Source organism: Passer domesticus, chromosome 2, assembly GCF_036417665.1.
Source record: "Passer domesticus isolate bPasDom1 chromosome 2, bPasDom1.hap1, whole genome shotgun sequence".
NCBI lineage: Eukaryota > Metazoa > Chordata > Aves > Passeriformes > Passeridae > Passer > Passer domesticus.
Genome location: NC_087475.1, coordinates 104,174,897 through 104,246,985, shown reverse-complemented (window position 1 = coordinate 104,246,985; position 72,089 = coordinate 104,174,897). Strand labels below are relative to the sequence as shown.

General features: G+C 43.3%; 1 long non-coding RNA gene across 6 annotated transcripts; it reads left to right on the top strand.

Moving 5' to 3' along the window:
* The first annotated feature begins 32,926 nt into the window (after positions 1–32,926).
* LOC135294647 (uncharacterized) lies at positions 32,927–53,881 on the top strand. 6 transcript variants are annotated; one of them, XR_010356744.1, is made up of 7 exons: positions 32,927–33,064; positions 35,146–35,340; positions 35,465–35,587; positions 36,498–36,700; positions 41,783–41,918; positions 47,862–49,079; positions 53,798–53,881. It is a non-coding gene; the product is annotated as an uncharacterized LOC135294647 (long non-coding RNA). The 6 variants fall into 6 exon arrangements; XR_010356748.1 differs by having other exon boundaries at positions 41,712–41,918; XR_010356749.1 differs by lacking the exon at positions 35,146–35,340.
* The last annotated feature ends 18,208 nt before the right edge of the window (positions 53,882–72,089 follow it).

The window sequence follows — 72,089 nt, the reverse complement described above, 5'->3', positions numbered from 1 at the left end:
TTCTGGGTGTTTCAGCACCCTTGGGGAATAGACAAAACCAGAAAGGATTGGTCTCCTTTGGTGAAATATAAGCCTGATTAGCATTCTGAGGAGCCAGGTCGGGGTTTTGTTTGGTTTGTTTTTTCTTTTTTTTTTCTTTTGTATTATCCCCAGTCTCTGTTACATGTACCAGATACCTCTGGGGATGTTGCTGGACAAGGTTCTATTCTTTCCCTGGGCTATTGACTACATGCCAAATAAGATTTCTCTCCAATCGAACACTTCTGAAGATTTAGGCACTGTCTCTATCACAATTGGTGGTGTCTAGTAAAACAACTCAGTTCATTTGCTGCACCTTGCCTGGGTCACTGGGGGAGTTAACTCTGCGGGACTATTAACACCCCATAAAGATACTTTCTTGGCTTTAAAGCACACAGCTCTGAAAAGTCAGCAGCACCTTGGTGATGGGCTGTCTAAAGGCTGCTGTTGTGAGCATAGTGTGTTGCTGACCCCGTGCAAAACTAAACAAAGAGACTGTGCCTGGAATGCTGCAGGGCAGGGCTGCAAATCTCTTCTGCAGGCATGAGTAGCACAGTTCCTATGGCCTAGGCAGACCACAGGCACACTAGCTACACCTGCACCTACCAAGAACAGCATGCTAAGCTCATCACCTCCTAAATTTGATGTCCTGAACTATAAATTTTTATGCCAGCAAATATGATTATTTGCATAATAATGCGACCTATAGTAATGAAGTAATTCTCTGACTCCTGTGGGATGATAATCTTCCATCTTATTTTTCAATAAATACCTGGCTTTGGTTCTCCAGCACAGAGTGGAGGTTTGTGGGTTTGTTCTGTGAGTAGCATAACTTGATTGAGTGCAGTGGAGCTTGGCTGAATTAAGCAATGTGGACATCAGTCCCAAGACCATGAGAACTGAAAGTTAGAAGGTCACCGCATCTCCAAAGAAATCTGACACACTCATGCTTAACTCTGCACATTACCAAACTGTCCTTATACCAAAAGCCCTGGTACAGCATAAGCCTCAGACTGGATTGGCTATTAGGAAAAATTTCTTCACATAAAGGATTGTCCACTGTTGGAAGAGGCTGTCTGGGGAAGTGGAAGAATCACCATCCTTAGAGGTATTTAAAAGTCATGTAGATGTGACACTTAGGGACACGGTTTTTGTGGCGGACTAGGCAGTGCTAGTGGGTTAGTGGTTGGACTTTATGGTATCAGAGATCTTTTGTAAACTGAATGATTCTGTGATCATACTGATCACTAAACCAATTAAGTTTTGGTCAAGCATGTAAAGTTCCTAGAGGTGAGAACTGTCACTGCTGCTTAGCCTAACAGAGACAGTCAGTCATGAAGACGGTGGCCATGTTCCCTTGATCCTTTCCAAACTCATACATTGAAATGGTACATTTCTGAGAGTGACAAGAAGCCTCCATTCATGCAGTTTGGAAGTCATTCACTCTGTACAGGACACTTTTGCTGGTGTCTAGAAGATGCTCCTTCTGTGGACACAGATGTTGGTTGGAGAGGATTTCTTTTTCATTCTTATCCTGACTAGAAGACTTCTCGCCAAGAGCCTTCACCTAAGTTGTGTTAGCAGTGGCAGAATAATCGACCCCAAATATGTAGGAAGCAGAAGAAAGCACAGGAGTTTTAGGTACTCACTGTTTTTTTCCTTAGTCTAGTATAAATATACATTAGTGTATGTTCCCGTCTCAAACACTTGCTGTCAGTTGCTCTTACATGACAAATTATGACTGAGTCCTGTCTGTGTTACAGTTCACAATATTTTCCTTTAATTCCTTTTCCTTCCTGCCAATGAACACCAGGGAAAATAGGCTCCAAATGGTAACAGATATTGTAAAACGAAAGGCAACCATCTTCTTGTTTTTTTTTTGTCCTGTTTATAACGACAAAAATTATTAGACTAATTACAAGAGAGATTTACTGGTTCAGATTCTCCATTGGTAAGAGCAGAGACTCCCTGGAGCTGATCATGTAGGAGGGAGCAGTCTCCTCCACCTTAACAGCATGGTCTAACAAATACGATGAGAATGGTTATGATCAGAAGGAAAGGAAAGGATGATGAAAGAAGGGACTATGGTCTTGTGATGTTCCCTTCAACCTTGTTATACACAGCACTACATAGTGCTTCACTGTGTTTCTCTCTTTATTCCTATTCTTTTGTTTTCCTTTCCTTCTACTGCTTCCTTGCTGTGCAGCCTGTGTCTGGCCAGCTCTGAAAATGGAGTTATTTCCTGGGCCGAAGCCATGTCAGCTCAAACTGTCCTTGTAATAGGAGAGAGCCAGTGGGAAGGAGCAAGACTGGGGAAGCCAGATGTTGTCTCAAGCCAGTGACATGAGCCAATATCCACTGGCTGAGAGTGTGAGCCGTCCATGTGTCCTGCCTGAAGCATCAGGCAGAAGCTTCTGTTGTCTTCCGCCCCCGTGGGCGTGCTTGCCACAGTTGTCACAAATCCAGCGCAAATCTTAACGCACACCATGGCAGAGTGGCTGTTCCAGACTAAGCTGCCTCTTCTGTGTCTCCCCCAGGGGCCGATTTGGGGGTGTAGACTTTCAGCTCCACTCCACACCAGCTGTGGGTTTGTCCCTCAAGGACAGATAGCAATAAATGTGGAAGTCTGGTTCTTTTCTTGCCGGGGGAGATGAAAATGGACTCAGTGCATGGAAACCATCTGGGATGAAGGCAGAATTGGCCCAAACATCTCTGGCTTAAAAGAGCCAGCAGCATGGAGAGAAAGTGGTGGGAGGGACCAGAAGAGGGGAGAAGAAGTGGAGATGGGAGATAGTTGTGTAAAAAGAAGAGTGAGGAATAAGCATCAGCTCAATCTCCTTTTTCTGACTGATTTTGACAACAAGGTGCCATGGCCTTCACTGACCGCAGCTCTTATCAGCCTGATGTTGATGTGACCTTATTGCTTCCCTGGTTTAAAACATTTTTTCTTCTATCAATGGTCCGTTCCTTCTCCCCACCCCCATCTCATTTTTCCTTTTACAGCCTGTTAATGAGCAAAGTGCTTATGCAAATGAGAGGCAGAAACAATTGCTTTGAATAAAGAAGGGAATTGTCAGGGTAGAGAGAGAATTCAGCTTCACTCTAATGAATGCCTCTCTACCTTGGCTCTCATGTCAACCCTCTTGCTTTTCTCTACACCTGAAACTACAATGTTGTTTTTTAACTTTTGTTCCATAATATAAACATTGATATCTGTCTTTCTGGTAACACCATTTCACATGCCCATAGAATTGTGGCGGCATTAGAACCAATTTTCATTTTCTTGCTGTACAAAGATAAGCCAAAGGGACGAGGGTTTCATCTCTCCCTAGCTTGCTATCTCTATGCAAATTTTGTGTCCATTCTTAATTGTTCATTTAGGAAAGTGATTTTATGTTGTTTTATCAGCCACCCTTAGTGTGGATGCGGTCACACTAACGTAAAAGTGCTGGAAAGCTGTGTTCCTTAGTCAAACTGGACTATTACTTGTATGCAAATAGAAATGAGGGTGCCTGAAGGGACTGTTTTGGTTTTTTTCCAGCATTAAAGCAATGTATATTCTAGTGTGAACAAATATTTAGAAATGTCAGAGCTGCTCTGGAAAGTATTGAGCTATTTCAGTAGAGAAAAACCTCAAGGATATTTCCTGTAAGCATTGCAGGGTATGGATGTGAATCCTTTAAGGAAGCTTTTCCTTTTACCAAGATGTTAACTAGCTCCTGAACTTAAATGTGACTTTTATCAATACTTGGGTAGAAAAAAGGCCAGGTAGAAATAGCAAGATGTTTGTATGAAGCTGAGAAGAACTAGCAGAACACAGGGTGCTGTTTAGATAAATCAAGACCCATTTGTTTTATTTGACTCCAGGAGTTAGCCAGATAACTCACAGCATGGGTACAGGGACTTCTTTCCTTTTCCTTCTCCCTTTCCCTTTCCCTTTCCCTTTCCCTTTCCCTTTCCCTTTCCCTTTCCCTTTCCCTTTCCCTTTCCCTTTCCCTTTCCTTTCTTTGAATTTTGTTTTATTTTCTCATCTAAAAATTAAATAATCTACTTCCAGGATGGATGAGACCCAAAAGGTGAAACGAAACTTCTACCTGGATGGCTTTTTCCACAAAACAGTTCAGAGCTTAATAAGATGTTTCAGACTTGTGCTCCTCTGTCAAACAGAGTTGAAACTGGCCTACTGACTCAATGGCTGCTAGGATAGACTTACAGACAGACAGTGTGATCACAAAACCCAAAGAAATCGGGATAAATTAAACAGAAGTAGGTGCTGTTTACAGGTGAGCAGGATCATTTTTCATCAGTCACCTCTTCTGGTGTGGAATCCCTTGGGGTCTTTGGGATGGCAGAGAGAACAGAGGTTCTGCTGGTAGGACACACAAGAGTCTAGAGTGGACACTGCTGCACCTTGAAGTCCTCATTGCTCAGGAGAGCACAGCCTCAATGGTGAGTGTTCACCACTGGGTGATGCAGACCTGGGAGGTAGGATTTGTTTAATTAATTCATGTAGTTAATTAGTTAGGGAGCAGTAGTTTTAGGGCTAAGCTGTTTCATCCTGTTGCTCCCTACCAGGCTATGTACATTTGATGTTTGGAGCCTGTTCACCCCTGTGTTGTCCAGCTGATTTTACATGTCTTTACTGGTGGCTAGGATTTTAAACATTTTCCTTTGGCCAACTTATTGAGGCTGCTAAAAAGGGTTGGTTAAGCTTTTGATAAGCCTCTTGATTTTTATTTTTGTTTTCCAAGCCTTATGTGAATCAGCCCTTTTGAATTCAGCCACTAGCACCTGGAAAGAGGCCACCAGTACTTGGCGGCTGACAACATTATTAATGCAAGTCATTATTTGTGTGAAAACGCTCCTGGCTCGTATGAAGTGTGCGGGTTCCCACTGATTCAAAGGAGATGGAAATACCTGCTATGTGCAGATAACCCAGCCCCCTCTGCCTGTTCTGAACCATCAACTCCAACCTGGCCCTCCCCAGCAGCCCTCTTGATCAGCAATGTGTATTTGCTCAAGGGTCCCTTTGTGAAACTCCTGAGGTTTTTAGCAGGGTCAGGATAACAATGTGTAGTATAATTTAGAGATCAATGGGAAGTTACTCATCTGAGTTGAATGACAATAAGAATTTCTCAGATTTGAGAGCATGGGGAGGAGAGGTGAAACAATAGCCAAAAAAAGGGAAAATATAAAAAAAAAACCCAACCAAAACCACCCTGATCCATCTTTAAATTGTTTTTTTTTAAAAATTTGTTTTCAGTTATTTGGTGTTTTTTTAGATTGTTCTCCCTCTTAATAATGTGCAGACATCTTTATCTGTGTAGACCCATTCTAAAAACAACAAAATGAAGTTTTGAAAATAAAAATAATTACAGACAGGGAGGTAAGCAGGCTGAATACAGTCCAGGTTTGTCAAAATGGAACCAATACATACTAACCAGATACTTTCCTTGAGGAGGAAAACCAGCTTTCTAGAGATAAAAACCTGTGTCAAATCTAATTTGTTTTGGACTTTAGGAAGGTGATACCTAACTGGAAAGGTGATACCCTACTTGGGAAATTACTGCCTAAATCTGCAGAAGATGGGGATTAGGAATAAATTTGCAAGAAAGGAGTGTGTCGATGTAATTAGCTGATGAAACAAAGCTGTCAGTCTCAGGACAAAAGTGGGATAGTGAAGGAAGCATTGGGTGAGTTTGAAAGTTATAGAAACAGAATAAAATCATATAGTGCAGAGTAAAAAGTTGCATTCTTGGGATTAACGTGAGAATTTATTCTATATGCCAAAATAAAAAAATTCATACATTCCATAAATTGCAAATAACAGTAGGGAGAAAGAACCAAGATGTTATTCATCCTGTGATCAGCTAGTACAACTGATCTAGCCACCTCTGGGATGCAGGTGAGAAACAAGCAAATGCAATCTTAGGATGAGTATTTCAGAGACAGACAGGGAATTTTTAATATCAGTGTTTGAGGTTTTGCTGAGGCATTATCTGGAAGACCATCTTGAGCACCAGTCAGTCACATGTCTGGCTGAGCTGCAGCAGGAGCAGAACAAGAAAGCTGCTGAAGAAGGCTGAGGCCATCCAGGAGAATGGAGAACCTGTCATATGTGAGGAGACAACAAAGTGTTCTACTTGTCTAATGAAACAAAGGCTGAGAAGTGAGATGATTATTCTCTATAAACACCTTAAGGGATAAACGTCAAGGAGGAAGAAGAGCTGTTTAAGCTAAAAGACAATGTTGGCACAGGAGCAAATGGCTATTTGCTCCTGTGCCAATTACAGAGGTAGAGGGAGGCATGAAGAGTGTCAATGCCTCCCATTAGTGATGGGTGAGCACTCCCATAGCTTAAAGACTTGTTCTTTAAGTGCTTGAGACTTGTTCTGTCTCAAGAGAGAGTATGAGGCTTCCTCCTCTTTCTCTCTGCCCCTACCCCATTATGACTGGCTCCTCTTGCTGCCGTGCAGGCAAATGCTATATCTGTGTTTAGGGTGTCATTTGACCTGGAGAAAAAGGTGTTTATCTATCATGGTGCGTGCAGTGAGAAACAATTAGCTTCTGTTCCTCCGTACCACAATGTTCCAAAGTATTTTACTTCTTCAGAATGGGAACAAACATTTCTCTCTTAATTCTACATTGCCACTTTATTACAACAAAGGTGACGTTGCATGATAAAAGTAGCTATGTTTTGGAGGGATTTATTTACTTCTTTGATTCCTCCTTTACTCCCCGTTTAACCTCTGAGCTAGATTTAATTTTTCTTTCTTTTTTTTTTTTTTTTTGACAATGGAAAGAACAACTCTGCCATTTAATAGATTTCTTTAGAGAGTTGTAGCTTCTTCACAGGCAAAGAAGGATTAGGGGACAGGGATGGTAAGTGAATTGTTCCTTCTCATTTCCTGTTGACTCACTGGTCTCTGCATTATGCTTACAACATGGCTGAATCACCAGGGGAATCTAGGCAAGGCTCCTCTAATCCCATTTAGGATACTTTGTATTAGTAAGAGAAGGAAAAAGATGAAACGAAGACAAAGAGGAATTTAACTGTCATAGCAGATTCCAGGTGCAATTCTTGTGGTAGATACTCCCAAGTAAGGTGAGTCAAGTGGATTGGAGAGGCAGAGAACATACATCTTCATTTCAGTTTGAGAGACAGAGATCAAGATATTGCATGCTCATAAGCAGAGTATTGCTGAACTCCTGAGAATTACTTTGACTAGTTCAAGGTCTATCTATCACATCTGACATTCACTAACACAGGATTTTTTCAACTTTCATGTCTCTCAGTCACCAGTCCCAACATTGCCTTCACTACTGGCTGTGAAGTAAGACCCTGTTTGTGAACATCTGTTTGCTTTGTGGTAGCAAAGGAACAGTAGAAGAAGAGAAGGAGCAGGAAAACTGCTTGAGCTTCAAGCTCTGAGTATGAGGATTGTACTGATCAGGAGCACAGAGTGGTGAAATCAGCCCCTAATGTTTAGACTCAGCCTAAGTTGTAATTGCTTATATGATTGTGGATGTATTCCAGTGCCCACAGAAGATTTAGAAAGCAGACTAATATCATTATTTTTAGTGCAAATACAGAATAGAGAGCAGATAAAAAGTCCCAGTGTGCTGCTATTCTGTCTTATACTGTGACTGTAGTACATTTAGAATACAGCTCCAGGTATCAGTTTCCCTTACTAATATGTATGAGCCCATCCAGGCCTTAGAAAGTTTTTTGATGAGTTATTATATTTCCTCTGAAGACTTGAAGTAATCACTTGCCAGCCCAGGCTGCGTCTTTCCTTGGACAGTGTGGGTACAGTCATTAATAATGTAGAAAAATCTTTGAAAAATGCTGACAAACCTGATAATGGTTGTGCTGCTGGCTTGCAGAGGGACTGGGGAAATAGCTTTCTGAAGCATATGTGAGTTGGCTGAAGCCTATCTAATGTAGGGTAGGCTAATCTAATTTTAATCGAGATATGGCTGTAGCTCCTACAGCTGTACCTGAATTAGACATGCATTTGCCAGCTCACATACTGCTGTCCTGTGGCTGCTGCAACACAGAAGTTGGGCCAGGCTGCAAAACCTCCCATGTGCTCAGCTCTGCTCTGCCATACTCTGCTGCAGGAAGTGGACAGAATTCAATCCACTGGGCAGGTTGTATCTGTCATGGATTGATGCTGGCCACATGCCAGGCACCCACAAAAGCTGCCCACTTACTCCCCTCTGCATCTGGACAGAGGAGAGAAAATTTAATAAAGGGTCCATGGGTTGAGATAAAGGACCAGGAGAGATCCCACATTAAATACCATCACAGGCAAAACAGGCTCAGCTTGGAGATATGAAGTGAATTTATTACTAAGAAATCAGAGCAGGATGATAAGTAAAATAGAACCTTCAAAACACCTTCTGTCCACCCCTCCCTCCCTGCTCTACCTTCTCTCCCAGTGGCACAAGGAGACAGGGAATGGTGGCTATGGTCAGTTCATCACTGTGGCTTCTCCTGCTGCTCAGAGAGAGGATTCCTTTCCCTGCTGCACTGTGGGGTCCCTCCCGTGGAAGACAGTGCTCTCATGTGGCTTCAACCCACAAGCAGCAGCTCTCTGTGAACTGCTGCAACATCCATCCCACAGGCAAAAATCCTCTCAAAATTATTGTGGCATGGGCCACTCTTCTGTGGGGTGCAGTCCACCAAGGACAGGCTGCTCCAGACTGGGAGCAGGGCTCCTCTCCCCATGGGATCACAGCCTTCTCCAGGCATCCACCCACTCTGGTCTGGGTTTTCTCCATGGGCTGCAGGTGGATCTCTGCATCCCTGTGGACTTCCATGGGCTGCAGGGGCACAGCTGCCTCAACACGGTCTGCACCTGGGGCTGCAGGGCAATCCCAGCCTGGGTGCCTGGAACACCTCCTCCCCCTTCCTTCTCCACTGATCTTGGTGTCTACAGAGCTTTTCTTCTTATATGTTCTCACTCTAATCTTCTCTGACTGCAATTACAACTTTTTGGTTTTCTTTCCCCTTAAATCTTTTACCACAAGGCATTTTCACCATTTCTGATTGGTCCACCCTTGGCCAATGGCATGCCCATCTTTGGAGCCACCAGGGATTGGCTTTGTTGGACATGGACGAAGCTTTCAGCAGCTGCTCACAGAAGCTTCTACTGCAGCCCCTCCAACTAACAAAACCAGGCCATGCAAAACCAATGCAGTATCAAATACCCAAGGGATTTGTGAATAACAAGAGTTTGTGGCACTGCTCTCATCTAACCATGCCAGCGAGGTTTGGGGATTTTTTTTTTTTTAACTAGCTGCTTATGTCTTGCCCACACTTTCCTGTCCACAGCATCACTGAATGAGGGCCAGAATGGACAGTTGTGGTCCACCTCAATTAGCCATAAGCCATGTTCAGTACTAGGCAGCCTCAAGTCCTGTCACCTCTCCCCTCAAACATTTAAAAATTTTTGAGAGGCAGCTCTTGGAAAATAACCAGTCTCAAGACATGATAGCTGCAGATGAAGAGTCTGCTATACCTTCTAAATAATATATTAGTATAGTACATGCAAGTGTTTGGCTTTGGGCTTTTCTAGATTTGCTTAGGATGTCTTTTTTTTAATCATGCACTCCTTCAAGGCTTTCCTACAGTTCTGCAGTAACCTGCGAAGAGAATATATTATGCAGAAGCAGGGTAATCAGGAATGAGAGTAGAGGAAGAGCTTAATAAAACTAGGAGGCCTGGAACAATTAAATTCAACCAATTGACAGAGCAAGGGAGATGAGTTGACAGTAGAAAGATAACCTGTTTGTAAATGCAGTCCTATTTTATCTTCCTACCAATTAAATTAAGTTCTCTTTGGCCTTCAGATAAAAAAAAAAAAAAACAACAAACCAAACTAAATAAACACTGTTATGCTGCATACATCTTAATATTTCTAATCTTCTGACTAGCAGAGCAAAAAATTAATATCTTCCTGCCTTGGTAAGAGGGAAAACAGATGCCATAGGGAGGAGGAAATGGGAGAGGATGAGCAGCTCTAAGTTTAAGTTTGTGCGCATACACACGCATGCACACACACACAGAGTCAAAAATAGCTTTGCAAAAAGAGTTTTAAAACACCGTTGTAATAATGCCCTTGAGTATGCCAAACAGGAAAGCAATGAAAATACAGCACTTTCACTGTGCCTCAGTGACCCCAGGCAAAAGCATCAGTCTGGCTCCAATACCTTTGGTCCATGGCAAAATGAGAGGCCTCTGCCTTTGCTGTGCAGAGGGTAAAGTGGCAGTCCTGAGGAAAAGCTCTATCTGCCTTTCCCCCTAAAGATGTGGAACCAGTGAATTGAGAGCTATGCCCTTTCTTACCACTGCTGCCTACAGCCTCAGGCAGCTGAAGAAGAACTCTGAACAATTCCAGCAGTGCTGGCAGAGATCACCAGTGCAGCTTTGCACACCCATGGTCTTCACCCAGCTGGAGTGACACATCAGGAAAGAAGCACTTGCCATGACCCTGGCACAAGGCCAGGGAGGAAAAATGCTCCAGGAGTCTCAAAGCAGAAGATAATGCATTGTCCTTTAAATGAAGGATGCTCTCCAAGTTTGGGCTTTTCCCAGTCACCCCAGTTTTTGTCTCACTTCCATGTGAGACAGCCTGCAGTGGTGGTTGTGCTGCTGCCAGCATAGCCCAATATCCCCACAGAGAGAAGGGGAAAGGAAGCTGACTGAATATTGCATGATCAGAGGGAGGGAGAGACACAGGCAGTGGCCTCACAGCATACTTATCTCCATCAGCAAATGTCTCTTTAGCCCTTTTACCCCCCTCTTTTATCCCACCACCTAACAGCACATCCCAATGCTCTGCACTGCTGACCATGGCTCACTGGACACCAAGGTGCTTGGGTTTTCTTTTTGGGAATTCAGGAAATACTCCCTGCTTTTCCCCACTCTCATTCCAGTGAGCGAGATGAGATGTGTGTGCAGCTCGTCCCCTTTGCCTTGAGGTGCCCTATTCCAGTGCAGGGCTTGGACCACAAGGACATGTTGTCAAACAAGAGCCTGGGCTGTGGCTTGACTTGGTTGTGCTGCAGACACAGAGCCACTGCTGATACAGAGCAGCCTCTCAGGGTGGTAGGGCTGGGTCTCTGCTGCCTCAGACTCCTGTGGACACAGCATCAGGGGCTTTTCCATGTCCTGCATCTGTGTTGATGACAAGTGCAACTCTGTCACACCGCAACCCCCAGTGCTCAGGCAGCTTAATGAGAGCTTACAGGGAGAAGAAACCATCTCCTCAGGAATCCTTTCTGTACAAGCAGAGCCATGGGGGATTGGAGCAGGAATGCACTGCAAGCAAACCGTGTTCCTTCTTCTCAGGCACAAGCATGTAAACTGCTTTATCCTGTCCCTTACCTGTCCTCCACCATGCCAGGCACACAAACACAGCAATTAAGAATCTCAGTACTCCAGTACCAGTCCGTCCACTCAAGTCTGACAGGACCAAATGTCCTGCTCATTACTGGAAGCAAAAAAACCTGTGGATCTGGGATCTCATTTAGACTGTTGGACACATCACTTCCCTTTTCCCTACCAGCTTGCTCAGCCATACAATAAGGAATTTACCATCATTCGTAATATTCCTTTATTTTGTGCCGCTGAGCATTGTATCTCCTCTGCAAGCAGTCGGCACATTTTAAAGCAACTCTGAGGCTCCTGCACACTACAATGGCTTGTTTTGTGTTTCAGAATTGTAACTACAGATAATAAATGTTGTGTCACTCCTTTAGATGCAACTGTCAAACTGGACAGAACTGTATTTGTTTCATTCCCTCATGTGAAAAAAAACTAGCTTAGAAATTTATGTGAGGGCAAGTCTGCCTTGATTCAGGCTAAATGTCTTCTGATTTCATTTTATCCCGTTGTCTTCAACTAGCCTGTTTTGAATCAGACTATTGTTACTTTAGCTTTTTATATGGAGATGATTTCTGTAGTTCTGAAAAAAATTCTTCATTTCTTTTTGGTTTATGTAAAATTCTCCTATTTTTTTCTTCTATATGGACCTCAACCACCAATGTTATTTTTATGTCCCAGATTCCTAAGCACCTCAGTGTGTTTGGTACATGCATGCACACAGGTACAAACCATCAGAAGAGGAAAATTATGTGTGGGAAGGTGAAGCACTCTAGATCAGCTTTATTTTCTTTTCATTGCCATTGATGATAAAATGCCACTTCTTGACTTCAGGGGGAAACAGAACTGAGTTAATGTTAAGGTGTTTTGAAAATACCACTCACACTGCAAAAAAATTTGTAGTAGATCCCCAAGGAATCCCCAAGGTGAAGGTTTTATTCACACAAGACAAGCAGTTCAGACAAAATGAACTATTGAAATAAACAAAAGGTATCTCAGATAACTAAATCTAGAAATTTGTAGGGTTTTTAAACCAAATTCCCACTGTTCCCTATCTGTCATTTGTTTATTTGCAGCGTTTCCCTTTTTCAAACACTATAACTAAACTAGTGATTTTTTGACTTTTCCATGCCCTTTCAATCTAAAATGTCTCTGTTTTACATTGAAATAGAGAAAAATACCTAAAAAGATCTTGGTTGAAAACATTAAAACATGTCCTTTGTGACATCGACATGGCTCTATCTCATGCAATGACTGTGGCTCTGTGGGCAGAGAGATGTCTTGGAACAAAGCATACCATGAAAAAAACAACTTCCTAAGCTGGCTGTCTAAGCAAGCGTCCTCTTGTATTTTTAATTCTTGCATCTAGTTGATCTGGCTATGAAGTTGATTAACAGAAATGAATCACACTGTGCTAAGGTGCACCATGCATTTAAATGCTAAAAGCTCTGTGGCAGCTCGTTTTTGTGCTTGTGCTTAACTTGTTGTAGGTCCTGAAACTGAGGTGAGAGTGTGCATTTGTGTGGCCACCATAGATTAGCTACTGCAAAATTAACCCACTCCAGGTAGACAGACCAGCTGTCCCTTGGGTAGGGAAGGGTAGAGAAGCAAAGCACAATTTTTAGGCATAGAGGCAGTATTTACAGGCTTTCTTTGTCTTCCTCAAGCTTTTGTGTTATCTCAGGCTTTTTCTATTTCAGTTGGATCTTATTTTTTGTATGGAACTTTTCTTCTGTTTAAAGTATTTAAAGTTTTAATCTTCCACTCCACTGCTGTTTTGGTAAGCTTGAGTCTCAAAGTGAAAGCATCCAAAGTCCCAGAGCAGGAACTTCCTCCCTTTCTGTGCACACCTTTGACCCTGGAGCTGCAGAGGCTCAGAGGGACTACAGACATTTGCCTGTATGGCTGTGATAGTGGAATTTCTTCCCAAATTCTTATGATGAATGTGTCTTGTGAATTATTTCCTTACACATTTTGCTTCGTGTGTGTGTCTATGTATTCACACTTACTGCAGTAAGTTCTTTTTGAAATGTGATCACAACTTGTTCTGTTTACAAAGAAACCTAAAAATGCTGCACATATATGCATGTAAGATTACAGGAAGCATTTGCATTGTTTGACAAGTAGTATGTTTTATTGTTCAGCATTGTGTGAGCAGGCAATAAAAAAGTTTGCCTTTTGTGTGATTCAGGCCTTTCACTTCCCTCTGTACACATTCATCTATTTATTTTTTTAGAAGAGGGCATAACATTTAACATTATTCTTACCCAGTAATGGTAGTGGAGAGTATATTTCAGATACTGCCTCCTGTATTTACATTCTGAAATACATTTATTTTTATTTAGGAAAGAGTGATGGATTTAGGGAACTAATTTTGGAACAAATAATAATGGATAAATGTGGAGCAGGTGCTGACAATTTACTCAGGGAGGAGTGTCTGCAAGGTGAGAACAGACTTTTTTTCCTGCCTACCCCATGGAGGCAGCATTAGCCTTGCCTGAAGACTGGTGTCCTTAGTTCTGTCCAGCTGCAGTTCAAATAAGAGAATAAAAACATTCTTCTGCAAGCAAGTGGGATTTTTTTAATGAACTGTTAGACAGTAAGATCAGGATATAGCTGGTAAAGTGGAAAGGGACTCCTTAGGGAAGTATGTTTTGGATGCTCTGGTGCTTCTTTTCTTTGCTCCTTGAGGCTCTTAATGGCTTTAGAGATGTGATTATGCTGGGACACCATGGTGTCCTTTGCTGCTGCTAGAAAAGCATGCCTCTCACCCTTCCCACAAACAGTATTGCAGTGATTTCCCTTATGAGCGCTGTGGGTAAGTGAATTACATGGAATGAGATTTTCCCTTGTCTCTAGATAACGCTGGGTGACCGAGTGTAAAATTGAGAGAATTTTGCTTTCCCACTCTATCACTGCCCTCCCTAAGTCCTCTCTGTTGCTTACCTGTGGGGCCTGACTTGCTGGAGTTTACAATGGTGTGAAGTCAGTGTAACAGAGAGGCTGCTGGCTCCTGAGTGTGAATGGTCTGTCCCAGTGAGACGGCTGTAGCTTGCTAAAGCTGTGGCCCAAGGGACTGCAGGTTTTCCTTCCCCTTGTTGTTCTTTCTGTTTCACTGGTGCAACAAGTCTCATAACGCTTACTGTAAGGGGAAGGCTGAGGCTGTGATGCACATGGGGAAAGCTGTGAAGTGTCTGGCTCCTTCTGCAAGGTCCATGAGCTCTTTGTACCCACAGCACAGCTGTGTTCAGGCTTCGTGTCAGTAAACAGCCCCTCTCTGGTTAAAGCAGCTAATCTTCTGATTGCTGTAAGCTTCTGTAAGACCTGATCCTACCTGCTCCTAAGGCCTGATCCTTCTCCTAAGAGAAGGACAATTGTTGGGCTGCACATCACATTAGCAGCTAAGAATAAAAGCTGGTTATCTCTCACCCAGTTACTCTAGAGGTCATTGAACCAGCATTAGAAATGGATGAGCTAAAGCTTGTAAGGAAAGTGCTTGTGATTGCTGTGTGGCTGGAGGGAGGAGTAAATACAAGGAGCTTTGGGCTCTGGTGCAGCGTGCTAGCTCCCTAAACTAAGCCTCTGCTTCCTTTGTAGGTAAGTGAAGGTTTGTAACAAGTTTCTGTGTTATAGAGGCTTCAGCAGTAAAACCAACCTAACCATGGGGGTCAGAAAAATGACCTCTTTCCGATCCAAGACTGATCTTTAGTTTGTTTGTGAAAACTCTCCTGAAAACTCTCACCCTCACCCCAGAGCTCAGTTTTCAAGCACGTTGTGAGAGCTGTTAAAACTGTCATGACAGAGGGCAGCAGCTTGTGACCTTTCCAGGTGAAAAGAAGAAGATTTGGGACAAACACAAGCTTCCAAAACTATCCTTCCTGTGTATCTGCACAGCATTTGTATGTGCAGGCTTTGGGATTCTCCTGCAGCTGTCTCTTCTGAGCTCACATGACAGAAATTCTACAACTGAAACCTGAAGTCGATGGCAAAGAACCTTCTCTCTGCCTAGAGTCAGCTGATTGCAAAAACCTCAGTGAAAAACAGTAATTTCTTTCTAAAAAGATCGTTAGTATTGGTTTTGTATATGTTCCGCTTGGAAAAGGCTAGGAGGATGGATAACTTGGCTGTTGTCCTATAGTCATCACCTGGGAGCCTGAGACACTTTCACTGCAACTTCCCTGCCCCGAGGTTCTAGAGAAGCCCCATCCTTTGCCTAATGCTGCTGGTGGTCTGATCTCAGCAGCCACAGGACTGCAGTAGCTGCTGCTCCCCTTCCTATGTGTTAATTGACATAGGAGGTAGATGTTTCCTTGAGCTAAAAGACCTCCTGCCACTGCCTGGTGTGACATGACACATGACTTGTTAGGTATTAAACTGTGAGATCGAAAGGAGAGGTGGCACTTTCTGGAACTGAAGCAAAGCTTCAAGCCTCTATCAAAGTGTTTTTCATCTTTCCTGCTTTTTAAGCTAGAGAAAATGATAACCTCTTCCTCTCTCGTTAACGATCTCGTATGCTATGAATCCATTGTGGATGGCTGGGGATGGCTGGATGGCAATGCTCACTGGAATGGTGTGTGTTGCCCTGCCATCCTCTGAGCCTCGGGATGGAGAGGGTAGGTGATCACGGTGAGGTGGCACAGGAGCTGCTTGGGCTGGTTTTGTAGGTGCCCATTGCATCTTCCCCAATCATTTGGATCAAAAGGAGACACAAATCAAACCTGACCCCTTATGGTGTGGAGAAAACAGGTGGTAGGGGTCTCTTTGATGGATCTGGCTCCTAATCTTTTGGCTGGCTGTGTTGCTTGGTCACAGTTTAGCTCCAGGCTCATTTACATTGAAAATGAAAGCCTATAAAACATGGAATGATGGCTTTGGCTGCGTCTCTTTTTTCTCCCCTTGGAAATATGATGAATGTTATTATATAATGTTTCCTGGACATTGGGACTCCTGAGAATCCAAAAAATAAAATAAAATTAAAGGTGGTCTCAGCTGCTGTTAAGTACCTCACTGTTTCTCTGAAGATAAGAACTCAATAGCCCAGAATGAGGGCACAGAAACCAGCTGTGATCACTGGGAGTCAAAAGAGCTATGTGTACCCCTGTCCTGGAGGAATGGAATTGATGGCAGCAATAAAAAGTGTTTGGCAGCTCCCTGATCAGCACAAATACTTGTAGTGAGTAATTCTAGCTTTTCCTGTGCTCCCTGTTCTGGAAGAGCAGATTTGCTGCTTCCTCCTCTGAGAAGTGGAGATCAGCATGGTAGCAGTGTGACTGACTATCTTCAGTGTGATTCTTGGTGTGTGAAGACAAGGTACTGCCTCAGAGAAAAGCTGCCAACTCCTAAATTGAAGAGATGGCTTTGATGGCTCCTGCAAGGGGAAAGTTCTGATGGAGAAAGGAACCTTCTCAGTGTTTAAATGGAGGTGGGTGGGGACGCCTAGCCTTTCTGAGCTTACCCTCTGTGCCATGTCAGCTACAACAATCTGTAACAGAGAACAAATTGCAAATGCTGTGAGGGACTAATTTAAATAAGCAAACAAACAAAACCTTCAGAATTAATTCCTAAAAGGCATGTCTTCTATTGAAAAAAAACTTCAGCTATTCATATGTTCTTTCCCCTTCTACTGCAGGCTTGCAGCTAGGATTTGAAATGCAGAGCCCTCCTTTCCTGTGAATTTCATGTTGATTCAGGAAGTACCTGGTTCAATATCCTCCTGGGACAGAGGCAGTATTAAACATAATATCTAGTGATTTGAACTGTGCAAGGAAGCACTCTGCTATTCCCATTCCATCGAGTGGAGTAATTTCAAGTCTCTAAATTGGGAAAGTAATGGAATAAACTGTTGGTTTTCAGAAAATCTAAAACAAACAACACCTGTCCTTAAGTCACCTGCAGGCTGTGGCCATTTCAGGGAAGATCAGATAAGCAGCTGAGGTATCCCCTTTGTGCTGGCTCTGTAATGAAGCAGTCCAGACTGGAGACCTCTGGGCTTGCCTTTGCCATAAGGCAATGCTGGATGTCACTAAGTGAGACAACTTCCTGATGTCACCTCACCATTTACTACCGGGCATTGGCAGCACCTGCAGACTTCAGGGACGATGACCAAGAGTTTGCTTTATCAGACTTGGCAGACTTGGTGTGCTGTTGGCTACAGCTGCTGGTTTAACTCCTAGTCCTGTGTTGTATAACTTATCCTGACAGATCACAATGTCTGCCCTGAAGAGCTGCAGTCATTAACCCTCCTTCTCCTGGAGCCCACTGTGGGAATGTGGCCTGATTACTTGTTGATCAGTAGTAGTAGGAAACACTTAGCTGTCTGCAGGGAAGGGGCACTTGTGTAAAGCAGGTCCATGACAGAGAGGGAAGCCAGAGCTGGCTCTGCTGTCTTTCTTCCTGATCAAAAGGAAGTATGAGGATGGGACAGGTGACAACTTTCAAATTATAACTTAACAAGGACTGCCTGCTGTCCCTCTGTAACAACAGAGAGTACCCGTGATGCTCACTTCTCTATGGCCTCTACAGGGATGAATGTACCACCATTAACCTGGACTTGTTTCATGTGACCAGGAGGCATTGAGAGCTGCTGACCAACAAACCAAAATAATGCCTTTGTTCAGTAACAATTCCCATTCTCTCCTGGTGGAACCATATTCAGATAGGAAGGGATTGATGAAGGTTTTTCTATAAAATCTTATTTCTTATAGGCAAGGTAATCTAGGATTGGGGAATCATATAAAATATGATCAGTCTCCCCTGAGAAAGGCACTAAGATAGCTCCATGCCTTTTTTAGATATTTAAGATAAAATAAATCAAATGAATGAAAGGAATGCAGTAGAATCAACTGCTGCTGTATCTTTTTCAGCTCTACTTCTTAACTTAAATAGGAATGAAATATTTTCCTTATGTGCCTTGGTCTCCTCTAGTGAGATTGTCATGAAAGTGTCCCCTTTCATCTTTCTCCCCACAGCTTCCTCGTGTCCCTACACATGCAGGGATGGATGCTCACAAGGGGGTTTGAATTTCCTTCTGAAGTAATGCCTTTTTGACATTTCTGCAATGCTTTTTTTTCTCTTTTCTCCAGTGCAGTAGGCTGTAGAGCACAGGATATGAGGATCAGCTGGTGGCAGATAGCAAATGTGAGAAGACAAAATATTGGGACGTTTGCACAGTGTAGCATTTTCAGATAATTTATTTGAAAACTTGTACAGGAGAGGTGTTAAGGATAGATGATCCTGTCCTTCTGAGGATGTAAAGAATAAAGGTGACTTGACAAACCCTTTTCTTAGCAAGTTTCTTCTGAAAAGTGTTTAATTGATAGCACTTTTGCTTTGGTGGAGTCTACCTTGCAGCAGGCTCTTAATGGACTGGTAAGCTTCACCTAATTTGAAGCTCCTCTACCACCCACATCAGGCCAGCAGCTCTGGTTACAAAACAAACTGATAGTGTTTGGTAGAATCCATCTGATATTTAGTAGTAATGCTTCTGAGATTTTTGAGGAGGGAGAGGTTATTGGCAGTGCTGTAGGCTTAAGCTCTGCTTTTGTGTCACTTATGGTATCACTGAGATACCACAAACCCCTCTGCAAAAATTCCATGGAGCTCTGGGTTGAAAACAGACTCAGGAAGATCCTGATTTTAACATTGGTTCTTTAAATCTATAATTTAATTTCTCTCTATCGATCCAGACTTTGCTGTTTTCATGTAATTTAGAGGGCTAAAACCACCCCAGCTATCCCCACATTTTAGTACCTCCTGAGCTATCTGCTAAAGGTTAGGGCTCATCTGAACTTCGGCAAATGATGAAATAATGCTCTATTTAAGTGTTAATGTGGGGCTAATAGCCCATGTGGATTCACTTCAGTTCCTTCTGCTTCTTTCCTCCTAGGTTTACTTTCACTGTGGTGCATCAGCCTGTGTCGAAGATGCTATGAAATCCTGCATACCTCACTGACCTTCTGAGAGGGAAAAGCTTGCTCCTTTTTTTTTTTTTTTTTCAAGTCATTACAAAAATAGGAAGCACCAAGGCTGTTTGCTGTAGTGAAGATGTGATTTCAAATGCCTTGACGTTTCGACTACCAGCTTAGACTGTACAGGGATTTCTGAAGTCAAAGAGTGTCAAAAGCTGAAGGTTACCTATGTATCTGTGTGTTTGTACTAGCCATCCAGGGAGTTTCTGAGCTTTCTGGAGCCTTTATGGTTGAACACAAGATGTGGGGTTGCACTGATTTCCAGGCAACTACTATATTGTTTGAGAATGAAATGGCATTAAAGACTATTTAGTCTAAAATGAGAGATGGCATGGAAAGCCATGAGCATTTGCAAAGATCCATATCTAAATAGGGGAGCTTAACTAATCTGTGGATTTAGTTGGTTCTTTTTGAGAATAGTTTCTCCTAACCAAGTGACTGGAAAGAGAAGAAAAGGCTGAGCCCATCTGTGTTCTACCTCCAATTTCTCATCAGGATCCAGGTCTATCTTGTAGATACTCTGGCCTATCCTAACACTCAACACAGGATCACTTAATGCTGCCTTCAGATTCTTGTATTCCTCCTGGAACTGCAGCAAGCTTTGGAGTTTGGAAAGCATTATAGCTGGGATTAACTTCCAGGTTCCTTTGGGTGAGCCCAGATGGGCTGTTGTTATACAAACTCTCCTTCTGTAGGGTCAAGTGTGTAAAGTAACCAGAGGTCTTCGGTTGTGGTTTAAGAATTGTAGTTCCTGGTTCAGTGCCCTCACTGAGACTCTCCCAAACCACAGACTGCTTGCTTGCTTCCCCCTCCCCCTCACCCTTTCTGTTCCAGAGGGATAGAGTTGAGAATTGGAGGCACAGAAGTTGAAGATCATGGGTTGAGATAAGAACATTTTACTGGAAACAGCAGTGAGATATGAAGGGTAACAGCAACAATAGTATTAACAAAAGTATGTGAAAGAGAGGGGGATTCACGTGCAAAAATGCTCACCAGGGACCCCAAGATAATGAACAATGGGGACAATGCTGCCATGCCTTTCCAGTGGAAGCCATGTCCTTTTGCTTGGGAACCGGAGAATTCCTTACCTGCAGCCCCAGCAATGATCTGAGGTGACACAGAATAACATCTGGGTCCCACCCAGAGCTAGGACGCCTCCCACGGTAGAATGCCTGCCTTAATCTGACTGCACAGTGGATATTTCCAAAGGGCTGACCTTGAGAGAGAATAACCAATGTTTGTAACAGCAGTGCCATCCTGAGGAGCAGGAGAACGATCTGTGTCCTATTGCAGTTCTGCATTTCACCAGAAGGCTTCTCTTAGCAGCTCTGGTAGTGGTTTATGTTGCTCTAGAGCCAAGTATTGGTTAAACAGAGCTTTGCTTCTGGATTATCTGAAGCTCTGGTTTTAGTTCTGATACTTGTGGCACCTGGATCCCCATCTCTGAATTACTAAAGCTCAGACAATCTTTGAATTGTTCTTGCTACCTTGAATGTGAAGTGTTAAAGTGCTTAGAACATTTTTAGAGGTCATGGTGATTCTATAAACAGAGTATGTTCATTTGATCTGTATGAATATAAGAAAGAAAATCTGGTGTTTTTCTCTTCCTGCCTCTCCTGTACCCAGATTTTTTTTTTTTTGGCCCTAATTCTGTAGCCTCACTCCTCTCTTCCCCCATGTTTCAAAACTCCTTCTCTCATACATATTTTAAGTGCATTTTCATTCTACAGAGACTCCAACCCTCATCTGCTCTGACAGCCTAAGATTCTTGCTGGTCTATTAATTTAATATTCATGAATATGAGCAGAAAGGGCTCCAGTCTCTTACCACCAACCTGTTCTTTGGTCAGGACAAGGAGAAAAGTCTTGCCTGCTGTGATCATTAAGTATTTCTTCTGAGGCCTGGTTAAGCCCACAACTGTCTTCAGGGCACGATACCATTTACTTGTGTCTGAAGAATTTAAGACTCAGCATGAAGTCTATTTGCACGCTTTGAATACTGACCCTTGCTTATAAGATAGGACACAATTTTTATGAAGTAGGATTTTTTCTGAGAGAGAGACTTAAACATTTTCTTTCATTTCACCTTTCCTTACCTGTCCAAGCCTAATTCTTGGGAGATTAGCTAAAAATGTAGCTTTGAAAGAAGCACTGAAAAGTGGAAAAGCTGCAGGTGCTAACCTGGAACTTGAAATCCAAGGCAGGATGGCAGGACAGTGTTATGCTTGTAGCCAGTGTTATTTCCTAAAGTATAAGTCAAGGTACTTACTAGGGGTAGTTGAGTTTTAACAGTTCCCTGTGTCCTCATAAAGGTACGGAATATACTACAGACACTTAAAGAAATGTGATGGAGAAAAGGCAGGTCCCAGAACTGCTGAAGGGGAGTTGGAAAATATGAGATCTCACAGCTTCTGAGTAGGAAGCAGGCGGGAAAAAAAACCCAAAAAAACCCAGTGCTTTTTTTGGTTTGTTTTTGTTTTGCTCTCTGTTGTTTGAAGGCAGCTGAGCAGCACTTTTGTATGAGCTCATGACACCTGTCTGTGAGTAAGTGTGTACACAGTCCCTACAATGGTTTGCAGCCTCTGGGCTGTATGTTTACTTCAACTTGGAAAGCTCAAGTCCTGTTTCTCACCCAAGGCCAACCTCAATTTGAAACACTAATATTCAGAAACTCTGCCTATAATAGCAATAAAACCTGTAACTATATATGTGCTAGCAGCTGAGCAGGATTCTTGTCACAACTCAAGCCACATGTGTCTAGTTTTGGTGACTGTATGTGATTGTCCTGCAGCAATGTGACCCTAGTTCCACTGAAGCACAACCCTCCTCTATTCCTTCCATGATGGTTTTGGGGTCTAGCACTGCTTTGGCTAGCTGAGACTGACTGCAAAGGCTAGGAAAAATTGATTTGGAATTCAAAAGGATTTTGATCAAGAGGAGATATTGTCCAAAATGAACCAGATGGAATTAAAGACAAGTGTAGAGATTTGCCCTTAGGAATGAGAAATCAAATGCGTGAATACAAATGGGGGATGGTGATCTCAGCAGCAGTTCTAAGGAAGATCTGTTGCATTAAATGAACTGCAAAAGGTAAGAATCTTATTCCATCTCCAAAGGCAAATAAATGGAAGACAGGAGAAACAGTCTTTGTATGTAGAGGAAGAGGGGAGTACTTCTATGGAGACTTTGGTGAGAACATCTTGTTCAACCTTGGTAACAGCTTGGGAGAAAAGGGCTTTAGGAAAAAGGGGCATTATGCTTCCTCTTAGAGGCTATCCTCACTAAAAACCAGATAAATGGAAATAAGAGAAGGCTGCTTTACTGAAGAGTCGGTGGAGGGGCAATGTAAAGTAACTTACCTTCTCTGTGAGTAAGGAGAGTATGAAGGGCAGACCACTTACTCTAACAGATGCCTCAAGAAAGCATTAGAATAATTCTTACTTTTTAAGTAATTGGATAAGGATCTTCAGAAATAGCCAAGGTTGGGCTGTCTCAATTTCCTTAAGGAAGGGATAGGAGGGGCTTTCTGGCCCTACTTCTAAATGATCTATCAATGATTAATCAGATTATGACTGCTTCATTTGACCTCAAGAGAAGACATGCTTAATTTCTAAATCAAAACTGCCATTCAAGAAAAATGAGTAGTGGCTTTGGGACCTTCCTGCACCAGCTCCTCATTTATTCCTTTCTGTGTGCAAGTTGTGTTCACCTGGTAGGGACCGCAGAGTGACTGTGGTGCCAAGACAGTCCTCTGGGGTGCCACTACTGGAGACATGACCAGAATTTACAGTCTCTGCCCACCTTTCTGCTTGTCTCCAGGATCAGTGTACATCAAACTTACTTGTAAGTCTCCCATTCAGGGTCAGGGATCAAAAGCCATCTACTTTCTGAACTCTACCCTCTGTTACTTTGTTTGGTGTTTTTTTTTAATTTATTTTGGAAGAGTTGTTAGGAAGTGGCAATAGTAGTGCGCTGCAGGTACCAGCTGACAAACTCTAAGCTGTAAAACACTGACCTGAGAGACATCTGGCAACTGAGACTGGGATATGAAAGTAGAAAATCCTGTAAACCACAGCTGTAAATGCACAGCAGATGAAATGGCCTTCCTTGCATTCCTGCAGCAAGTCTAGGGACTTTATGAAAAGGTAGCTTACAGGATATGTCAATCTTGTGTACAGCTGCAGTTAAAGAAAAGACAGGTCTTAATAAATCTCTACACTGAAATATGCTTTCCTTCTCTCTAACCTCTGCTGTCAATGGCTTGCTTTCAGTTACCTTTCCAAAAGGAGTGATTGTACGTTTTGGACAATCTGAAGATTATTTTCCTGCCTTTCCTCTCTTTAACTTGGTCAGTCTTTAACTCTGAGATGCAACAAAGGCTGTTTTCCTAGAGAAACTGGGCAGTAGCCAAAAGGCCACAATAGTTCAATGAAAATATTGAGTGGCTGCATGGAGGTGTTTGTACTAATGCTTCACAAATGTTCTGGTGAGAAGGAAAAGCATGGCCCAGGCAGTAGAGGCTGCTCTCCTCTGTGATTACGTAAAGTCTGGGAGCATGTACATATCACAGATACACTCTTGGTCCAGTGAATATGGAGTTAACGTGGGCAACCTTTTCTCTGTGAACAGAGAGAGAGGGTAATGCTGAGACAACAAAAAATCTGCAGGACACAGAGGTGGCAGTCTTCTCTTTTGTAAAATTATCTCTGGGAGTATCCTGGCTAACTTTTATCTGCAGCATCAAATATTGACTCTGGTTTTTCTTGAGGTGATCTCCAACTCCTGCTGTGACAAATGAAGTCTCATGGACCCATGCTTTGGCTGTCCTTCCTACAGCAATCACTAGGAGCTAAATAGGTTCCAGGGATCTTCTTGCCATGCTGAGCAGGGAGCAGAGCTGTTTACTGGATCACTAACTCGGAATCCTAGCGTGAAGTGCTCTTGAAGTATATAGTAAGTTTTTATCCAAATACTTCCATATTCTATTTTAATATTGTCCTAATTGTAGCAGCCATGTACGGTGAAACTTGCTCAAGATGTTCAGTAAAACGTCTGCTGACTCTTTCAAACTTGTGCTGTTAGGGAGTAGTTTAAGTCTGTTGCCCTGCTACCCAGGTGATCATAAAATCTGGACCATAGCTGCCTAAAGGTGGGTGGGGTAAAGGAGGATGGTGGGAGGGTTACAATTGCTGGTAGTTAACAGTCTGAGTGGTTTCTAACTGGCAGCTACAGCCAATACTGTGGCAAAAGGTATGTTTTGTTGTTCCCTAAATGTATAGTGATAATGTACAGTTGCTGATATGACTGCCTGAGGAGATCTTGGCACTTTCCAATGTAACATTAAGCCTTCTCCATGTACATCTTGCTGCATTCTAATGTCTTACAAATGCTCCAGTAGGCAGAGACTACAGTGGAAAAGGTATCATCTGCTTAATGGGAGTAGCTCCTGTGTGAGATGCGTAGACAGGCTGCCATGCTTTCTTTCCCATTATAGGGCCTTAAATTCATGCGATGAGGATGCCACAGGATCCTCTTCCCACCTGAGGAAATACAGCCAGGAAAATGTGCATGTGTCTGTTAATAAAAGGCTTCCCCTCCTTCCTGGTCTTCCCCCCATATTTTCAACATGTGGAAGCTTTTTTTTAATGTGCACAGTGAATTTACCCCCTTCTGCTGCAATAGTGAAATAAAGATACTGATTTGAGATGGGACTGACTGAACTCTGAGGTCTGCATTTTCATCCTCTGATTTCATCTGTGTTAGCCCCTGGTCAAGGTACTTTTTTCCTTGCACTCAGTGTTTTGCTTAGAATTAGATCATAAAATCCATTGTGAAATTTCTGAATTCGTTTTGCCAGTGGTGGACTACCAACAGGCAGTAGATGAACTCTGACATAATGAAAAGTCTAGCATAGCAGAAATGAGGGAAATCAGCATTTGACTGATCAGTGAGGAGTTTGCATCAGTTGCCTTCTATCAACTTTTGTTGATAGACTTTTGTCCAGATCCCTGTCTGTGGCCTGATATGCCTTGGAACTCTTCAATTGTCACTGCTTGTGCAATTTGGGATAGTTACACATCTAAATGAAATGTCTTCATAGATAGACATATAAGAACTTTAAATATAGGCTGTTTTCAGTTGAAAAATACTTTGATCAGAAACCAGAAAGAAAGATCTCTGTCCCTGTCCGAATACTAAAATTCAAAACAGTATCGCTCCCAAACTCTTGGGGCTCAAGTGAGGCTTTTGATAATGGATTACTTTGAATGGAAAACTTCAAACTGGCTGCTAATCTTTTCCAAGTCAAATGTATCAAATCGTACAGCACCACTTACCTTTTTAAGATGCAAGTCCAATAAGGGGAGAGCCTTATAACTACAACTGATTTAATGAAAACCCTTTAATCTCATTAGTCAGTGAAGGACTATGAGAGCCCCTTCTGTCAAACCTGTGCTTCAGACATGCTGTGGCCTCAGGCTATGTTTCGGAATTGAAATTTTAGCTTTCTGAATCCCAACCTGATCAGCAATTTAAGTGTAGTCATTAGAGTGGCAATTTTGAGGCTCTTTCCCTTTGTGGGCACTGTGGATGTGTTCATGCCAGAAGTGGTATAGACTCTGATGGGGTGAATTGGGCACCACTGGTAATAAACCTCATTCTCAAAATCACCTATTTCAAATTTCCCCCTGAAACAGTTTAGACCACAACTCTGAGGACTGAGCTGAAAACTACTGTTCGACCATAGGCAGAGGCAATATATGGTATTTTCACTCTTGTGTTTCCCATCAGGGTGTTAAAGGTCTGCAACAAAAAAATCTATTCACAGTCATGTGGATTGCCTTGATGTTTATACATCCCCTACTGTCAGGCTTATCTCTTTAAGGCAGAAATGCAGCTTCGTGTTTATTTACCTGTCCCAAATCCAGCTTCACCTCCCATTTTTTAGCTCATCTCTTCGTAGAGAGCAGGCCTGTAAATCTAGCTACAGAGCCATGTGTGCTAATGCTGTGTCCATGGTGTCTGCTTAGTCCAAGAGCAGAACTTCATGCCTGAATTCACTGCATGCCCATCTTGCCACTTTAGTGACAATGGCATCTCACAGTTTGGTATTCACAGGCTGGCTTTAGCTGGCCCTCTTGGAAGGAAAATACCCTGTGCAGCACTTCATTTCTGGTGTTTGTTAGCAAAGGTGTGAAAATGCCTTTAGCCCCTAATATGTTGCAGATTATTAATAGTAGGAAAAAAGACCCTTAGATTGTTTTTTTTTTTTGTTTGTTTGTTTCTTTGGTTTCTTTGCTACCCAGGGAACTGGTTCCTCACTGTTTTCTGGGAAATTCTCAGTCTATCCCTTAATATGACACTTGCCTGTTAATATCCTCACTGTGTACTTCCCTGGCTGTTTTGAGGGGCCTAGGGGAGATTGGAAAGAGGAAGGTTAATAATGTGCATTTCTTATATGAGAATGGGGTAAATAAATAAAGGTGCATTAAAGGTAGCATAACTGCAAGGGATGAAAGAGAATTAACAGATGTGCCAAAGATGGTATAAACAAAGAAGTAATGGGAAGGACCTGAAGACCAGGAGAAGGGGCAATTATATCCTGAAAGTTCTTGCTTGGTTTGCCACAGACATAGAGAATATTCAATAACTTAATTGTTTAAGGAAGTTTTACATGATATCTTGCCCTGTCACTTCTCTTTTGTTGAATGAGCACCACCCTTGCTCTTTGTTCATTGTTAAATTTTCTAGCACTCCAGTCATGCCTGTTCTCCACTGGAATAATTGTAATTGAGGGGTGTCTGTCTTAAGACAGAATGTCACCAAACTAGGTGTGGTACCTCAATTTGAGATCACCGAATGTGGTGGAAAAGTTACTAGAAACTCACTCATTAGTGAGGAGCCAAATCATTAGAGAAAACAAAAACTAGTGAGATGACATTTGCTGAGTAAATACAAGTCATTGTAATTGATTAAGGCTGAATACAGAAATGGGTCTACAAAAAGGTCCATGTTTTTCCCTTTAAAATAAAAAAAATTAGAGAAATGGACAAAAATTTCAGTGGTTTTAGGGGGGATCACATTATTTGTTTTGTATTTAAAGTTCTGAGAAAATTTGCTAGAATTCTAAGTAACAGGTTGTTTCAAAGTAAGTTATTCTGCTTTTAATACATCGAAGCGACATGTGGTGAAATTTGAAAGTCCTTTTTAACTAGTACACGTGGGTGAGGAGGAAATAAGTTCAGAAAATGTCCTGCTCCAAGTGACTGGCTTTCAAAGATAGGAGGAATATATGCACATACACATGCATAGGTTTATGGAACAGGTTTATGTATATAAAGTTTAACTTATCCCATCCAAAATTATTTTAGCCAAGCAAAAGAAAAGCAGCATCTGGTGATGCTGTAAGCATCAATGGCAGCTGCTAAACAAAGGATAAATCCAAGATTTATTCCTCCATTTAGGAACTTCAAGTGTGAAAGGATCCTGGCTTGGAGGTGGGAAAAACATCCTCTTCACACAACTCCAGTGCAACCACTTTTAAAATACAATTTTGCAGTTTGCACACCTGACTTCCAAAATATTTGACAGGTTACATGGAGTGCAGAGAAAGAATGTAATCAAAAGTTTGATTGACTTTATTTACAAGGACAGATTTAAGTATGTATAGCTTGGTTATGTTAGGAAGAAAGGATATAGGCACTAATAGTCTAGATATTTGGAGAGCTGGAGAGTACAGGCCTTGTTAAGATATCTTAATAAGCATCTAAGCTAAAATTTCACAGAAAAAGGCAGAAAATGGCATGATGATGAGGTGTCTTCATTTGCCAACAGGTTTCCTTGAGGGTGTCCTGTGGTGTGGGGTTTTTGTAATGTACCTGAAAAAGAGAAGCAGCAAATACAGGCATCCCTCCCTGTGGAAACTCTCCTGTCCTGGCCAAGGGTTCCACATGAGCCAACATTTCTTCTTCCAGATAGAGATGCTGCATAATGGCAGAACATAAGCAGAGCAAGCTGAGTAATTTATCTGCTACAAAATGTTACAAAGGCAAACTGTGGTTAAAGGCATGAGTTTTGATGGTTATTCTACTTGGAAGCATCCTGAATTTGTTGAGATACCCTGTTTTTTGGTTAAATTAACATCTCTGGATTCCTGGTTCCCGTCAGACTGCTCTGAAATCTATCTGAAGTGTGCTCAGTGACCAGAGAATCTCCAATCACAGAATTATTAAGGCTGGAAGGAGCTTGTCTAGTGTAACTCCTCTACTGAATGTAAGGTCAAGTAGAGTACATTGCTTTGACAGGGTCCAGATGGGGTCAGAATAGCTGCCAGGCTAGAGACCCCACAGCCTCTCTGGGCAACTTGTTCTAGTGTTTGACCACCTTCACTGTAGGAAAAAAAATCAAACCAAAGCAAAACCAAAATGAAACAAACCCCAAAAAACAAACAAAAAAAACCCCAGAAACTTTGTTTTCCTTATCCTTGAAGGGAATTTCCTGTATTTCATTTTGCACCCTGTGCCTCTTGCTCTTTCACTGACACCATTAAATGGAGTCTTACTGTGTCTTTGCTGCCTGCCATCACTTATTTATATTGGTGAGATTCACCCAAGTCCATTTTTAGAGGCTAGACAATCCCAACTCTATCAGCCTCTTGTGTGTTGTATGCTCCAAGTCCGTGATAACCTTAGTTACTCACTGCTGGGCCACCTACAGTGTGTCCATGTTACTATTGCTTTGGAGAGCCCAGACTGGGACATAGCACCCCAAACCCTGTACCTTCAGTGCTGAGGAGAGGGGGAGGATCACCTTCCTTGACCTGCTGTCAGTGTTTTTTTCACAAGAGGCTGCTGACTGCCACACACACTGATGGCCCCTTGTCAATTATTTACGCCATAGAACTCCAAAAGCCTCTTTTGTGGAGTGGCTTTCTAACCAGTTGAACCTCAGCGCATAGTGGTTCATGAGTTTTCTTTCCTGGGTGCAGGACTTCGTGCTTCTCTTGAAACGTCTTGAGATTCCTGTCATCTCAATTCTTTAGCCCAGCACAATCCCTCAGAGTGGCAGCAGCCTTCTGGTGCACCAGCCATTCCTCCAGTACTGTACTATCTGCAGATTTGCTGAGTGCTCTCTTCACCACTGTCCAGGTCATTCTCAAATCACAGTTATCACATCCCTTCCCTCCTTTTCTAGACTGGTCATTTCATTGTGAAGGATGATAGGTTGGCCAGGCATGCTGTCTGTTTCATATATCCATGCTGACTACTCCAAATTACTCTCTTTTTTTATCCTTAATATATTTGGAAATGGTTTCCAGAAGCATTTGTTCCATCACTTTCCCAGAAATCAAGGTAAGGCTGATGGGTCTGTAATTGCCCAAATCTCCCTTTTGAAGATGGGAATGAGTGGTTGCTGATTTAGAAATTATCAGTGGAAACGAAGTGCATTAACCCACTTTCCTTTTTTTAACTTGGTTTGGGAAAATTTGTGTTTTACCTGTAAAAAAATATTAGCAAGTCTTAAAGCTGTTTTTCTGGGCTGGAAGAAACACTTAAATAGTGAGGCTTGGGTGAGTGTAAGGAAGTCAGGGAGTGGAGTCAGATCCTGCAAGTTGTAGCTGGGAGTGGATGAAACTTGCACTGGAGTTCAATGGCACTGAACTAAGTGTGGCACTACTTTCTCCTCAGGAAGAGTATTTCACTTCTCTTTGTCATCCCAAAGGCAATTCTTACTGAGTAGCTGGACACCACATCTGTCCCCGGCATCTGTCTTGGGGTGACACTGGAGGGGTCCCTCTTCCAAACTGCTGGGCAGGAGGGAGCTGCAGAGCCGGCCTCTCCCCTCCTTGTTCTCCCTGCTGCTTTTGTTCCCTGCCTTAATTCCCTTTTGAAGGGCTGATATTTTATTCAGCAGCCCCTGCTGTGCCGGAGCCCGTGACAGAAGTTTCTCAAAAGCACTCCGTTGACAAAATGCTAACAGCTGGTCTTTGAAACTCAGGGAGTGCTAGTCGGAGAGGTGAGGGTGGCAGGGAGCAAGGCAGAGCAGGAGAGAGAGAGAGGGGGGGGAGGGCAGCAGAAAATGCACTGTTTGTTAGGAATAATGAGGCAAAAATATGACAGAGGTTTTTATTGCAAATAATAGACAGTGAACTTCAAACAACAGCAGAGAATCATTAAAAAAACCACAGCAACGGAGTTAAATAAATGCATAATTAGCCAGCGCCATGAAGGTGGAATTTACTGCACCGAGATTCTTAAGGGAGAGTCAATAAATTCACAGCTGGTTTGGGTTTTTTTATTATTATTATTCTTTTCCCTCAGGAAGAGAAGAAAGTGTGAATGAGCCCAGGGCTGTTCTCAAGGTTTTGGCGGGATTTCTCTTCTTGCTGGCACAAACTGCAGCCTCAGTCTCAGCGGAGAGAAGGCTGCCAGATCCACTCTCCCAAGGGAGAGTGGATGATTTGTGAGTGGCAGGGCTAAATGCTATGTGTGTTTGTGATTAAACCAATGAGTAAGCATGTCTGGTCCTAGGGATCTTCGAGAAAACATAGGGAAATGTGTTGCAAGTCCTGCATGCACCTTAGCATGGGTGTGTGTAAGACTATGTGGGTAAGTATTAGGCTAGGAGGGTGTGTTACTCCTGATCTTCACTTCTACATCAGAATCCTCGAGGCTGCTGTGTGTGGGTTTGTGCTATGGCAGTGTGAGCTCTGGCTGACATGTGCATGCAGAATCAGGGGCTGCCTGTGGAGCCCTGCACGAGAGGTGTCCTGTGGATCTGCTCTGCCGTGCGCGGGCATGGAGTGGGGCTGGATTGGAAAGGTAACAAAGAACGTGAGTCACTGCAGCAACAGCAAGATGGTATAATGGTGTATCTGCAAGAGATACCCCTCCTGCTCCTCTTCCTCCACAGTGCCATGAATACTAGACCTGTGTGAAAATGTTCCTCACAAATGCCTTTTTTTCCCCCAGGATAAAATACAGATTTGTTCTGAGCAGATTTCCGCCTGTGTTTCCACAGGGCGAATCACTTTCACAGACTGTCTTTTCAACACCCCATTCCTGCTCTGCACTAGGTACAGATGAATACCTGTAAACCCAAAAGGCAATGGTGATGCAATGAGTTTTGTCTGGTCAGCTTAAAGCAGGGCCTCTGTGAGTCCTGTGTCTCACTGTGTTCCTGGAGCCATAATCAGGCCAGGAATCAATTCCTGGAAGTAGCTGTGTTAGGGGGACATTTGGTTTGTTGTAAAAATTTCAAATGCAGTATTTCATGCTACTTCTGTAAAACTAAATACTTTCATTTTGAGGTTATCAAAAAGCTTTGTTTTGATAAAAAAAGTCAACATTCTGAATTGGAATTTCCATTCCATGGGGGAATGGAAAAACAAGAACAAAATTTTCAATTTTTCATCACCAGCTTACAATGAAAAAAATCTTCAGGTTTCACAACAGATTAAAAAAAATATTCATGTCACTGTTTTTCTCTGCATGGCAAGGTGACACCTGTTATATTACCTGTAGAACAGAGTTGGTTTTCTTCTCCACTTCTCACCAGCACACAGAAGAAGCTGCAGTACTTCATGACACTTGATTTGAGCCACTCAGCTTTGTGCTCTTAAAGCACTTGAGGTTCAAAACCTAAATCTGAGTGAAGGTAGTAGTGTCCTCTGTAAAGCTCTGCTGCTCCCTTAGCCACGCTGCTGATGGAGCAGACACCCACTGTTGGGACTGAGGGCACCTGCAGCTGCCAACATCAAACCTTCCACGTGAAGGCAGATTCAGTACAACAGGCACTTGGAGAGCCTGAACTAAGGAATTCGACTCCCTCTATTGATTCTCTTACACCCCAAATTCTTATGCCAAGTGTCATCGGGGTTTTTTTGGCTACACATGGAAAGATACAGACCACAATTTAGAGCTGGACAGCCAGTGTTGAAGCACAGTAGTATAAAAAAGAATTACTCTCAAATGACAGGGGAGACTGAAATTGTGAGACACTTCCTACTCCTATGGCTAAAAGACAAATGATTTCAAGAAGAAGCTTTCTCTCAGATTATCTGCCACGATAAACACTTTTCAGCAAAAAGGTAATGAGGAAAAGCTGTGCCTAACCCCAGAGGAAAGGAGAGAGACAACAGAGATCACATCATGCTATCGGTATTGCCACCAAGCCGGCAATTGTCGCTAACGACGAACGGACACGGGAGATAAAATCGGAGGCACGGAATCCTGCATTGAAGCCTTCCTCTGAAAAGCCTGTGCCTGCCTCTGATGGAGGCCCGGAGCTCTGCTTTCTCTTTGCACCACAACAACGAATGTGCAGCTTATCTCTCCCAGCAAAACGCTGAGCAGAACTGCGGGTGAGTGCTGCACGGGGCGAGTACAGTGCGCGCAGCTCTGCGTGCTGGAGAACATTCGTGTGCTTGCCCCGGGAGCGCCTCCGTACCTGTGGGAGGAACAGGACTGGATGTATCAACCCCTTTGCACCTGGAGCTAGGAGTTAATAGGATTAGCCTGAGGTTTTAAAACAGCTGCTGTTAAAGGCTTTTATGTTAGCTGAACGTGCTGGTCACTCACGACACCTTGCTCTGCATTCTGGGGGGTTTTGGTGGAAGGAATCAGAGTGGCCACATTACTGAGGAGCTGCTAGAGGATATTATCTTGCCACAGATGGTATCATTCCTGCAAGTAAGGCAACCAAGGGGAATAGGAATTGGATGTTGAGGTCACAGAGGGAAACAACATGAGGCACCACTTACATGCTGGGAGCAAATATTAAGGGATACTAAGGTTTGACTCCTGAGGATATAAAGTAGTCGTCTAACGTCACCACACATCACCTATGCCTGGCAGGAACAGGGAGAGGGAGGGTTGTGGGAATGAGGGGATGATAATGGGCACATTCTGCCTGTTGTCCCATTAGTCAAAGTTTCTAGAAGAATGATGGGAATGACTGGACCACCTGTGTGGATGTTGCACAGGGGCCGAGATGGGCTGGGCACTGTGAGTATAAGGACAACACGCTCACAAGGACAGCCACTGCTGCTTCAGTATGTACTCTGTGCAGGGTACCTCCTACTGCAATGCCTGGGTATCCTGAGAAAACCTTGTGGGGGAGAATTCCTCGTGGTTAGCAGTATATGAGGGAGAGGGCTGTGTTGGAAGGGAAGGCAACACAGAGCACAGCAGCCTTTCACTTCCAAGTGTACAGCATGAGGTCTTGGAGAAGTGGAACAAGGAAGGCAGATGTGACAGGCGGAGGAGTAATAGGGGAGAAAAAAAAGCAGCTGTGAAAATAACTCCTAGTGTTTCATGTGTGGGAGAAAGGATATGGATATTTTCAGGTGCTCTGGATGCTCGGTCCAGCCTTTCACACAGCAGGAGAGTGCAGTGATTGGCATGTGTGGGCAAACCAGCCTCCAAGAAGTGCTTGTGTTCTGCCAGAGCTCTAGTCCTGCTTTGCCTGCCTTGGAGTGTCTCTGTCCTGTCTGTACAGGGCAGGTCTAGGTCCAGCCGTTCAGGCTGCACAGCACAGCTCATCTCCCAGGGCACACCTAGGGAGGACAGGTTATTGCAAAGGTGAGGCTGCTGCACCCTTAGGCCATTGCATGCCTGACAAACTGCTTCTGCTGTGACAGGTCCACCCAGCCTGCCCTGACCTAGCCCCCCAAGCAGGTACATACTGCTGTTTGTATCCTGCACTGGTGCAGAGAGACTGAATCTCTGCTTCTGCTGGCTAGCAAATGTCTCACTGGGGGACTGTCACAGAGTGCACCAAATAAAAGAGAGAGAACAAAGAAAAAAGAAAATAAGACATATGTTCAGACCACCTTCTGGTTCAGAAAAGTTCAGGAGGTTTCAAAACAACCTTTTCTTTGCAGAAATCCTGAATCTCCCAACTGAGCTAGCACTGGTGAGACACAAAGCCATAAATCAAGCTCTGGCTCTCTTTGAAAGAATTGGAGTTGGGTTTTTTGGTGTTTTTTTTTTTCATCTATGAATTTCTATTTTATGATGGAATCCAGGAGGGTTTTGCACAGCAAGCCTGCATAATGCTGTAGAAAGTCAGGATATTCACAAGAGCAAGCTCCAGAAGAATGCCCCTGAGATGTTCCAGGTCAGCAGACCAGAACAAGCTCAAGGTTTGTTCACTGCTTAGGTGATGTGGAATGGTTTGAGGAACAGACTGACCCTGGAGTAGCCGTGGTCTGTTTTCCCCACCCTTTGCTTCTGCCTCACTGGCTCCATTTGGCCTCTGCTCAGGTTGTAAACTGTCCCTACTGCATTTCCTGTCCTCACAGTGAGGCACCTGTAGGCATAGGTGAAGGAGAAAACAGAGTTGTGTCTTCCCAGGGTTGTTTGGCTGTCATTGTGTATGGATGAGGCGTGAGGGCTTTTAGCATTTCTCACCCTTTGAGCTGCCCTTTCTGCCAGCCTGGAGCAGCAGTTAGTGGGATCCTGTGGAGGGGAGTAGGGTGGTAGATTGAAAGTTAAACTATACAGTTCATTCTGTGTAGGCAGTGGGGTCAAACACACACAGTTTGGGAATCATTTATTTTTCAAGCTGGGTCTCCTAGAAAGGAACAGGTGAAACCATAGGTTTAAGTAGCTGCTTACAGCCATCCCCGTGATGATGCTCTGTCAAAGCTCAGCTCTTCCTACAGCTCACCAGCATCCCCTTTACCTTATCCACCACATTTGTATGTGTTACCCATCAGTGCAATTTCACAGGCTTACTGAGGATTGCTTTGTGTGATCTCCCTGCACAGAGTTCACTGCTCAAAAATCCATCTGAGCCATGAAGTCAGCATTTACACAGCAAGCTTGTTTTTAGTCTGCTGCAAACATCGTATTTCTGCAAAGATCTAGAGTCTGGCAGCACAAGCTGTTGTAAATTTGCAGAGCATGGTGGCTTTTGCTTGATGAAGAGAAGTAAAGAAACAGACACGTGTGACAACAGAGATGTATGTATATGAACACGTGGTCCTAGCCACAAAAAAAGTTTTTGAAGAGGCTGCACTGACCCAGCTGGTGTAGGTTTGGATCTATAATTGCAGTGGTTCTCATGACACTTCCTCTTTCCAAAAGGTTTTGGCAGAGACAATGTAGCTGGCAAGAATGACAGTGTGAAATGAAGATAAATGAAGAATATGGGCACATGGATCCCTAGAAGGAGGCTGGGTTGATGTTGATGCAGATGCAAATTTTCAGGTACTATTTTTCCTTCTCTGTAACTAGAATAGCAACAACACAAGGAGAAACTGAAGCAAGCAGTGGAGGAAAAAAGCAGCCCTGCATTTAGTACGTCAGCTTAGGGTTTAAGAGAGCCTGGTTCATGCCCTGCTTCTCCTGTAGACTGCGTTTCGCTGCCCTGAAAAAGAAGAGGCACCCTGCCCTTTCTCTTCAGAGCCTCAATTTAAGCATATTTTGACATGCAGTTAAAAGCATGTGTGCCATTCTGGCCAGTACCAAAACAGAGGCTACAGCCTGGTGTCTCCTGTCTCAGAGTACAGATGGCAGTAGCACAGGGCATGGCTTTTTGTGGGTCTACTGCTTCTGAAAGACAGGGATCAGTGCATATCCAGAGCTGCTGTGAAGGGACTTCTGTCTAGGAGGATGGGTGGTATGAAGCTGTGGAGGCTCACTCAATAACTGAAAAGTAGATAATTCTCTAAAAATAGATGGGTGTTTAGGAGACATATCTCTGTTAGTTGCCCATAGTCATTCGGCAGTCGTTTTGTGACATGGTAAGTGAGAAGGATGCTCACCATGTGAAATCCCCCATCCAGTGGAATATGAAGACAGGTGAAGTCCCTATACAGATGAATTCCCTTGTCAGATTTCATGCCACCCAGATGTACCTATTTGGATCATGTCAGGAAAACATCTGCACAGTGGGGAGTTTCCCCTCAACTCTCCTCTGTCCTCCCCATGAATTGTGTACAGAAAAGAAAATTGCCCTTTTTGCAATGATAATTTGGTTCTGCTGTAAGCATTTTAATATGATTATGGGTCAGTTGGGTTCTAATTGACTTTAATTAGCAACCTATATATATGAGATGTCTTTCTCTTTTTCAAAAGTATTTTCCTAATTTTCTCTATTTTAATACTTTTGAAAAAGAAGAAAAAGTACCTCCAATCTGATCCAGCTGATGGTTGTTTCATCAACAAGACAAAGACATCTGTCCCCACACAGCCTCTATTTTTTGGTGGGGAGGCAGGTTTGATCTTTTGAGTCAAATGATCCCTTCAATGAAGATCAGTAAAATAGAATTCCACAGTATTATCAAACTGAAGACACAGCAAGAGAAGAGACGAGTACAGGTGAGTTGCAGGTTACTGATTCCTTTGTCTCTTGAATGAAGTTCTCTGAATGTATTAGAAAATGATGAATTCTCCAAATTTCCACAAGATCCATCTTGTTACTTAAATTTCCTTTAATTTTTCATTGTTTGCTCTGTGGGGCTTTTTTTGTTGTTTTGGTTGTGGTGGGGCTTTTAGGTTTGTTTTTTTTTTTGCAATTTGGCAACTTATCTCATGGGAGACAGAGGCTGACCCTCATCTACCATGACTTTAAACATCTGCAGTTCAGATGTCTAGGTCTGAACCCCTCACCCTAAACCACCCTGTGAAGTGTAGCTGTCTTTGTCAAAGGACAGTTCCCTTCTCTCGGATGGCAGGATCTAGAGGGCCTTCTGTTTCTGTGTCCTTCTCCTTGAGAGAGGTGTAAACTCCGTCAGCCATGGATAGAAAAGTCTTTCTGCAGAAAGACATGCTGCCTGTGGAGCCAGCAGTACGATAGGTGAAGGGAACAACTGATTACCCTTCCTTCTCTCTGAAAAATGTGATATACATTAGAATAGCTTTTAGATGTTTGTGTGGGTGGGTTTTTTCCATATCAGGCTATTTTTGTCGCAATTGCTTAAAAGGAAAGACTTTAACTTCTTAAGAAACTTCAAGAATAAATGTACTCTGAAACTGGATTTGAAGGAAGAGAGTCAGTGGGCCCCAGGGGAGAGGTTCTGCATTCTAAAAGGGGTGTGAAGGTGAATGGACTGGTTCTGTGGCCCCCCCTGGTTGTTGAAAACATGTTTTCTGATACATTTTGGCACTGAAATGAGGGTTCTGTCCCTTTCTAGTCCTCCTGCTGGCAGGGGAAGGGAGATCTAAACCCATGTAAATCAGACTTGAGTGGTTTTCTGCCTGCATTTGGAGGGACCCTGAAACACATCTGATGGGTGATATAGAGGCATTCTTCATGTTACTTGACTTTTGTTCATTTTGCTCTGAACCCTACCTTTGAATACTTTTAGTAGAACCAGTTCCCCAGCAGGTTTATTTCTCCCCTTCTCTGTCCGCTATAAATAATCCTTTTCCCTTGCCTTGAGACAGAACAATTGTATCGTCACTTCCCCTGATGTCCACTGTCTTTGGGAAGTTTTTGGTTTGGCTTTGTTTTTCACCATGCAGATTTTCCTTTCTTTCAGCACATTGAATTTCAGGCTGGATTGATGGTCCTGCAGAGCAATGTTTTTCCATGCGATAAATAAGAGAAGGAGTCTCTGTACTGATGAAATTAATTTGGGATTTCCAAGGTGATAGAGTCCATAGAAATACTGAAGAGTTTAGGATTAGCAAGCTCTGAAAAAGTTACTGGTATTGCAATTGTAGCACACCAAAAAGGCTTTTCTGTCTGTTTGCTTTCTCTTCTGAGGCTGGGGTGGATGTGGCTCGGTGGCAGTGTGCTGGAGTGAATGTTATCTCCTTTCTCTGTCAGCTGGAATATCTTTGCTTCCTTCAAATGAAGTTTGGGCAACCTGATTAAGTGCAAGGTGTCCCTGCCCATGGTAGGGATGTTGGAAGTAAGAGGCCTTTAAGGTCCTTTCCAGCTCATGCCATTCCATGGCCTGGAGAAAGAGAGCTGATTATCCAAACTGAGACTGTTTGGTTCATATTTTTCACTGTTCATGCTCACTTTGGTGGATGTTACCTCTTACCCATGACAGCTCAAGCTCAGGTGACTGCATGTATGCAAATTGGCAGGATGTTTAATGCTTCTCACTTCTGCCTTCTTACTCTGCTCCACATCTGAAAATCATTGTGATTTGGTGGCTGATTAGTTGCCCATCAGATGGGGAGATGAGATATAGCAGAGCCCTTCATCATCCCCCTGAAAAAAAAAATTGGTATAAATAGCCTTCCTGTTGGGCAGTGAGCCAGAGAGGGCTGGGACAAAATGGGACACAGAGATTGCAGTTTTTCTTCCTTCTGTGAGTCCTTTCTCAGTTTAATTGCTGAGGTTATTTTAGGGTAGGAAGGGAGTGTGGGAAAGGGAGATGGGATAATGGATGGAGTAGCTGGTGCTGATATTTCTTGCAGATCTAAACACGTAGGATCCTTTTAATCTTGCAGTTTGGCAGTCTGGTACCTTATGCTACCACAAAATTAACTTAAAGCCTCCACAAACCTTTGAAAGAGAAAACATAGTCAAAATACAGTAGAGCAGACAACAGAAAAAACGGTAAGGTATAACTAATCAGATACCCTGAGATCCCAGTGTTGCTCAATCCTCTTTGCAAAAATTAAGCTGATGACTTTGACCTTTTTAGGGCCTTAATTTTACAGATGTAATGCCAGCACTTAATACTTTCCATGTGCAAAACTCAAAGCAGCTTAAAAAATGAGGGTAGCTGCAGCAATCCTTTATTACAGACAGACTCGCTGAGAGAAATGATTTAACAAAGCCATTAACAGTCACAAGGCTTGCCCATTCTGTGAATGCACAAAGTTAACATATCCTCCAGCTTACCTCATCCAAAGTTATCAAGTAGCTCAGAGAAAGTGCTTCGTTAATAATGTTTTCCCCTCCAGCTTGCTGATGCTGTACTCCCTGCCTGAAATCCCATGATATACTGTTTTTTCCCGCCTCATAAAGGCATGCCAGGTTATTATGCACTCTGTATTTATCTGATGGCCTTGTCTATAGTGTGTGAGTTTCCCTTGGCAAAATGCTGGTCTTAAAAGAGGAAATGCACCAAGTGGCATGTTGATACAGGCTAATTGCTAGGACATTAGGGACAGTAGAAGTTGCAAAGTTCAGTTATGAGAGTGCATCAAGTACCATAAGGGCTGACTCCAGAGTCTCAAGGTCAGATCTGAGCCAAGACTGTTTTTTCAGTAAAGACAGTTGTGCTCAGCATGACCTGAAGCCTCAAGACCATGGAAACAGGGGAAGAGGGGAAGCTTCTGGAAGAAACCAATGGATACAGTCAGGCATTGCAGCTTCATTAATGTTTGCGTTTTGCAACCTGGTGAGTCCTGACAGAGTAGAGCAGTTAGTGATGAACCACAAGACCCTTTAAGAGATGTGGGGACCTGAGTGCATTGGTCAGATGTTCATTATAGTGACTTTCTGTAGTGGTGCTTGGTAGGAGGAACCCTGATAGATTTTGTCCCATTAACAGACTTAGTTTTCCTTTCCTTGCATTCTGTATTTGGTAGTGTTAGACAAGGTATATGCCCAGAATAATTTAGGTTGGAAAAGACCTTCGAGATCAATATTGAAGTGAAATTTGGACTTCAGGTCCAATCTTTCACCAGCTACCACCTTGTCAGCTATACCATGGCACTAAATGCCACATCCAGTCATTTCTTGAACACTTTCTCTCATCTTGTGTCACTGGTTGCCTGAGAGGCCAGCTGATACCACACCCTCCTTTCAGCGAGTTGCAGAGAACAATAAGAGCTCCCCTGAGCCTCCTTTTCTTCAGGCTAAACAAGCCCAGCTCCCTTAGCTCCTCACCAAACCTGTGCTCCAGATTCTCCCCCAGCTCCATTGCCCTTCTCTGGGCACTCTCCAGCACCTCAGTATCCTTCTTGCAGTCAGGGGCCCAGAACTGGGCACAGCACTCAAGGTGTGGCCTCACCAGTGCCGAGTAGAGGGGAACAATCTGCCCTTGTCCTGCTGGCCTCACTATTTTTGATACAAACCAGGATGGTATTATTATGCCACACAGAGGCACCCAAAGAAGTGGCTCATGTGAGGTTTGAACAAGCAAAGACCAGAGCTGCATTTCAAAGTCTCTTCAGGTTCCTGGTTGCTGCTTCTTTCATCTCCTCTGGACCTTTCTCCTGCCTGAAATGCTGGAATAAAGCATTCTCTGAAACGGATTGCACGCTCTGTTTCCCCCAGTGACGCCTAGTAGAAGAAATCTTGTCTCTTAGATATCAAATTTGAAAGCAAAAATGAGAGAGAAAATAACAGTTGCTTTAAATAATGAACAAAAGTACCAGGAGATTTATTCCTCCACCTTCTCCCCCCATCATGCAGATCTTCTCTTTAAAAACAGTTTTCCAAAGTGAGTTTCATGCTGGATCGACAGCCCTGCAAAGCAGCATCTTCTGTTCACGTACTAAATGGGAATAAGTAATTCGTGGGAGTTCAGACTTTCGCTCAGCAAAAGCAGCATGCCTTGAACTTAATATAACTAGAAGGTTGCATATATGTGAAAGTGTGGGGTTATCAGCTTAGTCCATTCCGTGACAAAATCCTGTGGTCTTCTGAACACCAAAGGTGAGAGCAGATGAGGGAATTTATTCATTTTCAGGGAGGTGATAAATGATCAATTAATGATTTCATAACAGCTACTGTAAAGGGTTTATGTGATAAACTATCCGTGGCTGGCCGGAACCAGGTGTCCTCCAGGTGAAAACTGTGGTTGCTGCTACAAATCTTCTTGAACCTGTTTTGCCTTTGAAATGGGCAGATTGGAACAACCTTGTTATTGTTCAACTCATGTTTTGTGTTTAGAAAAGTGGAATACTGCTGCTTTACTACTCTCCCCCTCCCTTCATTTTTTCCCCCTGCATAGCTCTTTCTGTCTTCTCTCAGTTTGGTATTGTGATTTGTAATCTAACACATAATATTGTTTCCTACTTAAGGGAAACTAGCAGGTAGCAGGTCCTGGTGTAAATAGTTGCCTATAGAAATCTAAAGTTAATTGCTGAAAGTTTTTGTGCCAGAAAAAAAGAATTTAAAAAAATGTAAAATTTATATTGAAACCACAAAAGTGGGTGTGAGGCCACTTGAACTGCAAACATTTTATCAACTCAAGCAATTGTTTCCTAGCATTTTCCTTCTGTCATTTTTTCAGACATCTTATAGCTGTGAAAATATACTAAGGGATATTTTTAGGATGAACAAGGTTAATCAGCTACAATGCAAATAAAATTTGAACTTTCTCCAAATCTCAAGCTGATCAGTTTTTGAGGCTCTGAAACTTTCAATTAATTTTTTTCTTTCTTTTTCATTATCACTGCACTTCCAAATGTCCAGGTGTCTGCAGATACCAGATTCAGGGAGCAGTGATATGCTCTGATAGGGTCTCTTCTCCTGTTGTTTCTAAGATAACCAGAAGCAGGATGAATTTGAAGTCATCTTTTGAAAAACGTTGGTACTGATGAGAATTCTTGTCCTGTTTTCTAAAAGTCTGGATATTTCAAGTCAGGCGAGGAGTGGATCAAGCACCTTAACTGGAAACAGGTATGAGCAAAGTTCATAGCCATTCTCTTAGTAGCTGTACTTGTATCTATCAATTTTTGTTGTGTTTGTGGAGCTTTTTTTATTTGGTTGGTTGGGTTTTTTGCTGTCAGCTAAGCTTATAATATTATTGCCAAATAAATAAACAGATCCTGCTTTATCCTGAACTCATAAATCCCTGAACTTAGGAATCTTGCCTACAATTTTTCCCCTTTGAGGGAGGCAAAAACAAAGGTGGTATCCAGAAGATGTTAAGTGACAGGGAAATTCCAACATTGTCTGGAAAGTTTTGACTGCCTGGACTTGCTGTGTTGACGGGTCAGCCAAGGATGTGACATAGAGACAGCCTTAATAGTATTGATGGATGGAGGAGATAAGACTGAGTCAAAGATCAACTATTTTCCCAAGCTTATTACAGAACTTACCTGTTTGTCAGAGCCTGTTTGCAGTAACTGAAAACAAGAAATAATAAACCCATATACAAACAAAGCCACAGTTTTTAAAAAACAAAGCTGTTGAAAAGCTGAGAGAAATGAGAAGGAGACCCAACCGAAGCCTGTTGTGGAATCTTAATTACAGTATGGTGGACTGAGATGGATGGATGCCTTAAACAGACAAGTGTGTGGACAGAAAACATGCAAGCTGCAAGATGGCCCTCTCTGGGAAGGCATTCAGAAAGTCAGGAAAGTCAAATATTTTTTCCTATCCTTTACTGGGAGTGGGAAATGGCAGGACTGTTTATTTTAGCAGTCTGGGAAGTACTTCCTTGCTAATGTGTATGATTTGGAGTTCTATTTTCTTGATGGGCTTTGCACTTTGAAAATGAAAAGAAAAGAAGTGAAGTTTGAAGTCAGAAGGGTAACTGTACCAGAAATGGCCTCCTGCCTCCCTAAGGTTCACGGGTGCATCAGAATGAGCAGGAGTTGGGTAGGATTTACAGTTGGAATACCGGAGGACAAGCTGATCATCTTCCCCGAATAAGCATGAAAGATGTGTTGGAAAAACCGAAATGTCCATATCCACCTTCCCGAGGACACAGTCCCCTGTGTGGATTCCCTTCCCCTCACGTTGGCTCCAGCAGTCTGGACACTTGTCAAATCCCCAGCATGCAGCTGCCTGCATCTCGCACTCCATTATTATTGCTGATGCTAATCTCTGACCGCTGAACACGGGTCAGAACCAGGAGATAATTGCAGCTCCGATCTGCCAGGCACGGTCCTTTGTGAGTAGTTAATGAGTGTTCAGGAAAATAAAGCAGAAAGAAGAAAAGGGGGATTGTGGTTTGCATACAGTGAGATAGGGAATGAATAGGAGATGGAAAGAGGGGATAATTCACTGATAGGGGAAAAAGAAAGAATTTGGGAAAAAAGAAATCATTTGCACTAAAGCTCCTACTGCCTTACTCTTGTTTAGCCCAAGCGGACAGGATCTGGCAAGAAGGGGACTAAGTCAGGATGCAGTCACACCCTGGACCTGTCAGTGATGCTTTGAGTCTGGGTGCCATAAATGCAGAGATGGGGGTCACCCTTTTCCCTGCCAGTCAGGGGTTACAACCACAAGACCGATGCCCTTGTGTTCTTTGCTCTGAGGTATTTGCTGTCCTTTACTCTGCATCTCACACTGCCTGTGTGTTTGAAGGTGCCCTCTAGAGATTGGCTATCTACTCCTAAAATTGGCTTTAGCTCTCTCTTAGCTTGAGTGGCAGTGACCTGTATCTCTCTATCTGAATCACCAAACTTTATTCCCAGCTCTATCTTTATATCACATACAGAGAGATCGTTTTTGGTATCTGAAGGAAAAAGGTGACTTTTATCAAATCTTTGACAGGCCCTTACTCCAAACAAAAAGTAGCTGCATCTAGTGATCCACATGACACTGTTATCCCTAGCACAGGGTTCTTTAACCCTGTGTGCAAGAAGCCAGTCCACACACAGAGTAGAGATATTTGATTTTATTTCATGTCTGTGCAGAAATGGGTGATAGGTGTTAAATCCACAACGCTGGCACCCCTTCAGTATGCCAGGTGCTCATTTTTGTACTCTTTGAACAATAAAAACCCGCCATTTCCTGTATGCCTAACAACCTAAAGATACAGTGTTTGGCTTTACATTCTCGCCTCTTGGCTTAAAGATACAGTGCACGTTTATTTTACTATGCATGCTCTAAGAAGAAGGTTCTTATATGAGTAAGGGCTCATCACAGGTTATGGATGGGCATTTTACTATGTTAATGAGCACAAAGTTCAAGCTAAATTGTTCTTTGGCTTTGTAACTTGATTCATAGTGTCCTCCTGTTCTTACTTTTCAGGCCATGGCTTTTGGTTGGTACAGTTTTTTTTATTCTCTCATTCTTCACAAATTCTTTTGTTTGTCCTGTACTACATGCCAGTGATTCAGTGAATGTGTAACTTTTAACCTTCTCATATGTATTTTATTTCAACAACATGATTCCTCATGAAGATTCCAGAGAGCATGAGTGTTCTTCCTTGCAGAGGAGATGGCACCACCTGCTCCTGTGACATCTGACATAGGGAATAAATTATGCACTATGGGGACACAACAATTTGGTAGTCTGGGCATGTCTGGGTTTCCGGAAACCAGAAACCACCTCAAAGGAGGGGAAGTAAAACTGCTTCCTGCTAATGAATTAGAGTCACTCAGGATGGAGTCTGAGGGGGAAATAAATGATTGTGGTGCATGTTTGTGTCCATATGAGTCCCCTCTTCCTAACGACCGTGTTAATGTGCTCATAAAAAGATATGGTGCAGGGGGGACGTGACTGTTCAGGCTGATTAGCATTTTATGGCAGAACTAAGCTCCATGACAAACTGCTGGCTGGGTGGACTGTTTTTACAACCCAGAAAACTCTAAGATGCTGAAAGTATGAGTTTCTTTTCCTTATTTTGAGTGCTATTATATTAATAATAATATTCGTTACTACTGACCTTTGAGGGGTCCTGCAACTCCCATGAAAACATAAGCTGGTGAGGGAGTTTCAGTGACTCAGGTGAGTCCTAACCAGAAGTGCTCTATACTGGCACAACAGGACAGGGCACTAGGCTCACAGAAATACCTGCAATCAGCTGCAAAGCATGACTGAGATTCTGGGGCCTCTTGGACCTACTAACCAGAAAAATAGGTATCGAATCCTGGTGTCTTGGCCATACCCAGTGTCCGTCTGCAGTTTGCTCTTTGCTTTCAGTAAAGTATTAATTCGGCTTTGCTTTCAGTCCAAGCTCCTGTGTACCGTGGTTCTGTATTGCTTTGCATTCTGGAGGCATTTTTCTGTAGTGTTGAATGACCTACATCCCCATTGTTTGGAAAGAGTGAGGGTAAGATACACCATGGATACATTTCCAGGTTTGGAGCAGTCTGTGAGGTGCTGCTCCAGACCCAAAAGTTGCTGGACCAGATTGATGTCAAGCGTTAATGCTGAGATGGGAATTTTACCAATAAACTGGTAAAATGGGGTAGCAGAGAAAAAAAAAGAGGGTTTGAATCCGTTTGCAAATGTAACCTAGAGAGCACCACTGGGACTACCGCAGATATTAGTGTAGAGAGTCTGTTCCTCAGAGCTGCAGAGCAGGTTCAAACAGCACGGCTTTGTGACTGAGGAGCAGCTCCTTACGTGAGGCAGCAAGCAGACAGACACTGTGATGACGAGCATTTATCCCATGTGCTCCGTGTTGCCTCTTAGTGATGGAAGGGCTTCATCTGGTTAGAAGTCTCACTATATAACTGCTTATCATATAATGTCACTTGGAAGTCAATTTTTTTTTTTGAAGGGGGGAAGTGACAGATATTGAATAGCCTAATGTCAAGAGAATAACAGGTTTTACGCCAAGAGATTTAGAAATGTGAGAGAAGTGGTTTTGAGGGCAGATCAGCTCTGTGAGTGAATGTGGCACGTTGTGCTGGAGAAGGGACAGAAGCCCAGCTGCAGTGAAAACTGGTGGGGGGATGTGCAGTGGAGCAGGTAAGCTGAGCCATGCATCCTGCTTATATGTCTGTGCCTATACACATATAATTACATAATTAGTAGTGAAGACCTCAAACAGCAGCCTGCCTTTATTCAGTCATGTGTGTAAGCCTGGGTTTCTTGATGTATGTGCTGGAAACTGTTAGAATAGGTCTCTGTGGAAAAGCTGGAATAGCCTTCTGGGCATAGGGAATAATTAATTCTAAGCACATACTCGAATGCATACTGAATGGGTGACCAGAGCAGTATGAGATACTTGCAAGGAAACCTGAAAGTATGTAAGACTCTGCACTTCTTATCTTGCTGCTGGCTCCATCCTGGAGCTTGGCAAACCATTAAGAAAAAAAGTAATTTCACAACTGTGTAAATTCCTCATAATGCCTTTATTGAGAGTGTGGCTGCCTTCCCTTCCTCCACACCCTCTTCTTCCCAGTGTGCTGTCTGGGAGCACAAGGGCTGTTATGTATTATTGATTTATAGAACTGAATTGCTAACTCACTTAACTTGAGGACTTTGAGAAGGAGTTTGAAATCAAGAGAATTTAGTTGAAAACCCCACAAGTAGGTTTTCACACTGGAAATGCTTATCAGCAGGATAATGGATAAGTTGGAAGTTACCAAACGTGGCCAACAGGGACTAAGCACTGCAGCTCACAAAATGAATATCTGGAGTCACTCTACCACCAAAATATGTGACAAAAAGTATATTTCTCATATAATAGTATATAAATTCTAATAGCTTATGGATGTAAAGAAATTGCCATTTGCACAGGGATCTTCCACAAGCTGGAAAAAGGGGAGAAAAAGACTCACATTTCATAGAGCAAAATATTTGTTATTACAATTTACTCTGTTTACCTTAGTTTGTCAAAGGGACCCCCTTTTATTATTTAGTGGGTTCTCATCTTGCTTATGGTCTCCTTTCAACCTCATGTGAACGTTGCAGGCAGGATAGAACCAAAAGGAATGAAAATGGGAATGTTTTACCAAGCCTTACCAATAAGCTGCAAACACCATGCTGAGGTGCCAAGATGAGGTCCTCACTGCAGTTCTCAATAAGGTGTTTTGCTTTCTCCTTCTATGAGCTGAACCAGCAGTGAAGCAGTTAATGGCAGTGGCCTTTCCACTGCCAGAGAGACATGGGAGCCCTTGAGAGGTGTGGGAGAGTTCACTTCTCTGAGCTGTAGTTTTGAGGTTTACTTTTGCCACACATTTTGGCTGAGAAGTTTAAAATCTCACTCATTCACATTGTGACAGCTCCACAGCCCTGTAGCTATGCTTCCCTGAACCTCTGAAACAATTGCCCAGAGAGCACCCAGGAATGTTCTTGCACACTGTAATGGGCACTGAAGCCTTGGTGAAGCTGAATCCAGCCTTCAACCCCTGCCTTGCAAATGACTGGTATTCCATCATCTTTGTTGATGGGCTGTCAGAGGGTGTTAGCAAACACACAGGAGCCCAGACTAAAATTCAAGACACTGGGAGATGTCCTTGCATAGGCCTGCTTACCATTAGCTACCAGGTCTGCTCCTGATTGCAGATCCCAGCACTGCAGAGCAGCACACACAAAATGAGCTCGCAACCTGCCCAGGCTGCATATGGTGGCTGGAGATGGGGTACATTTGGTGAGAAATTGGGAAGCTGCGATGATAGGGAATAATAGCAGCTATTTCTGCTATGGGATCATTATGTCCTGAGCAAAGATGTGCTTTTGATGAGAGTGGGATGAGTGGTAGGATGTTTTGGCTTGTCATACCTACAGCTTTGTTCATCTTTTTTGAATGAGTGTGTGTAGTGCTAAAAGTGCATCAATGGCTTTCTTCTGGGGAAAGGATGACTTTAGTTCTATAGCAGAAGCAATGAAGGATGTGCCTGAAAAAGAAGTCCTATCAAGAAGCTACAGCAGTGACATCCCTCTTGGCAGACATATGATGAAAGCCATAACTGAGATTTGGATCTTTTCTTCCAGGCAAAATGAAGCTGTCCTTTCTTGGAGATGAAGAAAAGGCTACTGCTTAAGGCACGAGGCAAAAATTATGAGGGCCAAGAGGTTTCCAGGATAATAGCAGCAAAAGCATGGATGAAGTGAAGTGAGGGAAGTTGGGAATGTGTCACTGAAAGCGAGCAGGCAGATAAGATGTGCAGGACACAGGACTAACTGGAGAAGTAGACCTGAAAATAATGAGGGAGAAAACTGCATTCATTATGGTTTTTGCTACATTCAGGGAAATAGGGCTTGACACTGGACTTTTTTGGAAATAATCAGGATTATGCCAGTGAACTGACCCAATTCAGTTCCAGGCCTGGAGTTCTCCCTCTGTGAATATGTCTTAATTGCTCAATGCAAAGGAACAGCAGCGCCAAGGCCACCACTAAGGTCTCGGTCTCAGTTCCTTCATCTTGATCTCTGGTGTCCTGACAGAGACTCATGGTATTGAGACAGCTGTGCTTGAGTTTCCTGTATGAACCACAGTCTGCCTGTTGCAGACTTGTACAAGAGCGTGTTTGGTACCCAGAATGGCAGGCATGATGAAGAAATCTCTGCCAACCAGATTTCATTTTTTCTCTATTTTTCTCTCTCAGGAAAAATCTTGCTTTTTTATTCTGCATTTTCATGGGTTATGCCACACTGTAATCTTTTGAGACTACAGGGCATACTGTAGAAGAATCTGGAGAATGAAACTTATGATTTAAAGCAGTGTACTGCAAGATTCTTATATGGGGAGAGAGAGACATGAGCTTAAGGACTTTCCCTGTGTTTCTCTGAGGTCTCCAAGAGTTCTTCACAGCAGCCTCTGGTGAAAGAAAGTCCAAATCTTTCTACTGAAGAAGGACTTCACTGCTTCTTTTATAGTGTGGAGTGGTCAAGGAGAGTTGTCACACCAATTTCCCATCATTTGTGCCTTTCCCACCAGTACTGCCAGCACTCAGTTTAGCACTAAACCAGGAGATACCTGCCCATATAATCCAGAACACCTCTTTAGACCTATGTACACTGGTGGGACATGAAGAACCAATGTCTGTGACCCTCCCTAAGGAGTGTGTAAAGGCACAGCCATGAATCTAGACAAGGACTGGCCTGAACTGGGACAAAACATTTAGTGTTGCATTGAGCCATGCAGAAGTAACACAATCAGGGTTGGAGCACAGCTTCAAGTCAAGGAGTAAAATGAGATTCCACAGTGTGGTAAGTTCAGCCCTTAATTTCATCTTTGTGGCCTCTTGCCTGCTCCTGGTGGCTAAGAAGCCTCAGTGGAACCACACAGGATGTGCGCCTTGTATCTAATTCACTGTATATGGAATCTTTTATGCTAGCAACAGTGCTGAAAACTGGCCTTTCTAACAAGAAATCACCAGCCATACAAACTCTTGAAAGCATGGCTAGGAAGCCAAAGCTGGAGATGATGCCCAAGTGTTGTAATATTCAGATTTGGGTCCAATGTCTGAGCCCAACCCTCTCTATTTCCAGTGCAGAGCACTGGGTTCTGGTAGCAGGATTCCTATGCTGCACACGAGGCTGGAGCGCTGTAGCAGAAACCAGAAGTAAGAGGTTTATTACAGAGCAACCAATCGGTATCTTAAACTCACTAACACCAGCCTGGCCTGAACTCCTTCTTTACTAACTTAAATAATTGCATCCTGCTAGCCTTTGATGCCAGAAAGAAGGAGACTGCATCTTTAAATAGAGGAGAAAATGATAGGGGTGAGGTGATCTGATTAGTCTGTAAGATGAGCGGAAATTAGTTATTTTCATCCTTAATCACCCACAGGATGGGCCAATTATCGAGCTGTTAGAGACCTATTAGATGGTTGGGAACTCACCCTTCCTCACCTTCCTCCCATAACCCGGCATGAAATTATTGAAGTCACTCAATTTCACTCTCATTGAAACCCATGAAGAGAGATCTCACAGCCGAGTGTGGGGTGGTTTCAGAGGCCTTTTTCTAATGACGGGCGGTACTCTGGCTTCCAGAAATTGGTTTATTGATTTTACCCAAACCACCTCCCTGAAATGCAACCTGCACTTTAGCAGGAACAATTCTATCTATATGTTTGTCTGTCAGCCTATCTACTTGTCTATCTATCCTCTTGTTTGACTAATCTGAGAGAGACAAACAAACTTTTAACAGCTGCCTGTCTAATCAATGCAGCATGTTTATCCACTCTTGAACAAACCTTCATTTTGCATGTGTATTTGCCAATGTATTCAATGAGTGCTGCTTATGAACAGTTGCATCCTGTGGATTCCCCACTAATTGGATTACCTAAGTGTGTTTGTCACTTGGTATTGTGTGGTAAAAGATGATGGGTCAGATCCATTTACATAGCATTGGTCTCCTCCTTCCCTATCTCTGGCTGGGTAAGAGTAATTAACAAAATGGAGAAGGCACACAGAAGCCGTTGTGCTTTGGAAGAGGGAATTAATAATTTGAGGAAGGAGGAAGAGTGAAATTAGGGTTAGTTTTTTTAGTTAAATTTGAGGCCCCACTATTACAAAAAATATTTGACATGGTGGAGTAAGAGTTGAAATGATTTCTTCCTATCATGCTTACAGAAAGTTCCATGTCCCATTCCTGGAAGTGTTCAAGGGCAAATTGGGTGAGGGCCTGAGCAACCTTGTCTAGTGGGAGTTGGCAGGGGGGGTTGGAACTAAATCTTTAAGGTCCCTTCCAACACAAACCATTCTATGAATTTATGACAGAGTTGATTGCAGAGTACTGAAAGCTGTGGCTCCATCCTTGCCCTTGTGTAGCCATCCGTATTTCAGCACCTTTAGCAGAGTGTTGAGCAGCACCAGAGGCAGAGGATGTAGTTGTATGCTCCTGTGCCTAATGCTTGGCTGCATTTGTGCTGTGCCTCTGTCTGGGGCTTGTAAACTCTGCTCCTGCTTGGAGCTCTGTTTGCTATATGGTGCAAGCACCAGGAATTTTGAAAGTCACCAGAGGTGACAGGATGCTTTAATAGTCATTAGTGCAGTGAGTAGAAGTTGAAATCCTGCATGCTGGCTACCTTTTGAAAATACCCAAATGTGTCTAGCTGCATCTTTTACCTCTTCAGATGCAAGCCCACGTTGTTTCACATAACAAATGTGTTTATTGAATATGGTCTGCAAACTTTTGCCACTGCCTGACCCTTGCCATAGCAGTTGTCAGAAGAAAAACCTCTGAATTTCTGACCTAATAGCTCAGTTCAGTTGTGTAAATTTAGCTGCCTTTTCCCCTGCTAGATGCACATGGGTATATGAAACTGCTGCAGATTACCAAAGACCAGCAGGACACCTGTGCCCTTCCAGAGTGGTAGCTTTATGGTGGGAATTGTTCTATGGCTCTAGATGACTGTTTAAGCAACTGAATGGAGCCTCCTAAACTCTAGGGAAGGAAAGAGTGAAAGAAAGACTTCTGTGCCATCAGCACTGTGACAGACAATCTGGTGGCTTCTCTTGCAAGTCTCTTCCTTCACTGCAAGAGTGCATCAGCATTGTACTGAAAAGCAGCAGTGTGCCCTGGGAGACAGAAAAATAGCTAGAAGGATTTAAAGGATCATGCCAAAAGAAAGCTTCTGATTCTTTTTAGAAATGAGATGATTAGCCCTAGTCTGATTCAAAGTGCATATCCCTTTCTGGATCCAGCTGGAGCAATGGAAGAGGTTGCCTACCCTTTTACAGCCATCTATGCCACACTGATGTTAGTGTGAGCAGTTTGCCAAAGCACTCCCCAACAAAATGACCCCACTCAGCTCTAATCTGCTTTATTTTAACTGCTGAGGGTTAGGGAATGATCACATAAGCAATTTCCCTGACAGGTCTGAGAGAGTGGTAACTTCTCCTGTGATTTGGTAGCAGGCAGCTCTGCAGGCCCTGCAGACAGTAGCCCCAGCAGACATCTGGTCTGTCTTACACCTTCAGTCACCAGATGATAGCTCAGTGAGTCATGAAGAATGCAGCCTCTGTCTTTTGTAGACCTTGGGAGAAATGCTCATGGTTATATGCAATGAAAACGAAATCAATAGGAGTGTGGGATTTGCCATTTTTAGTTCAATGGGCAAAAAAGATCTTGGGCATATTATTCATGCAGCATATCTCATTAGCTTAATAGCCAGTGTAAGAGCTACTGGTAAGGGTAGATTTTATATAACAATCTGGGTGTTCCTGGACCCTCTGCCTGACACCATGGTCCTGCTGTTACTGCAAATATTATTTGAGGTTTGGGATATTTAAGGAATAGAAGTTAGTTTCACCTTTAGCAGCCTTTGGGCAGGTTTTGGTCCCAGTCATACCAATACCCCCTGAAGGATTGTGGACTGTCTTCAGAGTTGTGTATAATTGAGATGAGAATGATCTCCTTTCTGCCTGCTGCATCTTATCTGTGGAAGGGAGAGGGACAGATCACTCTTGACTGCTTCCACTACCTTTGTTTACTCTTTAATTTAAATCTTCTGTTCATTTACAAAACATATCCCACTCTGGATCTGCAAGAGGTTTCATGGACACATGCAAAAGCATCACAGCAGGTGTTTATGGACACAAAAGGGAAGACTAGGCTTATTCAAACCAGTCTTATGTTTTGGAGTGTTTTCTAGTTGTTTCATACAGCTCTGCCTTTTCTTTAGGTAACTAATATAGTGGAGTAGCTAATGTGCTGCAGATAGCACATTGGGCAAGCAAGCACAGGGCTAACGTTAATGATATGCTACCATCTGTATAAACCATTTAGGTACCATGGTTTTGGGTAGTCTGTAAGGACCTGATAAATGCTGTTGCTGTATGCTGGAAGTTATTTGATTGAACTGGCTGTTGCTGTTGCCATCAGCTCCTCAGCTGTTAATCTTTCTTCTTGTGGCATATTCCTGCTTGGCAGGAGCTTCCTACCTCTCCCCACTCCTGTCATCTGGGCAGGATCTGTGAGCCTCCATCTCCATGCTTACTTCAGCTGGCAGGTCCTCCTCACCCTCCCTCCTGATCCCTACTGGACTAGACCCACAGGCATAAAATATCATTCTCTTCTAGCTCCCTGCTTCTGGGTTAAGCCTCCACCAGCCTCAGTTTCCTTTCTTATATTTGCCCCAGTTGAAGGGCAGCATGTCCTTGACCCAGACAAAACAGATGGCATCTCCCTACGTAGCATTCAGGCACGATTTCTCGCACAGGCTGAAGGAGAGGGCTCAGACAGGTCTGTTCCCCCTCATTAGCTTTGTCTGACATCATGCTCCAAGTCATGGGGCCCAGGAATGGTTGTGTGGCTGTGCAGAACCGTGCCCCTATCCATTTCTCTCCTGGATGTGGCTCTGGCAACACTCATGTCCACCTTTGTCTGCCCTTATATACAGATCCCATGAGGCTGGGCCTTCTCAGATCCACAATTTAATCACAGAAAGCTGACATGATGCTGAAAGTGATTTGTTGTGGCCATGCTGGCAGTTAAGTCATTGCCAGCAATTGCATCCAAACTCCATAAATTGCTAGCATGGACTGCTGATGGGAAAGTATCATGGCTGTCATCTCAGCACTCGCACAGCTTTTCACCCCAGCCAAGATTTTGTGCTGGGGATCTAATGGGTTTCAAATCCTGTACAACCAAATTCTCCATCAATATCCCTTCATGGACTTGCACAATGGAAAATTTTCCTCCTGTTCTTAATGAGGAAGTAGCCTTAAAAGAAAGTCCTGGGGGGGGGGGGGGCGGTGGGGGGGTTTGGGGGGGGGGTGGGGAGGAAGGTGGAATTGTGATTTGAAGTATAAAAAACAGGTGTCATCCAAAACAATTCAGTGCTACAGAAAAGAAGATCTGAAACAAAGGAGACTACCATCCTGCTCCCCAGCCCCAAAAAGTCTGAGAAGGAAAGCGTTCATAACTCAGAGCTTGTGTTTGTTTTAAAGTAATCTGGGATTTACCTAACTTTTTACAGTTTTAGTGCACAGCAGCAGTTTCAGCAGCAAGGACATGAAAAACGTTAGATCCAGGCAAATAGAATGTGGACCAATCTGGAGTGGTAAGAACCATCAAACTTATCTATTTTATTTTTTTTAAGAACTAATGGGGAAAAATGTTTTTTTTTTTTTTTTGGTAAACCCTTGCCCCCTTCCCCAGTAAACCATGGCTTTGGACAGTACATGTCACAGAAACTTTGACAAACAGAAATCTGGGTACAAGCTCATTTCCATGTAATGGGAGTATTTTGACAGTGCTTTCAAACTCATCTCATTCTGTGATCCTGGGCAGTCAGGTCTTGTTCTTACATCCACTATGGAGGACCTTGCAATTTATATCCATGAGACATGGATAGGGCCAGGGTATGTGATCAGGTGTTTATACTCTACTACAGCAGGGATTTTACTTGAGAAATATCTGCACCATTAGAGCTGTTCCCTCTAGAATAATTAGGAAGAAAATGTTCTCCATGAACAAAATTTATCTCTGACTGTCATGGGAGGTGTTCTCTGAAGAAAGCTGGAGGAAGATAGATGCTTAGCTGGACATCACTGAGATTTTTCAGGCGTGCATAGTTTCAGGTGAGTTTAGTATTGTGAAAAGGGCCAAATGGAGAAGTGTGAAGACTGATGGTCTGATATTACCTCCTCCTAAATTTTATATAAGCAAACTTTCCTTTATCCAGACCTAGCCATAACAAGAGGCTTTTTCATCCCTATCTTGGTTTTTGTGCTCAGGAAGACCTGCTGTCCTTCTAACTCCTACTCAGTCCTGCAAAATGTGTGACAGTGTAACAGCATTGACTTCAGTAGGGTTGCTCATCTCTGTCACTTGACTTTAGTAAGAGATGATGTAGGTCTCCTGAGCAGAGTAGGAGATCACAGGTCAACACACTTGGTCTGGATCCCTGATTTCATCACTGAACTGCAACATGATCTTGGATGAACACTGTGTTGTCTCCATTATTTAATTCCTACCTCTGTATTTAGTGGCCCTTACCCATGGCCAAATAGCCCTTGAAGTGTTGTACACCACTAGTGTACTAAATCTTGTTTATTGAACACCAAGTGGTGCCTAACCCCACGGAGGTGTTTTATTAGCTGTGGATGAATTTGTTCACCTGTTGTGTTCATAATGGTGGTTCCTGTGTGCAGCTCAGTGTCTGAGCAATCTGCTTCTATCCTGGTGTCTAGAAAGAAGGCCACGACCCCTCCTGTCTCACCCCTGAGCACAGCAACCCACTGCTGCCACAGACTGCTATTCCACCTGGTCATTTCCCCAAATCTTTAATCAGATTTTAATATTCTCTCCGTCTCTCAGCTTCCCCCACCCCCATTTTTGTAGAGCTTTCTTTTCTTAGCACAGCATTAAAAGGAAAGATAAAAAAAGAAACAAAAAATGTGTCAGAGCCAAAACACATGTGTCCTCTCTCTTTCCTGTGCTCTGAGAAGTTGATTTCTTGACATCCAGTCCCTCTGGGTGACCTATGGCTCCATGCCAGAGACCTGTGCCCTCTGATTTGTATCTCTTCTCCATTAGCTTGACTCCCTGGTCAATGGAACAGGAAAGAGGAGGTTGATGTTGCCGGATCTATTCAAGACCCAGGCATGTGAGGACTTCTCACACTCAAGCTGTGGGGAACCAGCTTGGAAAAGCAACAAAAGAGCAGGGCAGATAAAGCAGTCTGGGTCAAGTGCCTTGTAGCCCAGACAAACCTACTCTGACAAACCTATTTCGAGGTTGCAGGTTGTCACAGGAAGGAAGACCCTTCCTATCACAGTGTAAGATAGGGCTTTGTTGGCCCTGTTTAGCAGACTGATTTCATTTAATAAAGAACCTCCTAACCACACACAGACATCCTAAAGCCTCCTGCTTGTTTCTTAATCGGTGTTCTGTACTTCAGCCTGTTACTGTAATTTGTGTTCTCTCTGCCATCCCTCCTCCTCCCCTCACTTTCCCAGAGTAAAGCCTTGATCCACCATCCTGGAAAGCCCTTCTACCTCAAAACTCATGCCTAATAACCTATTAAGCTCTTTTTAAAGCTTCCTTACCTAATCCTCCAAGTTAGATGTTCTTCTTAAAAGGTTCATGCATGTAGATGCCATCTTTTAACATGGGGAGGCAAAGCCCCTTCCAATTCCTTCTGCCACCTGTCCCTGGAGGATTTATATATCTTACAAAGGCCAGATTTCCGATGCTGGAAGTCTGGGGTCCTCATCCCTAATGTCTACAGACTTTGCAGTTTAGTTACTGGATTTTGAACACTACTACAACATAATGTTTTTTCTCACTGATACACTAATGGTGTGTCCCTCCTTCAGCCTAGGGGCCTAAGAGTTAAACCACATGTTTAGGCCATTGCTGTTTCCACTGGGAATTTGGATCTTTAGCTTTATGTGGATATCAATAGAAGTAAGGCTAATAATTTTTCTATATGGGTATCAGGGATGGGTGTGTGTGAGAAGGGAAGGGGCTGAACAAAGGTTTTAAAAAATAATTAGCTTTTACGCCCTCTCTTGCCAGAGGTGTCAACCCTCTTTATCACAGCTCAGCCACATGAATAGTTCATTTCTCACCACAATGACAGAGGTGGAAGCAAACAGCAGGCTGGGGACAAAAAAGTGTAGATGAGGGCAGAGTAAGGCAGTAATATGGTTTTACAGCTGGCCCAAGGTTCTATTCCACCAGCAGTCCATCTGCTTTGGGAGATTCTTGCCTCCTTTCCTTTCTTCTAGCTTCTCCTTTCTGCACCTTTGCTTTTACCAGAGTCTATCTTTACTGTACTGAGTCAACTAGTAGTACTGCTCCAATATATACAAACAAGAGAGTAGAAATCTCTGGTGCAGCAGTGGAACCTTTTAAAACACAAATAGAAAGCTTTTAACTGGTTCCCATCTAACAGCCCTAATTAGCAAGGCTCCTCCTCAATTTAGCAAAGCTGGGATCTGCTGCATCTCACCCTGCACATGGATGTAGATGGGGACTGGAAGTTATTTTCAGTTTTGGGATTGCTGCCTTGCACTGTGCCCTGTCACACAGGTGACCTCTGCAGACTGCCAGGGACTGTGGAGAAGACTTGCTGCTCTGTGCCTTTCCCAGCTCAGGCTTCTCTCCTGCTCAGATGGAGCGTACAATTTGCTCAGCAGCTGAAGACTCAGCACAGGGCCTTTTGAAGAGTCTCTGTGCAATTAGTATGGCAAATTGGAGCTTCCCAGGAGGGTACACAGCATCACGCTCACCAGCAACAAGATCTCAGCTCCTCCGTACAAAAGGAACCTCATTTAATGTATTAAATATTTAATTAATGAACTGAAGCTTTAATGAGGTGGTGATGAAGATGCCAAACAAGATACTGGGACAGGAATATCCTACCCTGGAGATAACAAAAAGTTAGCTACTGTTCTCCCAGTAGTATTTTTTTCATTGGCAACACAACTGCCTGGGGAAACCCTCAATACCTTTAAGTCTCATTCTGCCTAGGTGAAGGGAATTGCACAGGTGGGATGCTTCCCAGATGTGGGAAGGAAAGCTCCTTTATTGCCTCTTTTATTGAGCTGGTATAGAAGCTTTGGCTGGGAAATACAGGAGTGCTACAGCCTCTCTGCTGCACGTAGCAGGATAGGAATTGCTAACATAGAGATAAACAGAGGTGGAGTGAAAAATCATGTAGGGAGGCATGCCACTGCTAGAGCCATGAAAGGTCAGATTTCTCAGGCAAGGAAAGGCAAGGTTTTCAAGTTGAAAAGAGTCCTGTTTTTCCCTTGCATTGGATCTACTTGATATCACTGATGCTACATTTACTACAAACACCGAGCCGCTGGTCTGGGCTAGGTGTCTTCCCAGAAGTGTTGGAAGTGAACCTCTTATGCCTGGGATTACTCACTGAATGTTCATTTCTCCTCCTTCAGATGGGATATTGCTAAGGTTTTACCTGAGTGCTGTCCTTTAGTGGGGTCAGGTCTCCTGTCTGGAGTGATGAGGGCCAAGGGGCTGAGGCACTGAAGGCAGAGGGTGTTCTTCAGGCAGGAGGCACTCAAAGAAAAGGCCATAGGGAATTCTGGTGGTGTGACTGAAGGATGCAAGCACCAAAATTATTCTCACTGTTTCCTCTCTGTGTGAGAATTGCTTTAGCTGATCAGCCCCTGTTATGGGAACCCTGGGATTTGGAAAGGAATAATAAAAGATTAATCGAGAAACTCCTGAATGAATTCAATAAAAATGACATATGGAGTGTGCACCATGATATTTTTATGATTAGGCTGGCAGATAATTGGAACGAGCAGATTCTGCCCCACGCTTGATCAGGTCTGGTGTCTCAGAGATGCTTCTGATTTCAGTGTTTCTTTACAAACGAAAAATTAGAGAGGAAAAGGGAATGAATGGAAAAGGAGGCAAGACCAAATGCTTCTCTGTTCACTTTAGGACGAAGCTCTGGGAAAGCTGCTGTTTAAAATGCATTTCAGATTTCAGAACACAGTCCTCTATGCCACAGGTTTTTGCTTGATTCACACAACATCGTTAAGCCCAGGGCTGGGCTGGGATCAGGGTTCCTCTGAATTTTCAGCCTTTCTCTCCTTGCTTCCAACTGGCAACTGCAAGTACTCAGGCCCAGCATAATGGTTGAAAGGCAGCGTTTAACAACCTCCCAGCATCCCTCCCAAACTCTACAGCAGCAGGTTGTTTCTCAAGAACAGCATTTTCAAGCCAGGACCTCAGCTCAGAGCTAAGCACTCTCTTGCACTGGGTGTTACAGCACATATTCTTTGGACCTCTACAAAGGCTTTGCAGGACACTGTGGCAAGTGACACTCTCTGCTGCTCTGCTTTGACAATCCTCTGTGCAGCTTTCCTTATCCCCTCCCTAACACAAGAAGTTAGTTTTGATTCAGGGCCCATGACAGCCTCGCTGCTCAGCCATGGAGGGTCAGCTCTGCACCCTGGCCAGCTCCCCTCTCTGGTGCCTGTCACACACTTGTCAGGTTTGCAGAAGAGCATCTTCCTGCCTTCTTCCCTGCTTGTATCTGCAGAACACCTCTGTGTTCTGCCCTCAAATCCTGCCCTTAGCAGCAAGGTTTGGAATGAAATTATCTCTAAGGTCCCTTCCAACCCAAACAAACCCATTTTGTGATTCTGTGCTTCTATGAATGATCTCATCAACTCCTTCTTCCCCATCTGTCTCTAGCCAGCCACTCTTTTGCCTTATATTTAAAATTTTCTTTAGACAAAGACTGTATTTTTGTTCTCTGCTTGTTCAGCACCAAGTGGAATGGGACCTTGATCCGTACTCGATGGATCAGAGAGTAATGCAGCTTTTGTGATAATAAGTGATAATAAAAAGTATTGACTGGTTCGCAGCATGAGGCTGTGATGAAATGATGGAAGGTTATATTGTACCTTTTATCTTAGAAAGACAAAAGAGAGGGGGAGATAGGCAAGGACATGTGGATTTAGTTTATCTTTCTTTTCTTTTTTTTTTTTTTTCTCTTAATTCAGAGTGGATGGAGTTATTTAGGTGTGTTATGAAGCCCTAAGAATACATACATTCTTTTTACCCTGTGTTAGTATCCTGCTACCTTTCCTTTAAGGCCACACATGAGATAACCCTTCTCAGGAAAAGTGCTCTGGAAGATCTCATTTTACCCATTTGGGATATTCCTAGGCAGTGTGCCTTGCTTTTTGTTCGATACAGAGCTGGCCCCTGGATGACATGTCCCTGTTGGAGCCAGGGGTGTGATTTCAGGGTGAATAGAAATAACCACCCTCTCTGATCTGAAATGGTGGTCAATTTCACAAATACTAAAGTGAGCCAACACTTCATTTACAGAGCTTCTCAGATGAACTTTTATACAGGCTTGTTTTAACTTTACTGTTACCCATAGCAGCAGCATGTGAGGTCAAGATACCTCAGGTATGTCCATGCTTCCTGCAAGTTACCCTGCAGTATAATTACAGTAAAGATGTTATCCATGTGAAAGACCAGAGGAGACTTTACTAAGGCTTTTATCTTCCAGATCTTCCCAGGGCATGAGTTTTCCCATGGAAATGATTCTCTGAGGGAAAACACCGTTTTCTTTACTATTGTAAATAAAATACAGCAACTTCTGACAGCTCAGAAATGTTAGACTCTGAACAGAATGTTTTGACTTCGATTGGTCCAAACATTTGCAGTTGCTGAAATGAATCAAAGCATTTTGGTGTACATTTATCTGAAACCAGGTTGTGCCTGACCACGGGGCTGCGGTGCCTCATGGGAGCTGTAGTTTGGATGCATTGTACCTGTGGCTCTCATGGATTTATCTGCTGGTCTGAGACACATTTCCAATAATCCACCACAGATCTGCACTGACTGGGCTGAACAGTGCAGGGTGAAAGCCAGAGAACAGCCAGGTATGGTGACAGATCAGTTCCAGCACAGGCAGAAACAAGGCTGTGAAACATTCAGTATAACATCCCCAGATAAAATGTTTGGTTTCAAGGAATGCCAAAATACATTTTTTGGATTGGGGAAGTGGAAAAAAGACTGTATTTCCTGTTGTGGGTTTGGGGTTTTCTTGTTGTTTTTGTTTGGTTTTTTTTTTGTTTTTTAAAAATTATTCCTTTGGAAAAGTATGTGTTAATTTAGGTTTTCATTCTGACAAATTATTGTGTTTTTCACGGGCTGGATCACTGAGATATTTTCTTACCCAATATAAGAGTTCACTCTTGCTACAGATGTAATGGGATTGATTCAGTCTCAGCCACTCTAGGAGTGGAGTTAACCCAATGATTAGTGACACAATTAATGAATTTTACCCTTGTTGCATGAAGAGATGTGTTTCTTTGTAATTTTATTTGTATTACGCTTTTTTTTTCATTCTGAGAAATAATTTTTCATCAGAATTTCAAAATAATTTGTGATGGATGGAGAAAATACCTTCTTGCTTTACAAACAATGTAACCTCAGCCTTCTTGCATAGTCCATATTAAAAAAATTAAGGGAAAAAAAGCATTTTACTTTGAATAAAATGTCTCAGGGGGAGAAACCCCACTCTTCCATACCTTTTGTCTTCAGTGCTGCCCCCTCAAGCTTGGTTCATCAACTGTTAAGTAACAAAGCACAGCACACAGAATGCTGGTAGAGCAATGAAAACTTATGTCTTCCCCAGGTGGAATTGCAGGAAAAAGCTTCAAGAGAGATGAATATAGAATTTGCCTGGGATATATAGGCCAAAATCTAGGGAGGGAAAGCAAGCCAGGACATCATAAATGGCGGCAGATGATCAAAGCCCAAATTATGTTTTTCCTCTGAAGGATGATACTTTTCCTAGGATCCCTTAGACAGGGCTGCACACGGGGCAGCTCTGTGCATACTGAGTGGGGCTGCTCTGAGCCTGTGATTAGAATGCACCTATTTAATCCTCTGAAGCTGCTGGATTAGGGTACGGGCACTCTGATTTATTTTGTCTGTTTGGGCTGTGTACACACTGTGTAAAGGAATTTGGATCTAATCTTTGCCATCATTATAATTAATTATATGCTATTCTCCAGCATGTAATGGTGGCGATAGAACTCTTACATGGATCTGTGTGTTCCTCACATACTCTGCCACAAGAATAGATCTGCTGGGGAGATATTTCTTAATTAATTGTTTAGTTCATCAAAACACCATGCTGGGCCAAGTTCAACCCTGGTGTTATACTGTTGATTTTAGCCTGGCATCCAATGAGAGATTTAGCCCTGAAGTTTTTCCTCCCTTTCATTTACCTTCTAATGTTTTTTTTTTGATTGTGCTGCAACTGGCAGCTAAATATGCATTTGTCCACGTGGCCAAGTGGCAAGCATGAAAGGGAGGCCATCAGACAGCTCTGTGTTAGGCTATTAGTTCAGCTGTGTTATTCTTCTTTGAACAGAGCTTCAGAGGGAAAGAGGGATGGAGGAATGGTATGAGCTTTTGAAGACAAAGAGCACCTAGTGGATGAAGAAGCTGAACCTCAAAGAGGAGGGCTGAGTTCCTAAGAGCTAGGCAGACCTTGCCCAGTGAGATTTGTGACTGCTGGTAGCAGACCGGTAAGCAGGTATTCCTATGCCTACGACTGATTTGCATCTGGCAACTGTCCCATTTCTCTGTGGCTGCATGGGCTGTGGCCAGGAGTACCTGTGGGTGTAGATGAATTGTTCAATGGTGTGTGTGGATTTTTATTACTGAGTCTGTGTGGAAATCTATTTGGAAGAGGTTTACATTTGTGCTGCTGTATGAATCAGTTACTGCACATAAGTTTGTTGGGATTTGGAACATGTGCATGTTCCTGAGAGCATGAGATGGTGTATGAAGTCTGTCACTCAGAGTGTGGGTATCTTGTATCATGTGCCTGGCTGCAGACATGCATGCCTGGAATTGTCTGGGCCTGTGCAAATGACTGCATGCTCATGGGAGTTTTTATTCACACTGGAGTTTCTGGTAACAGCCGCCTGTGGAGTCTGAGCTTTGGCTGCCTCCATTTAGGGTGTCCTTCTGAGTGTTTCCAGCCCCTTGTGTGCCTGTGAAAGGCTTGTGTGCAGGGGTGCCACAGAGAGTACCTTTGGTGTACACATGTAATGGGCATGTTGTGCTCTGTACTCCTGTGACCACACAATGTGCTCTGTGTCTGGATGTGTGGAAGAGATATATCCTTTCTCTCCATAGCAAGAAAACTCTTTAAATTCCTTTTCCCTTCTCATCCTCCTCCTTTCTGTGGTGCACATACTAGTAGCTTGTAGTTACATCTCTGTAGCTAGTTGCAGCTATAGGGAATTTCTTCCAAGCATTTTCTCTGAAGCATGTAAACCTGTGTGGCAGACTGACAGAAGAGCACAGTGTAAATGTCAGCAGGTGGAGTTCATGTCTGAGTGGAGCATCAGTGGGCACAAGGTACCAGCTCCCAGAGGAACTGAAATGGGCACTGTATACCACTTCATGCCTGTGTAGCTGTGAGACATATGAATAGAGGTACTAACCTGTGCTAGCAATTGTCCATCTTCATCTGGACACTTGACTCAGACATCAGTGGATTTAGACTAAGACTTCAACAGACTTAGGCTAGAGTTGACCCCAGTAGTTGTACCTTTTCTGCCTATGCTCCAGAGCATGCTGTAAAGGCAGGTTATTTTAATGATGAGTCTCACATAGCTGTATTCTCCATGCAAATTTTCCATCAGGCCAAGGGCAGCAGTACTGGCACTTTTGTTATGGAGCTTCATCTGAGGGAGGACTGCATCTTCCAAGAAAGGGCAACACAATTACCTGTTTCTACAAAGACAGCTGTGAGAGGGGAAAAAAAGTAAAGAAAAGAAAGAAAGAAAAAGAAAGGGAAAGACACAGAAGTCTCATTCCTTTATGCTCTGGGTTCTTTGTAGTTTTCTTTGTAAAGGTCATAGTTATCTCAAGAAATGGGAAATTCTCAGAATCCTTTAAACTCTAGTCCTTTTACTTCTTAAAGTGGCCTAATTCCAGAGAGCTTAAGGTCTAACAAGGGATTTGATCCTACCTCTCTCTCTCTCTTTCTCTCTCACAGCAGGTTTGATGGCACTGAGATTGCTCATTTGTATTTTCTTTTGTGAGGCAAAGCGCTTTGGTTTCTCTTCCAGCTGTCATATGTGTGTTCTTTCCTCTGCCTGTCTGGAAGGCAACATTCCAAAGTAACTGGCAGGAGAAATCTTTTTACTTTAATTATAAGAATAGAGGTCAGAAAAAGGCACTGAGTTAACCCTTGTTTGAACATACCTGAGATGTGAAGGTCTGATGTCTGAGGGTGCTGACCAATGTCTCTTACTGCACGAGATGCTGCTGCTCCTCTTCTCATTATAGCCATGGCTTTCTTGGTAGGGCTTTACTGAGCATCAGCAAGGACTGGTAGTTTCATTTTGCCCATTTATGCATTTCTCCAGTAAAGATGCACAGCTTAGTTTGACCCATCTTTGCATTTCCATTGATCATTTGCTTACATGGATCTGTGTTTATTTGCCCATGGTCACAGCAAAGGTAGCAAGGTGCTAGATGACACAGAGATGTTTGAGTTCCTTGGATCTTTCCCAAATACTGGGGAAGAGACAGAGTGAAAAACACTTTTATTCTTATTTTTACACTGTGTCAGTCCCCAGAGCCATGAGAAGGTTCAACCTGACAAGTGGAACTAACCCCTCAACAAACACTAAAAGAGGTGTGGCAGGGTCTGAGGTGGGGAGAAAATGAAAAAGCCAAAACTGTGGATATACTTAGTCCAAGTCTGGTAAAGAATTACGGCAAAAATCCAAACTACCAAACCCCTGAAAACCTGGAGGGAAAAGAGCTAAGAATTATTGTAAATGTCAAAACATCTTGGATTTGATTGAAGTATTTAATTTTTGAAACACACAAATATTTAATTTTGACTTTTTTTCACAGAAATATCTTTGTTTTTTGAAATAGCATTAACACTGATCTACATTAAAAATAAAAGATTAGGCAGCAGTTTGAATAATCCAGAGAAGAAAAAACCATTGTGTTTGAACGGACCCAATTTGGGTTTGGCCAAAGATGAAATGGTTGTGGTTTACTTTTATCTTGCTGAAAACCTTTACACAGTTTTCTTTCTGTTTGAATCCAACCTATTGTTTTTTTCTTACTGCGTTTTTCATTGAAATACTGCAAAAAAACCAAGCAAAATTCTTCTTTGGTCCATTTAACCCCTGGCTACTGCAGCTGCTCCTCATTCAGGCAGGAAGAGGTGGGCAAACCAGAGTATCCTAAAGGTGTCAGACTTGAGTGATACTAGCTCCCAGGCCCAAATCCCCTTGTCTCACTCCTGATGTATGTATGTCCCTGATGATGTAGGGCCTATTAAGAAAAGACCATATCCTCAAGACATTCTTCCCTTAAGTGACACACTGTCTCCAGTATTTTTATAGGACAGCACTAATTTTTCATAATGAGACACAGTAGGCTACAGCCCTTTAATAGGCTTGTCAAGTCTCATGTATCCAGGATGAAATGAGCTCATTTGGTTTCTGTCTCTCACACCCCTGTTGTGGTGCAGCTGAGATGCAGATGTGCACTGCCCTGGCCCTCTGCTGCTCCAGAAGGATGTGCCCAAATGTTGCCAGGAGGTCTGGTGCTTTCAGGAAGCCAAGGAGCACACATGGCTGCTGTGGTCCTGCAAATAACACAGTCTGAGCAGTGGCTGCTGCAGGATCCACCATCCCTTGTCCACGTCACCCACTGTCCCTGTCACTTGCTGTACGCATGTTTATGAGAGCCCTGTCCACTGGCTCAGAACATGGATAGGAGGGGATAGCCTCCCAGTGGAGGGTCCTTAGACTGGGAATTCGCTCTGCTTTTTCCACTGATAGAGAGGATCCATTACCATTCCTTCGTCTTAAAGATGGTCTGTCCAGAAGAGCCTGTTCCCTTCACCTCTCTTTCTTGAGGCAGGACCTTCCCAGCACAGCCTGCTGGGACAGCCCCAGCTCAGGATTTACAACAAGAACTTTGAATGGGGCTTTCCAGCTCACCTCCTCTAATGGGGAAGGCTTGCTCTTACCAACAAGGGCTCAATGGCATATCATCTGTGAGACCTCCTTAACCTGAAGCCTTGAATCTAACAACTTTCACGTGGGCACATTTCTTGGAGCAAAATTTCAAGGCCAATGCTGGGAATGGAAGCTTTGCAGGCTCAGATGTGTCACCACACCAAGTAAGTGAGGGTAGCAGTTCTGTGGCTGAGAAACTGGCTACTCCCCTGATGCTGAGAGGCTTTATTGTGACAAAATCCCACAGCTTTTAGAAGGAATAATACTGAAAGAAATGGGATTTCTAGTATGTCACCAACATCCTGCAGACTGCCCTGAGAGTGGCATTCCTCAGCAGAGCCGGTGACACCTACCATTTGTAATTCACAGCAGCAATAATCCTGAGAGACTCAAGCCTGTGCAGCCAAGAGGTGGGCAAGGTAAACTTGTCCTTCCCAGCTCTGCTGGGATTTTTGGTGCATGCCTTTATGTCACTTCATCTCTTGCAGGAATAATGAGAGATACTCATCTAACACCATAGTGTATAGTGAGGAAGAATGAAGGGACTGAGGAAAGAAAAGATAAAAATGGCTTTGGTTAGGGCTTGAGCCTGCTAAGTTGTGTTCTTTTTTGGCTTTCCCTTGTGCACTGGTAAGCAGTCTTCTGGCACCTATCCCTGCTTTCTTTCAGCCCATCACATGTGCTACCCCTGTGTGTTGTGAGTGGTATGTGTGCAGCGGTGTCTGTGCTGTCGGCACCCCTGCAGCTGGGCTGGTGTGAATGCCCGTCAAAAAAGTCCCCCTCCAACAGCTGGCACTGCCAAAGAGCTTGCCTGCCTTATTAACAGTCCACTTATCTGGAATCTGCTCGCTGAGCAGAAACTGCTCCATAAATCCTCCTGCAATTTGCATTCCTCGTCGCTGTCGCTCATTACCGCTGACCTCACTTCTGCCGGAGCTGATCAGCCTCCCGCCGTCCTGCCTGCGAGATGCTGCTCCATCGCCACAACCTATTAGCAGCGGCAGCGCCTCCGCGAATGAGCGCACCGCTGCTGAGTCAGGAAACATCCCCAACTCGACTCCTCTCCCCCGCTCCCTCCCCAGGGCCCGGCAGGGAGGCAGTGACAGCGAGCGCAGCTCAATTGCTCTGCCTTGAGTGTTTCAAGGCCGGGCTCCCATCCCGGGGAGCTCCGCGGGGTCATTACTGGGCTCGCATTCCTGCATGCCTGCCTGGGAAATGAGGTGCAGCGCTGGAAGCTCTGAAACCACGAGCGCTTGCTAATCAGCCGTGGGGTTTCTCGAATAGCGGCTCACCCACTTGGTGCATGTGGATGCAGGTTTCTTGTTTAATACCTGATTCCTCACTCTGTGGGAACCATGTCACTGGTGCTTCCTTCTTCAGGAGCTGAGAGGCAAAAACTTACAGACATCCCAGCACAGCCATGAGCTGAGCGAGTGCCTGAGGAGGCTGAAGCAGCCGGTGCTCCCCCAGCTCTGACCCAAGAGGTCGTTCTACAGGGGCTTGTGACGGGTAGGTCAGGGACAAAGAAAGCAAGGATTCCTGTTAGTGCTCTCCTTCCTAAGTGCCAGGGCAGCTGGAAGTGTGAGAGCTCACGCTGCCTCCTCCTCTTTGCAAAGACGTGTCAGCAGCAGCTGAGTGTTCAGCTTCCAGGCAGGGAGGCAGAGTCAGGGACAGGCTCCAGTCCTGCTCAGGGCTGCAGTGAAGGATGAAAAAGGGACTGGCGTTGTATTATGAAGCTATTACCCTTCTGTATCATGTAGGGAGTCCCATGGCAAAACAGCACATCAGATGTTTCCCAGAGCCTCTAAATAGTCACACAATACTCTTGTAGTAGTCCTGTTCTGTAGCCATGTAAGACTCTTGTTTTTCAGTTCTCCGTCCAGGATTGAAATAAAAAATGGCTGAGAGAGTCACTGGCAGAATAGCTGGAGGTATGCACTGACTGGAGTGCTTCAGTTCAGAGCAGGCTGGAGAAAGAGACCTGGCTGTTTTGTTTAAATCCAGGTGTGATTCCTGGATTTAGATAAGTTTTAGAAACTGGAGCATTATTTTCAGGTGAGTTGTCTGGTCTCTGATTTCCTGTAGAGGCTCAAATGCATTGTGAGCAAAATGGATATAGCTCATATTGCTGTAAGTTTGTGAATGAGCATTCATTCTGTTATGTGAGGAAGGGTTTTATTTTACTGGGAATGGAGGAAGGGGTGTGGGCAGAGAAAAAGCCTCCTAGTATTCCCTAAGCTCTTTTCCCTTCGGCCCAGACAAGCAAAGCCTTTCTTTGCAGGGGGAGAAATGTGTTTACTTAGTATAGCAGAGGGACTAAGATCCAGCCTCATTAAAGTACAGCTCACGTATAGCCAGGGGTTTCATATATAGCTTTCTTTTTTTTTTAACCTTCTCTGTCTTGATGGAAACAAAAGGAGGAGAAGAGGAAAAAAAAAGAGAAAGAAAAGGAAGGAAGTGAATTGCTTAATGGAGGTGCTCTGCCTGCATATTTAATACCGTAGTTTTATTGAATAGAAGGTGAAAAAGTGCACCTTGTTTGTTGCTTGCCTGTCAACCCATGGCAAGAAGGCATCCTTTCCTCTGGCTGGTGCCTTTTATTAGTCAATGGTTTCCAGAGTGTAATTATACCGTAGATCTGAGATGCATTATACACACAATTACAGTTCCCCAGCTGAGCCTGTTATTTATTAACTGGGGAAATATTTGTTCAATTGTTTTGGAGGGCTAAGGTTTTCTTTTGTTTCTTTCTCTTTTTCCTGACCCCTTTAAACTGTAACACAGATCCTTGGGAAAGGTCTGTGCTTTGTGTCTCAGTGAGGGTAGGGTGAATGTCCCATTCTGTTAGCACACCATGTCACCATGTAAAAGCCTTGGCAAGAGAAGCTGCAGTCTGGGACTGAACTTGCAGGGGCAGAGCAAAAGGCACTGAAAGATCTTATGGAAATTTTTCTTTGCTGGGTTCCTAGTTTGCTTTCATACAAGAGAGATGACCTCTGTGCTTTGCAGGGCCCCTGTTGGGGGGACTGCTTGTGGCTGAAAGCCTAGCAGAGCTTTGCCAAAATCTCTTCCCTCCTGTGCATTTGTGTAGGTCAAAATCCACTATTTATGTTCAAGTCAGCTTTGCCATAGCAGAATATACACCCAAAGCCAGTTTTGACTTCCTTTTCATTGGGACTACTTAAGAACCTTCTTTATTAACACAGAAGCTACAGCTTGGCCTAATATTTGAAAAGTGGATTCTAGGAGTCCTTCAGGGCAAACAGCATCTCTTTCTAGATTTTGTGTGCCACTCTGGCCATTAAGAAAATACAGTTTCTGTAACTTATCTTGGCAAGAGCACAAAGGGCAAAGGAGAATGACAAAAAAATGCGAAGACAGGGTTGCTGGCTTAACCAAACATTTTAGGACCATGGACCACAACATTATTGGCCACAGATTGTTCCGATCCAGTGTCCACCTTGCATTGTCTTGTCCTTTCTCTGAAAGCAGCTGATAGCAGTCGAGTAGGCAAGGATAAAAGCTTTGCAGCCACTTTCCCTTCAGAAATATGTTTCCTGAAATGTAGTGAGCTCTGTTAAAAATGCATCCCATCCATCTATCATCTTAGGTGCTGTCCTGCTGGGATTTTTCCATTTCCACAATATCCTCACTTTAATAAGGTGACCAGAACAGGGCGAAAATCATTTCCTTGTTATTAATTATTACCATGACTGCTGTATAGCAGTGTGCTCAAGGGTGTAGAGCTATAATCCCCAAGAACCTCCTCCTGAAGGGCATTTTATCTTCCCTAACACTCCTAAACACTGTACGTCAGACCTGCCCCTTCAGCTTTCCTCTCAAGCTGTGCTTTAGCCCTTCTCCCTTTGACCCTGCATAACCAGCACATCCTCCTGGCATGTGCCTTATCCCTTTCTTAGACTGCCTGTGTGGGAACATCCTTCTAGTATGACTGCAGAGGTAGATTTAAACTGATAGGGTCTATAGGTATAATTCTTGCACAGGGTGCAACTTTTTGGCTATTAGGGGAACCTATTTCGTCAGGTTAGCTGATATTATTTGGGAATACGTTTGCAGCCCTCTGCCCCTAAGACCTCTTTTCTCACGTGGGGATAATGGTATTCCTGCTGGGATTCGTTCTGCTAAACTCCATATCTGCATCCCCGCTGATGAGACTGCTGGAGGTCTCCCTTGAAAGCAAGACCTCGGATTACACTGGGCTTTTGTTTCAATGTGGGTAGCAAAATGTTCCTGGCAGCTCTGGTGTTCAGTGTTTGGCAACTTTATTGCTGCTACAGCCACCCCCTGGTGCCTACCCCACTCTTCTGCTGGGTGTTTCTCCCTCTGGAACCAAAAAACAGAGACGTGGCCTATTTGCTGTCCAGTCACTGCAGCTGACAGCCAAAAAAAACCAACAGAAGCTGCTGGTAAGTGTGGCTTTGGGCTGCTGCTGAGCATGGTAGAAGCTAAAGATCAGGAAAGTTCTTGTGCCAGCAGCTATTGCAAGCAGACTGACTTGGGAGCAGGCAGCCAGGGAGAGGTGACTTCTGAGACCAGCACAGCTGTTTGCTGGTGTGCACCGAGCCAGGTCCCCACAGAACTTTCTGCTCTTAGCCTACAGACATCCCAGCAGTATTTTCTCCTGGCAAGGAAAGACAGCAGCTAACCTGAGAGAAAAGCTTGGGAGAACCAAAGCAGCTGTTGTTTTGAGATGAGTAAGGAGCTGGGATCCAGTCTTAGTTTGCACTTTCTGCAAGTCTTTACTTTCCTTTTACTTCTGTCTTTACAAGCCTTTTGCTCCCTGCTGCAGGATGTCACCCACTGAAGTTACGCTGAATTAAGAGCCTAACTTATTTTTTTCCTAACAAAGACACGATCCACTTTTTGTTGGGATTTGCTTGTTTCCATTTACACTGAAAATATACTTGAATGGGAAGCAAGAGGAGACCCTGCTACTTTGAAACAGCATCTGTATTTTACTCCCTTTCATTAAGTGAAATGCAATGTCCATAAACCACATTGTGCACAAAGGTCTTTTTCTCACCTTGATACATAGCAGAACGTGGTGTTGATGACAGCCCTCACATCTATTGGTTTCCTCTGCCAGGCTAAATCCAGTAGCAAAAAATGATAGAAATAACTTTTAAAGGTCTTCGTTTCAGTCCCAATACCCGCCCTGTGTCTGAAAGATTGTAAAGATGAGATACTGGGTGAAATGTGGTGTGGTGGTGTGTGCACAGCATATGTGATTTAAGATAGTGAAACCTAAAGAAATATAAGAAAAGCAGGTCGGAATTTCAATGGGCATCTTTAAATGTCTACTTTCTAAGAGTTCCTAAATCTTCATCTAAAGCCATTATTTAACAAATCCATTTTTCCCTGATGCCAAATTTGAAAATTGAATTCAGTAATTATACATCAGCCAGTGTAAATCTCTAAACATAACCTTATCTGTGGAGCAATTCTGATGCTGTATACTAGATCCCACAAAACCTTAGGACTGGAATTAAGATTTAGAACTAAAATTAAGACTGCTAGAAAGTACATTCCCCTAGACATAAAGAAGGAGGAAAGAACTGATTAAATTAGTAAATATTTAGGTTTTCATTTTGTTTTGTCAGTCTCTGTCACTTTCTGTCTGTCACCTGCAGTGGATGCAGCTCATATCTCAGCTGAACACACAAATAGTGCTTGTTCATTTTGGAAATGTTTATTTGTTAAGCATCCATTTGTTTGCATGAGTTATATGGCTTCCATCAATTACACTGTACGTGGTTCATTATGTGAGATCATTTTGCAGTAGCACAAGAGCATGAACTGCAGTGTGATTCCTTATAGTGGCTGGGGATATGTTGCCACTACTATTCAGAGAAAATAATGGCAGTGGGTAAACCTGTACCATTATTGTTTTTGTAATTGTTGGTTTACATGATAACAGTTTGAGCACAGAAATTTCAAAAATTAATAAGATATTTAGGGCTGGAGCCTCAGTTTTGGATCAGAGTCTGCATTTCTCAGGATATAATACAGAATTTTCCAAGGATGGGGACTTTCGTGGAAGACATTTTGCTTTCATTACAAAAATGCTGCTGCTCATTTTCTTTTGGAGTCTTGCTTTTACAATGACTCCCTGAATAGCAATTACAGGAGAGCTGCAAAAGTTTATAATTTTTGATTCAATGCAACCACTTCACTAGTATTAAACTTTCTTTTAGAAATGCTGCTACATACTGCACATATAACCATTAATTTGGCTGTGACCAAATCAGCAACAGTGTTCTTAGACACATATATCTTATGAAAAGGGGAAGGTGATGACTAATTAGCATTAGAAATACGATCAAGGGTTTATATCTTGTGGTGTCTTAGATCAAAGATGATGTGGGCTTGGTGTTCTCAGCCTGGATCCCTATGGGCATGTGTCTGTGTAGGAAGCCACATTAAAATCTGGATAATTCAATATGATTAGCTGATTCTGTTTAAGCAAAAGCTGGTTTAATAGGCAAGGGTCTCAGAAAAGAGAGAGGCTTCAAATTCAAGACAAGATGCAGAATTTTGAGGGGAGTTCAGGACTTGAATGACAAGGAAGAAGTGTTGCAAACAGGTGGGGGTGTTAGTGGGGGACTCCAGCTCTGGGGTACCAGGAGTACTTGTGGCTGCAGGGCCACAGGTCTGCAAAGGTGGTGGGGAGAAGGGGGGCTGCAAATCAGAGGAGAGCTGACTGCACTCTAATTAATAGCATGAGTT